The sequence below is a fragment of the Bos indicus x Bos taurus genome, chromosome 3, assembly GCF_003369695.1.
Source record: "Bos indicus x Bos taurus breed Angus x Brahman F1 hybrid chromosome 3, Bos_hybrid_MaternalHap_v2.0, whole genome shotgun sequence".
In the NCBI taxonomy this organism is placed as follows: Eukaryota; Metazoa; Chordata; class Mammalia; order Artiodactyla; family Bovidae; genus Bos; species Bos indicus x Bos taurus.
This window is the reverse complement of record NC_040078.1, coordinates 54,439,766-54,511,854: the sequence shown is the minus strand read 5'-3', so window position 1 is coordinate 54,511,854 and position 72,089 is coordinate 54,439,766. Positions and strand designations below refer to the sequence as shown.

The following is a 72,089-nucleotide window of genomic DNA, read 5'->3' as shown; positions in this document are numbered from 1 at the left end:
GGATTGAACACAGGTCTCCTGCATTGCAGGCAGATTCTTTACCAGTTGAGCCACCAGGGAAGTAAATGATTAAGTGAACAAAAATGAATATTGCTTCCAGGCACCACTCTGCTAAAATAATCTGAATAACTAACTTATTATATTAGCTGACATATACTATGTCAGGTTCTAGGATGAAGAGTGTGATATTATGAGGAAGAGCATATAAAGGATCTGACAGTCTTACTGGAAGGACATGGAAGTGCTTTTTTCCTGAACTCTGTAGTGTATAAATAGCCTACCTATCAATATGAAGAATGTAGCTACCTATGCTGGTAAGATGCACTGTGTTAAAGGTACTTTGAAATTTGTTCTTTTGTTTACCTTTTGATTCTGATTCGATGGATTATCTTTCTCAAATAGAAGAGGAGAAGCACTTAGATTTACTATGTAATATAAGTTTATGTGAGCCTTTTTTTTTTTCATGGTATTTATTTCTCTAAAATCATTCAGTCTAATATTGGATTCCACATTTCCTCTGTGAGCTTAAACTCTGGTCACTAGAGTTTTCCCAGTAACAATAATGACTGAAGCCACCATCTGTCATTCACCAGGCACCATTAGCATGGCCTCAACTCAACCTCAAATCAAGACTGACATCAAGTGCTGAATGTCAGAGCTCTGTTGACCCTACTACCTCCTACTGAGCCATCCAACACTCCAGCCCTGCTCTGATACCTGGAATCAACTTCAAGGCATTCTCCAGGTACTCATCTTCAGTGATGGGGTATCCATCTAACTCCAGTTCCAATGTGAAATCCCGCACAGTCCAGATGAAGTCTGGAAAGAAACTCACAAACTCGGCTGAGCCCTCTTCTTCATCGGAGCTGGGAGATGATTTGGTTCTGATTAACTCTGTTAGTTCAGTCACATAGCTGTGATTAGCTAAGGAATAAGAAGCGCCCTCCAACACAATTTCCAGATTTGGCCCCAAAACACGTTATATCAACCTTCTCTTTTGCCCCATTTTCCCTCTATATCAGCCATGAAAATGGAATCATGGGAAAGAAGAAACAGTCTCAGTCGCTAGTCCCATAAACTCAATGAAATGTGCTGGTTCAGTTCCTGGAAGGATACTGCAGCTGCTCCAGGGCCTGGTGGTTGATGGTGCTCATGCTGTTGTAGACAAAGGTGCTGCTCAGGAGCACGGCCAGGGCAAAGATCCACGAGTCATTACTGGAATCCCCCTAAAAAGTACATTACAGTGTGAAGATGCTACTCCTCCTTCTCCCATATGGTTGTTCATTTACTATAACAGTTGTATTGTAACTAAATAGTAAGACAAGTAACATAAATTTTCAAGACAATGCTAAATACAAACCTTTTTGGTGTTGACACTGATCCCGCTAAGCACTTTAGTGTGGTTAGCTATTAACAGAAGTGAATGACATCATAAATGTGCATCAGGCTTGTCTCGTGGCTCAGTGGTAAAGAACCCACCTGCCAAGGCAGGAGACGTGGGTTAGATCCCTAAACTGGGAAGACCCCACATGCTGTGGAGGACTAGCCCGAGCACCAAACTATTGAGCCTGTGCTCTAGTGCCCGAGAGCTGCAACTACTGAGCCCATGCACTGGAACTACTGAAGCCCACGCACCCTAGAGCCTGTGCTCTGCAACCAGAGAAGACCCAGGAGTGAGAAGCCTAAGCACTGCAGCTAGAGAGTGGCCCCCACTGTCTGCAACTAGAGAAAAGCCCGCACAACAACCAAGACCTAGTGAAGTCAAAAATAAATAAATAAACAGAATTATTTTTTTTAATGTCAAATGTTTGATACAGTGTCTGGAACACATAAGTTATGCAATAATAAATGGGCCATGATTCCTTTGCACTTCTTTTCTTGATCATAGGCTATGTTAGGAACTGCTATGTCACTTCAGTTATGTCCGACTCTGTTCGACCCCATAGACGGCAGCCCACCAGGCTCCCCCGTCCCTGGGATTCTCCAGGCAAGAACAGTGGAGTGGGTTGCCATTTCCTTCCCCAATGCATGAAAGTGAAAAGTGAAAGCGAAGTTGCTCAGTCGTGTCCGACTCCTAGCGACCCCATGGACTGCAGCATACCAGGCTCCTCCGTCCATGGGATTCTCCAGGCACGAGTACTGGCGTGGGGTGCCATTGCCTTCTCTGATGTTAGGAACTAGTGTTATTCAATTAAATTCATCAACTATTCATTGTGCATTTAGAAAACAGTGGATACAACATCTGCTTATATGGATATAAACTTTCCTATGACAGTCCCTCCTTAGAGAGATGGAGGGGCAGATTATCTGGCAACATGTAAATACATCCAAGATGCCAGGCAGGAAACCTAATACTATACTGTAAAAGACAAAGCGGATGGTTTCAAATGAACCAGAAAGTGTACTCTGTGCATTCAGAGCCAGACGTGATTGTGTCTGACAGTGATATGATAGCATTAGGTTAAAAAGAGCTGGGCTTTAAAGAAATGACAGAACATGGACTTGTTCAGTTACAGAGACCATGCACATGGAGGGCCCACAGAAACCAATCTCAGTTGTCAGAGAGCGTGATCAGAAAGTGTATTACATGCTCATTTTATTTGACTGAAGTAGTGGTTACCCATGTGGTCATAGATGATGAGGCTGAAAATGAGATTCAGGAGAAGTCAAGTGACTTTGGAACAGATATATATTGCTGAGACACACTACAGGTAGGGAGGGCAGCAAGTTCTGCTGCCATCAGTGTGCAGTCTGGTGTGCTTTGGTTTCTTAACAAATACAATTAGACAAAAAGAAGAAGGTCATGCAAACTAGAATCTAGCAGGAGTCAGTAGACCATCTTGGGTTGACACTGAAATGATTATTGAATACTTTAAATCTGGATTTTTAAACTCAGAATTTCTGAATTCATGCCCTAAATCCTTTTCTTCAGTGATGAAAGTCAAAGATTCAATGCTACTACTTTTAATTTAGAAGCAGATTAATATAAATAAGGAGAAAAATTGATTGCAAGTAACACTGTGAAGACAAAATACCTAATATTATCCCATTTACATTCTCTAGTTCATGAGTCTAGCTCAAGTTTTTATAGAATTTATTGAAGAATTCCTCTTCAGAGATCCAAAACATGGAATAAAATGCTCCTGGTATGTTGGAAGCTTTTCTGCAGATTTAAAAAATAGTTTATTTGCTGAATCTACTTTCATGATTCCTACTTCCAGCTTGATTAATTCTACACATCTGAACCTGTAGATCCAGTTGACTGCATGAATTACAGCTTTCACTAAGATTTCTTCCCAAACCTAAAAAACTGGGGTAAGGCCTCACTCTTTTTTTCATGGGTCAAGACTGCTTATTTTTTATCTCCCCATCTCAGCTCTGGGTTATACTTCACTCACAGTTGCACTTAACACAGAGCCTTAGATTTGAACCCAACATATTTGTTAACTTCCATCTTTCACCTCAGTGTTAAAAATAAGGAGATGTGTCCCCAATAACCAAAGTATTGATCTTATTAAAGAGAAAATTCAAGGAAAGAGAATTTAACCTCATTATTTATAACTGGATTTGCAGTGTACAGGAATATGTTGTAAAAGTTGAATTGAGGCGAGAAATTGAATTTGTAAGTGGAGTGTCAGGAGTAAAGAAGATTCCCTGCCTTACCTTCTCCACATCGCCCAGACCCTCAGTGTCCAGAAGGACCAGGGTGTGGTTCTCCTTGGAGGGATGGGGCACACACCACATCCAGATGCCCTTGGTTTCAGACGTCACTGTGGAGCCCAGACGGAAACCTGCACAGAAAGAGGAGGAAGCAATGCAAAGTAAGAGCAGATAGTCCAGGCCGCCCACAGGTTACTTTGGGTGAACTTGTGTGCATGTGAGTGCCTGCCTGTGGGGAGCATGCTTTCACTTCAACAAGTACAGAAGATCCAACCTCTACACATATTCAGAACCTTCTCAAGAAACACTTTGTGTCCCCCATTCATCTCTTGCCATTAATAGCTCAAACTGTGTCACATTCTTAAATAATGTTAGCTGTATTAACCTCTCTACATTTGTCTGACACTGAAGAGCTCCCTTATCCTCCACTTTCTGATGGACTTTTACCAGTGAGAGGTAACAGTAGGAGATTAGAAGGCAGGCACCTGTTTCCCTGGCTTCCACCCTGATGAACCATGGTGTCCCGGTGCCTCTGTTCCCATATTTAGTCACATCTTTTTGGTAAAGAATTGGCCTGCAATGCAGGAGACCCTGCTTGATTCCTGGGTCAGGAAGATCCCCTGGCGAAGGGATAGGCTACCTATTCCAGAATGCTTGGGCTTCCCTGGTGGCTCAGATGGTAAAGAATCCACCCACAATGGGGGAGATCTGGGTTCAATCCCTGAGTTGGGAAGATCCCCTGGAGGAGGACATGGCAACCCACTCCAGTATTCTTGCCTGGAGAATCCCACGGACAGAGTAGCCTGGTGAGTCACAGTCCCTGGGATCGCAAAGAGTCGGACATGACTGAGCAACTAAGCACAAGACCTTGATCTTTACCACATCTGGAATCCACTCACTGCTTGTCTCTTCATGCTGTAGGAGATATCAAAGCTACTTGACATTGTTCCTGCCACCCTCTGAGTGTTTCTGCATTACTTCATTGGTTCCCTTTGCTCAGCTCATGCCCTTGTAATCGTCCCTCCAATAAACATCTTCAGGTCCCCTCTAAGTGGATTCTCTGTGTCCTTTCACAACCTGCATTGATACATCAACTTTTGTTAGTTTTATTCCTCTTCTACCTCCTCGTATTTTCCTCATTTCTCTTCTCCTCTTCAAAAATGATGAATTCTTTGTTTACTGACTCACACGGAGATATAACAGAAGGGAAAGCAAAACAGACCTGTAAGACTTGCTTGCCCTTCTTTCTCAAGGCTTAAGCCCAGAGATGGGAGAGGATGTGAGGTACATGCCTAAGAGGCTGCAGGTAAGATATCTCACCCAACAGTCCAAGATTTTGACCTTGGTCAGATGCCAGTGCTCCCTTCAACTGAGAATAGAAATGGATATGATGCAATACCTAAGGGAGCATGGTTCAACATGGCTCAGGCCATTCAGTGCCGTATCTTGTGTGTTCTGCTCAAAGTGGTTATAGGACCTGAGACGATCTTCACTCTTCTACATCATGATGGCATTGGACTGTGTGCTGATTAATACAGAGAAATGTGAACTCTCAGTTCCTCCAGGGAGAAAGACAAGCTATAAGTGGAGGTCATCACAGTCAGTTATGAGATGTAAAGAACAGACAACGGTATTACCACAGGAGAGAAAATACTGACTTGCTTCTGCTAGTCAACCCTGACTGGGTGCTAATTTGTGCTTTCTTCTTCCTGTGATATGACACATGTGGTAAGTCACAATTCAGATGTTTTAAAACATGACTGCTTAGTTGCTCAGTTGTGTCCGACTCTGTGGTCCCACAGGCAGTAGTCCACCAGGCTTCTCTGTTCATGGGGATTGTCCAGGTAAGAATACTAGAGTGGGTTGCCATGCCCGCCTCCAATGGATCTTCCCAACCCAGGATCAAACCCAGGCTTCTCCCATTGCAGGTGGATTCTTTACCAACTGAGACACCAGGGAAGCCCTAAAACATGACTAGGTTAAAGGTTTTCTCAGTAGGAAAATCACCTCTTTATTACCAGATATTATCTCAAGTAGCAAAAGAAAGAATGTTCCTCAAACTCCTTGCATGTATCTCTTTCTTAGAGTTCTAAAATCTTAAATCTCTCCAAAAATGACCTATTTATTAATTTACACTGGCAAGCAAAAGCATCCTCCCCTGATTGGTGATCAATTTCCTTTCAAAGAAAGACAAACTTAAAATGTCTTGTTTTAAGTCAGTAAGAGATTGCAAAGGAAAAATGAGAGTGGGAGAAAAGAACAAAGAGAGATGGGGGAAGAGAGAGAGAGACAGACAGACACAGAAACAGAGAATTTGAGTGAGACACTGAGATATTCCTAGGGACCCTTAGAGTTTAGTGAACTGAGGTTCTATTCCTTAATTGTGCTAAGCTGCTGGGCCACAGAGAAAGGCATTAGGAAAGAAATGGTGTATTCTTAGAAATGCCCAACAAGACATGGGTGTATTATCCTGAAAATCAGAAACAAGTCAGGCAACTTGGTAGAAAAAAACCCTCTTGAAATAGGAAAGGCAAAAGGCAAATATATGAAAAAGTGCTCAAACCTATTAGTAGTGAGGCAAATAACAAGCCACCATACAGATACCAGGTCGACAAAAGTTTAAAAATGTTTTTACTGAAATTTTGTGACAATGTGGAAAATTTAAATTGTTGCTAATAAGCACATAAACTGAACATAAAGCTAAAAAGGCTGTTTGATGTTATCCAGAAAGGCTGAAGACAAACACTTCTTGATTCAGGAATTCCACTTCTAGGTAAAACATAAGTTAGTATATACACACACCAGGATATAGATGAAGAATAATCATGAGAGCACCATGCATCAAAGATAAAAGTTGCAAATAATGCCAGTGTTCATCAGCAACAAATGGATCAGTAAATTGTGGTATCCTCTGTCAGTTTAAAAGTACAAAATAGTGAAAGTACTTACAGACACACCCATGACAAACTAGATGAACCTCATAAACTTCTTATTGAGAATATGAATCAAGATCCCAATGAATACCAGAATGTACTTTCCTCTATAAAGTTTAAGCTATTTTTAAGAAATAGTTGCATAGATTGTAAAACAGTATTTAAATATAAAGAATGAAAGAAGGTACCATGAAAATCAAAACATCGGTGAGCTCCAGTGAGGGTGTAAGAGGGTGTGATTTGGGCTTTTGGGTGTTGGTGATGTTTTATTTCTTACTCTGGGCAGCAACTGAACAGTTGATCACTTCATACTTATCAACTTTTTAATATGTATATATATATATATTTTTATGTATTCTTCCATAAGTGTTATTACATGTGTGTGCTCAGTCTTGACTGACTCTTTGTGACTCCATGGACTATAGTCCACCACGCTCCTCTGTCCATGGCATTTTCCAGGCAAAAATACTGGAGTGGCTTGCCATTTCCTTCTCCGCGGAATCTTCCTGACCCAGAGATTAAACCTGAGTCTCCCGCATCTCCTGCGCTGGGAGGCAGATTCTTTACCACGGCACCACCTGGGAAACCTGGAAGTGTTGGCCGCTCAGTCGTGTCTGACTCTTTGCAACCCCAATGACAGTAGCCCATAGCTGCCAGGCTCCTCTCTCCATGGAATTCTCCAGGCAAGAATACGGGAGTGGGCTGCCATTCCCTTCTCCAGGGGATCTTCCTGACCCAGGGATTGCAACCAGGTCTCCTGCATTTCAGGCCGTCTTTACCATATGAGCCCCAGGGAAGCCCCATCTATGTGCCTTAGAGTTCACAGATTAGAAAAGACTAGTTAGAGAAAGAGAATATGTATAGTTATTAAAGTTTTACTGTGAAATTAAACCAAAAGGAATGCATGGTAGTCTCGTTGAGGTATAGGATATGGGGATTTTGCTGTCGGTGCTCCCTTCTATTGTTTTCTAAAAATAAGACATATTAAAAAATATTTGTGTGCTGCTTGGAATGACTCTGTGGTTTAGGGCAAATGTGGTGAAGGAGAAAGGAAGGCAGTAATTGTTGAAGATGAGCCCGAGAAGACAGCAGTGGATGGAATCAGAATGAAAGAGGTAGATGTTCTGATGGAATTGGGAACTCTCGATTACTGGACAGAAGAGTGAACATTGTGGAGGGATGGGTTTGAAGTTATAAACTCGGTGGTGAGAATTAGAAGTTTTTCCAGCGACGCGGGTGGGGGAGTTAGGCTCTTCCTTAACATGACCCTAGAGGAGGAGGATCAGCAGCCTGCATTACCATGCTTTCAAGCAAATGTCCTGAACGACACTTAACAAAACTCACCGTGGTTTTGTCCTGCCAGGCGGTTCATCAGGTAGGATTTTCCGGTCCTATACAGCCCTGCGATGGCCACCACCACCACAGGCTGAGATATCTGCTCGAGAATCTTTAGTGCTCTAGGATTGACTGTCAGCTGATTGTTCTGGTTTCTTACCAGACAGATGGGGTCCATTATGGTGGATCCAGATGCCATGGGAAGCTGTAACACAGAGAAACAACTCAGTAGAACACAAGGTCCCCAGAGGGGTGGGATGGGGGTCAGGAGGGAGGCTCAAGAGGGAGAGGATATATGTATACATATAGCTGATTCATATTGTTGTACAGCAGAAACTAACACAACATTGTAAAGAAATTATATTTCAATTAAAAAATAATAAAATATGAAAAAAAAAAAACAAAAAACCCCTACAGGGTCCTGAGGTCATCCTTCATGGTTACCAAAGTCATATGCACATTAGTCTTCTGCTTGTGGAACTTAGATATCAATTCTCTTTGCTTTGTATATTTCAAAAAGTTAAGTATTTAGCTTAGTGTGCCAAGGTCTATACAGGTACAGTATGTATATTATCTTATTGATCCTTAAATGAACCCTAATGCAACCTTCCCCACATGAGGCATACAGTGAACAGACTGAGAACACAAAGCACTGATGATAGAGCTTTGAGAACACTAACATTTTGGGGGTAAGTAGAGACAGATGGGACATGAACGGGATGAGGAGGGACCAGAGATGATTTCTTGAGTTCCAGAATGATTTGATCACTCATTAATTGCACAAATATTTATTGAGAACCTTCCATGTGCTGGACACTGTTCTAGGAGCTTAGGATCAAACAGTGAACAAGACAGATACAAATTCTTACTTCATGGATCTCTATTCTAGTAAAGGAGACAAATAATATAGAAAGTGAAGAAATAAAGTATCCACATATATGGATATTAGAGGGTGGTAAATGCTCAGAAGGAAATGAGCAGGGAATGGGACTTGAATTTACATGGAGATTAATCAGGGAAAACCTTGCCAACAAAGGAAAAATGAATGTGACTGGTGACCAGATGAAGGAATCACTGGAGTAGGACAGGCTGGAGGAAGAGTGATTGTGAGAGAGAGAAGTTGAGATAAAGATGCTGCTCTCTCTTAAAACAGCACAGATCTTTAAGGTACCTAGCCTGGTGGGCTGCAGTCCATGGGGTCTCGAAGAGTCGGACACGACTGAGTGACTTCACTTTCACTTTTCACTTTCATGCATTGGAGAAGGAAATGGCAACCCACTCCAGTGTTCTTGCCTGGAGAATCCCAGGGATGGGGGAGCCTGGTGGGCTGCCGTCTATGGAGTCGCACAGAGTCGGACACGACTGAAGCGACTTACCAGCACCAGCCAGTACCAACAAAGTTGCACGTGTAATAATTAATTTACTAACTGAAATTAAAGGGTACTTCTTATTATTTAAGCAGATAGAGAGAGATGCAAGCAACTTGGGTGTTATAAGGTCTGGCTAGATATGCCAGGGTCTCACATCTGGGCCAGGCTCTACTTTAAATGATTTCATCACCATGATTAGATGTTTCATGATCTTAGGAGACAGACAGAAGTCAGAAGGCTTTGACTGTTCCTTTATTTTCTCAAAATCAATACTAAGCAACATCCACATGTTTCCATATGTTACTGGCTGTGTGACGACGGAGAAGATTACTTTCTTTGTGCCTCAGTTTTTTCTTCTATACAATGGCAGCATTAGACATAAAATCAATCTGTCATTAGGGTTATTTGGAGGAATAAATATCTCATAATGCTTACAATAGTCTTAAAATTATGCTGGTACATAGTAAATTCTATATAAGTATTGCTTTACAACTGAATGTCTGAATACAGGGACAGGAATTACTGAATGAAAGTGGAGGATTGGCTCTGACACTTCCCTCCCTGTTGCAAGAAAGTAGGAGGACACAGCCCAAGAGGAAGATGAGCAGGCTGGGGAGATCCAGTGGTAATAGCTGAGAGGGAATAGCAGTGATGTAGGAAGAGTCAGGCTGGAGGAGTTCAGAGCTGTCCTGGGATGTCCACGTACAGGTTCTGGAGTCGGGCTGCCAGGGTTCAAACCTGAAGGTTCATTGCGCTTATTTTCTGTTGATGCCTTGAAAAAGGAACATAACTCCAAAACCTTCTTTTTTCTTAGCGGTTTATATGTAAAGAAACAATTCTTGATTTATTACAGTACAGCTGATAACAGGCTCTAAATTATGAAAAAAAATTTTCTTGATTCATGTACTATTTTAATTACACAGTGTGTTATAATGTGTCAGGGAGCTCTGTAAGCTGCAAATTGCCAAGAATTATAAGGTATCTAAAATCTTTTTATCAGAAAAAACATTTATTTATTTAACAGATTTCTTCGGAATGATTTCTTTTCTTTTTCTATAGTGGATTTGGAGCAGAAATGGGAGAATAAAACACGACCTTTTACTGCTGCGTTATGTCAAAATTAATAAAGGAAAACCTGGAGAATTCCCTGACAGTAGTTGGGACTCTGTGCTTTCACTGACAAGGGTGCCGGTTCCGTCCCTGGTCTGGGAAGTAAGATCTCACTTGAAGGCCTGTGTCCCCTCCCCCATCATGTATGTGCTGTGTGCTCCAGGCAAGAATAGTGGAGCCTGTTGCCATTTTCTCTTCCAAGGCATCCTGATCCAGGGATCAAACCCATGTTTCTGGTGTCTCCTGCATATCCTGCACTGGCAGGCGGATTCTGAGCCAACTGGGTTTCATGTGTCCCCAACCCCACCCCCTCCACACCCAAAATGAACTTCACTCAAATGGAGTCAGCAAGCCAGAAGGGGGCTTGTTGCAGAACTGCAGACTGGAGGTCAGTTACGGAAGAATTGTCAATTACAGACCCCAAGGGAAAAATTTTCAACAAGGAAAGAGTTACCAATGACAACGCTCAAGAGGAAAAGGTGTACACTGCATCTCCTACAAGAATTGACTACCCCAGCAACTCAGTCAATGAGAATTGGTCATCACTCTTGAACTCTGACTTTTTTTTCCAAACCAACCTTCCCAGCCCCTTACTTTTCTCTATAATGTTCTTTTTCTTTGTTGGACTTCCTTATGGCTTTTTTTTTTTTTTTTTATAGCTCGCTTGTCCCAAATTGCAATAACTCTACTATTCCTGAATAAATTCACTTTGGCTTGTAAAATAACTTTTATTTTTAAGGTGAATAGCTGTAAGCAAGAGAAATTGCGGAGTTTATATCTTAGACCAAATATTGATAAAGCTTTTTGTAAGTCAATGAGTCTACAAAGGATTTTTGTATTTTAACTCAAAGTATACTGAGGGACCAAAACCAAGAAGCTTTTAACTTCAAAACTAAGCACTTGAAGGGACTTTCCCAGCAGTCCAGTGGTTAAGACTCCCTGTTCCCAATGCAAGAGACAGGGATTCCCTGGTCCAGGAACTAAGATCTCCACGTGCTGCATGGCATGGCCTCATAAATAAATAAATATAACAACAAAGAGTCATAAAAAAGAAACTAAACAAATAGAAAAGAACAGTGCTAATAGAAGGCAGAAGATGACCAACAAGTTTCCAAAGGTGACTGTTCAGAATTATCTGATAGTCAAGAATACCCCACACTGGAGATTTTCAGCAAGTACCAGAAGTTATTCTGAGGCTGTATGTGCCACTCATTAAAAACAATACATGATCAACAAACATGATTAGATCTTACAGTTATTATTAATAGCTTTTTTTAGTAAGAGTGAGATTGAATTATTCCAAAGAAAACAGTTCTGTATGTATTCAGAGTATCAAATGTTACGACAAAAATAATCCCGAGTCCATCTTTTAGGATTTAAATTGGCTCTCTGTCTAGGACCATCTTTTTTGTTTGACCACTGCCCAGCGGGGTGCACTCAGAATGTGTCTGAGGAGGGCAAGAGGGGGCTAGGAGAAGAGACCGCACCCATCACCTCTGCAAAGGGCCGGCTGGGGAGTGAGAGTGAGTTTGCGTCTTCAAAAACACCAATACAGTATACTAACGCATATATATGGAATTTAGAAAGATGGTAACAATAACCTTGTGTACGAGACAGCGAAAGAGACACTGATGTATAGAACAGTCTTATGGACTCTGTGGGAGAGGGAGAGGGTGGGAAGATTTGGGAGAATGGCATTGAAACATGTAAAATATCATGTATGAAATGAGATGCCAGTCCAGGTTCGATGCACAATACTGGATGCTTGGGGCTAGTGCACTGGGACGACCCAGAGGGATGGTATGGGGAGGGAGGAGGGAGGAGGGTTCAGGATGGGGAACACATGTATACCTGTGGCGGATTCATTTTGATATTTGGCAAAACTAATACAATTATGTAAAGTTTAAAAATAAAATAAAATAAAATAAAATAAAAAATGACTTCAGCTTCCTTTCCTCAGAAGACGTACCTGCTCTCCTGCTTTTTGCTGCAGCCCTGCTTAGATGCTCCGGGAGCAGCGGCGCATCCGGGCGACAAGCTTGCAAGCAGCCTGGGATCCAAAAGGAGACTCGGAGCTGCCCCAACAACGCTCCCAGCTGGCCGCGAACATTGCGCGCCCGGCCGGCCGCCACCCACCGGCCCCGGGCCTCCATCTGCTCCTCTCCTCCCCCAGTGTGGGGTCTGCGCTGAGGGTTTAATTGTTGTTATTTAACCGAAGTGTGCTTGGAAAGTCAAGTTTAGGAGCAGACTTACCTGGAGCTGCAGCCGGAGGTCAAGTCCATTGCTCTGGCTCGCCCCTAGGGCTCTTCCTGCTTCTGGCTCCTCCGGAAACCGACTCTTGCGCTCAGAAGCTGATAAAAAAAAAAAAAAAAACAGCTGAAAAGCCAGCTGGTTATTAAAAGTGGTGGGGGTTATGGGAAACGTAATCAAATCGAAAGGGATAATTTTTTTTTTTTTAATGGAGGCAGGAATCTGGATGAATTTCAGGAAAGGCAGGGAGACAGGTGTTCCTCCAGGCCTGGCTGGGTCAGGGCAACTTTGTCCCTCCTCCACAGTTGGTTTGAAGGAGGTGCAAGTAATGGTAGGATGAGTTCAACAGTCTGTCTCTCAGGGGTGTTTTGTCAGAGAGGGAGTTTATTAATGTTTCTTCACTTGAAAAATGTTTCATTTTTTTCCTTTCTCTTTCCTTTTAAAAAAATGTTTTAACTAGATCTTTTTTTTCATTAGCAAAATGAATATGTGTGTATAAAACCCTCAATTTTATAGCCCAGACATATTCACTATTTTTTTCATTGGAGAATAATTGCTTTACACTGTTGTGCTGGTTTCTGCCACGCAATAACACAAATCAGCCATAATTATATGTATTTCCCCTCCCTCTTGAGCTTCACTATTATTTTGTTAGAGTTGTCCCCTTTTCTTTTACTAGTGTGGATCCAGATTTGGAGGTTAGGGGTTGATTCAGATTCCTTCCGTTCTTTTCTGTATCCTTTAAGGCGTTGTACTATCCTGTAATTAAAAGCTTGACTGCTGCTATTCAGGAACCAGGTTCTTTTGCCCAAGGAACTGCAAGCCAAAACACGGAGAGCAGGAGATTTGCAGCACAGAGTTGATTTGTGAGGCAACCCAGTAAGGCTGCAGGGGCTGTGATGACACTAGGTCCCCTATGGGGCAGGCGGGTCTATTCTGACTCTGATCAGCTATATTGGTTTCACCTGGCCTCAGACAGTTTTGCTGTGTTACAAGAGGAAGGCGTTTTCAAGAAGCTCTTCCCTTATCTGCTCATTCTGTAAGATGAGCTCAAGAATTTCCCTTAGTCTGCAGTTTCTGTGTCAGGTTTTTACCCTATGAAGCAGGGTTTCACTATCCCATTTGTATTTCAGATGGAAGTGAGGGAAAGGAAGGACAGGCAGAATATAATCTCAAAGTTCTATGGCCAAACCTCCTCAAGAGGAAGGGCTTTGGCACGTATTCCCTATGCAGACTACTTTAGCTGAAAAAGCAGCTAGAAAAGTATAAAAATCCTTAGCCAGATTGCCGTATGCTTGTTTTGTAAAATAGAATGAGACCATATTTGGAGCTGCAAAGCGTGTTATATAACTCTAAAGGTGTATATTACAATATCAGGGTCAGATTTTTCTAGAATTCTGAGACTTCCTTTGGTAGATTCAAGACTTGAACCCAAACTGGGAAAACTACCGTGGCTCTACAATCCCTGAGCCACTGAGATGGATTTAGAGGGAGATTGAACACATAACCTAAAGCCAAATAAAGTTAATCTTTTCTCAGTTACCTGGATCCCAGAAGTTTCTCTCTTTTCTTCCCTCACTCTTGGTCTTGTTCTGGATCTCTTGATTTATTCTCTTCTGTTTTCATTAACTTTTTGTTTTTGTCAATGTGAGTATAAAGATATTTCAAAATGAAGACCGCAAGGCCACTGAGATATGTTTGGCTCTGAAACATAATATATATTACACATATTATAAACATGATATATATTATTACTTACAAATATATTTGGAGTTTTATTTTCAGTTTCCATGGTTTGTCACTGCTTCAGGAAAAATCCTTTTAAAATTATATCCCATAGGTATAATTGACAAAAGTATACTATTTTGGAAAATTAAGAATAATTACTTAAGTAAGTAAGAATGGCATCACCAACTCAATGGACATGAATTTGAGTGAACGTCGGTAGTTGGTGATGGACAGGGAGGGCTGGCGTGCCGCGATTCATGGGGTCACAAAGAGTCAGACACAGCTGAGCCACTGAATTGAAGAATGATTAAAATGTGTTCCTAAATGGAAGACTTTGGCCACCTGATGCAAAGAGCTGACTCATTTGAAAAGACCCTGATGCTGGGAAAGATTGAGGGCAGGAGAAGGGGATGACAGAGTATGAGATGGTTGGCTGGCATCACTGACTCAATGGACATGAGTTTGGGTAATCTCTGGGAGTTGGTGATGGACAGGGAGGCCTGGTGTGCTGCAGTTCATGGGGTCACAAAGAGCTGGACACGAATGAGTGACTCAACTGAACTGAACTGAAATGGAAGATAGTCAATGAGACAATTTAACTGAAATGACTTTTTTTTCCGTTTCTATTAATTTTACTCCAGAAACACCACTCCTATGGCTGAAAGTGAAGAAGAACTAAAGAGCCTCTTGATGAAATTGAAAGAGGAGAGTGAAAAAGTTGGCGTAAAGCTCAACATTCAGGCAACTAAGATTATGGCATCTGGTCCCAGCACTTCATGGCAAATATTTGGGGAAACAGAGGAAACAGTGACAGACTTTATTTTTTGGGCTCCAAAATCACGCAGATGGTGATTGTAGCCATGAAATTAAAAGACACTTACTCCCTGGAAGAAAGTTATGACCAATCTAGACAGCATATTAAAAAGCAGAGACATTACTTTGCCAACAAAGGTCCATCTAGTCAAGGCTGTGGTTTTTCCAATAGTCATGTGTGGATGTGAGAGTTGGACCATAAAGAAGGCTGAGAGCAGAAGAATTGATGCTTTTGAACTGTGGTGTTGGAGAGGACTCTTGAGAGTCCCTTGGACTGCAAGGAGATCCAACCAGTCCATCCTAAAGGAGATCAGTCCTGATTGTTCATTGGAAGGACTGATGTTGAAGCTGAAACTCCAATAATTTGACCACCTGATGCGAAGAACTGACTCATTTGAAAAGACCCTGATGCTGGGAAAGATTGAGGGCAGGAGGAGAAGGGGACGACAGAGGATGAGATGGTTGGATGGCATCACCGACTTAATGGACATAGGTTTGGATAGACTCCGGGAGTTGGTGATGGACAGGGAGGCCTGGCGTGCTGCGGTTCATGGAGTCTCAAAGAGTCGGACACGACTAAGCGACTGAACTGAACTGAACTCCAGAATAAGTGGTCTTGCATCTTGGTTTAGAGATTGTGCTTTTTGTCATTTAGTGCACTGAACTTTGTGTCTAGTGAAACTTTTGAGAGGAAGAGTCTCATTTTCACATCCTCAGAGTTTCTTGAAAGACCATGGGCTATGGATTGACCAGTATTGTAAATAGTTCAAACCTGAGGCACTTTCAGTTCTGAAATATGAGTGCAGTTCATCAGGTGTGGAAAATGTGGGTACAAAGGAATAATAGCCTTTGGGGATAAAATTCCTTGGTTTGGGGAGCTCTAGAATTGGAGAGAGTAGCCACCGAGACAAAATATTTGTAAAAATGTTGCAAAGTAAAAGCACCTTGGATATTGCTGAGCACAGAAATAAATAAGATAAAAAAATAGGCATTCAGGACTATACAATTGTAAGGTGATAGACCTTGATTGTTTATTTGGCTATAATAAGTATGTCACTCTGCTTGCAAGCTGGAGTGGAGGTGTATCACCTGAGGAAGTTCAGCCTCAGTGTATCTGCAACACGAGGTAAAGGGATAACTGACAGTGTTCAAGCTAAACTCTCTTTAGATCTCATTTTTAAAGGAAAAAGTTATTTCTGGCTTAAGGTTCCTTTTACCATTTTTGAAGTGTCAGAGAGTTCACATGATCAAAGTCCACAGACTTTAATATAGTTGGGTAGGAGTTTCAGGGAGAAGGCAATGGCACCCTACTCCAGTGTTCTTGCCTGGAGAATCCCAGGGACGGGGGAGCCTGGTGGGCTGCCCGTCTGTGGGGTCGCACAGAGTTGGACACGACTGACGCGACTTAGCAGCAGCAGCAACAGCAGTAGGAGTTTCAGGGGACAGAGTCTATTAGCGCTATACAGAAACAGAAAGCAGGATCTAATACAAACCGAAAGCCACAAGTGTCTGTGCATTCATCCACCGTTAGTCTCATTCGGTGTTGTCTGTTGTTCTGAATTTTTAGGATCCACATGTACTTCACCAGGAATTGTTACCTTCTCACTCATCTCCACTACTTTTTAAGAATATTGGAGCCAATAGTCATGTCACAATTGTCTTACTATAGTGAACATCTTTTAACTATATATCTAATTATCTTAAACTATGTATCTTAAACTAGTCTATCTAATTCTTGCATGAGAAGTGGTGTGGATATCTATCAATTAAACTGCTACTCTGTTTTGTCTTGGTTCTTACTTTGAATGAGGGGAATAGAAACTGCAGCCATTACCCGACAAGGACAAACTCTAGTTTGAGAGTTTGTCTCAAACATTTTCTTTTTCAAAGTATTCCCAACTGTTCAATATACCCAGCTGAATTCCACTCCCTATTTTGTGCCCTTTAAATGTGCCTTAAATGATAAGCAAACGAAGGGAAGCTAATGCAGACAAATTTGGAGGAGAACATGTGAATCTCTTTTTAAAGCTATGGCTTTGTAGTTACTCCTTGTTATGCTGGCTATGATCACAGCAGGACTTCAATGTCCTTTTGAAAATGAGCCTTTTTTCAGTTCTTGTGTTTGGCCACTCACGTTATACAGAAAGAGCTTAAAATCATGTGACATGAATTCCACTGGTTCTACCACAATCACACAGTTCATAACTAGCTTGCCCAGTAGAATTGTGGAACACTCTCAGGAGACAATTGAGATGCCAATTTGACCATTTGAGGGGCTGGGACACCATTGTTCTGGATGTGTCAATAACTTAAGCCAAAAGTCATTATAGGATGCTGTGTACCCAGTAGGCATAATACACAGGTTTGGAGGCAGTGGCACACTGTATCACTCACAGGGACTTCTTTGGTGAAATGTGTGCTCCTTGACCTTGAAAATCTAGGCTTGTGGTTCTAGAGAGGGAGTGTTTCATTGAGGGGGCACACTAAAGGCACCTTAAACCTAAAGCTATAGATGCTGCCTGTTTTCTCTGGGCATCTTTTGCCAATAAAGCAGCAGGCACAGGAGTAGTTTATCATGACAATTGACTTTGATCATCATGAAGAGGTACTATTGCTACCATGTGATGGGAGCAGGGAGGAATATTTTGGTGAAAATACTAGCCTACAATCCTAAGGGCATATATGTGTTTTTGAAGAACTTGTTTTCTTGGGAGCAGAATAAAGGCACTGTTGTTGTTGTTGTTACTCAGTCACTAAGTCGTGTCCAGTACTCTTGCCTGGAGAATCCCATAGACAGGGGAGTGTGGCAGGCTACAGTCCATAGGGTCTCAAAGAGTTGGATTTTCTATTTGCATTTCTAATGAGTTCTGACAATCCATCTGTAACATTAAAGAATTTACTTAATAAATACATTCTGTGAGGATTGTGTAATACCTAGTCAACAGGCAAGAGGGCAAGAGACCCTTGTGAGCGTGCCATGCACAAGTCTGAGGAGAAGGAATAAGAAATGTAGAGATGTCCAGAGTAGCTCACTTCTTCCTGTACCAAATGTTGTGTGAAAGAATGATTATGATGCTGCCTTCCTACAGAATTGCTCAACAAATACTTGTATAGATCTTTAATTCCATTAGCAATTAGCATATATTCATTAGTTATGAAGTCTGGAAGAGGCCTTTCACCTGGAGCTTTGTCTTGAGATGAGTATAACTTTATTCCAATAGACGACCACTTAGAACTGAACATCAGAGCAATGCAGGTTCCTTTCACTCTGCTGTAATTGTCCAGTCCCTTACTCTTGACCCCTTTGTTTCTCTGAACCATGATCACTTCATGGTGGAAACATGTGTGCCTGTTTCTTGTTTGCATTACTTGTCACGTGCATCAGGGAGATTTGATGGGAAAGCAGAACTCCTCATTGCCCCCTTTACCAGACCATCCAGACTTCCGGTATTCAGGGCATTCGTCTGGTGACACCAGAGGGTCTCTGGGGACTAGATGAGCTGCAGGACTTATTCCAGAGAGTTTGGTTAGAGAAGTGGCAACTGAGTGTTAACTCACATCCCTTAAGAAAGCAGAGTCATCTGGTAGATGCCACGGTCTGTCAGCTTGTGGGTGTCATATTAGTGAGAAATATATCCTCCTATCAAAAGTATTGTGATTACATTGTAACTCATGCTACATTCCTCAGTTTATTTCTTATCTTTCTAAATCCTGTTTGCCCCTAACATCCTGAGCTCACTATCTCTTAAAAAATGTTCTATCTATAGTATCTCTAAAATTCCTAACCTCTATAAGCTATAGTAAAATATGCTAACATTACAACATTCCTTAAATCTTTAACTTCTAACTATTTTAATTATTTCTAAGCCCTAAATTCAGTAATGAGGAAACAGTGGAAACAGTGTCAGACTTTGTTTTTCGGGGCTCCAAAATCACTGCAGATGGTGACTGCAGCCATGAAATTAAAAGACGCTTACTCCCTGGAAGGAAAGTTATGACCAACCTAGATAGCATACTCAAAAGCAGAGACATTACTTTGCCAACAAAGGTCCTTCTAGTCAAGGCTATGGTTTTTCCAGTGGTCATGTATGGATATGAGAGTTGGACTGTGAAGAAAGCTGAGCGCCAAAGAATTGATGCCTTTGAACTGTGGTGTTGGAGAAGACTCCTGAGAGTCCCTTGGACTGCAAGGAGATCCAACCAGTCCATTCTGAAGGCGATCCAGCCTTGGGATTTCTTTGGAAGGACTGATGCTAAAGCTGAAACTCCAGTACTTTGGCCACCTCATGCGAAGAGTTGACTCATTGGAAAAGACTCTGATGCTGGGAGGGATTGGGGGCAGGAGGAGAAGGGGATGACAGAGGATGAGATGGCTGGATGGCATCACTGACTCCTTGGCCATGAGTCTGAGTGAACTCTGGGAGTTGGTGATGGATGGACAGGGAGGCCTGGCATGCTGTGATTCATGGGGTCGCAAAGAGTCGGACACGACTGAGTGACTGAACTGAACTGAACAAGTCCTAAGGGCATATATGTGTCTTTGCAGACCTTGTTTTCTTGGGAGCAGAATAAAAGCACTGTTGTTGTTGTTACTAGTCAATCCTAAAGGAAATCAGCCCTGAATATTCATTGGAAGGACTGATGCTGCAGCTGAAGCTCTAATACTTTGGCAACGTGATGTAGAGAGCTGACCCACTGAAAAGGACCCTGATGCTGGGAAAGACTGAAGGCAGAAGGAGAAGTGGGCAACAGAAGATGAGATGTTTAGATAGCATTGCTGACTCAGTGGACATAAATTTGTGCAAACTCAAGGATATGGTGGACAGAGAAGCCTGGCATGCTGTAGTCCATGTGATTACAAAGAGTCAGACATGACTTAGTGACTGAACAACAGCAACGACCCTCCAGATCTGACCCTGTAACTTCTTCACCATTCTTCAGACCCCACAATGGTTATAGATGCCAGAATTATGTGCAGCTGTAAAAGCACCCATCCTCCACTGTTTGCAACCGCTCTAGCTGCACATTGCTTTCCTGCTGACTCATGCTCACCTACCCTTTCTTTATTAAATTATCATTTATTGACATTTCAACGTGTAGCTTTTGCCTCCTTCTCCAGGAAGTTTTCTTATGCTTTATTCTGAGTTCTGAATGGCTGCCAAGAACCTAACAGCTACCCTATCAGCACTACCACTTGATAGATATGTGACATTAGGTAACTGAGTTCCTTTTCCTTATGTCATACTTATCAATTTTGTAATGATATCTAATCTATATTATTCTGAGGACTAAATCGATGGTCTAACCAAAACACCTAAAGTACACTTGAAGTAGTGAGTGCTCAACATATGTCAGTCATCATCACTACCACTACAATCGTCCCTGTCACTATCTCTATCAGTGTGTGCCACCATATCCAATGGCTATTTATGTATCCTCAGGTAAGATCAGGAGAAGGCAATGGCAACCTACTCTGGTACTCTTGCCTGGCAAATCACATGGATAGAGGAGCCTGGTAGGCTGCAGTCCATGGGGTCACTAGGAGTCAGACACTACTGAGCGACTTCACTTTCACTTTTCACTTTCGTGCTTTGGAGAAGGAAATGGCAACCCACTCCACTGTTCTTGCCTGGAGAATCCCAGGGACAGGGGAGCCTGGTGTGCTGCTGTCTACGGGGTAACACAGAGTTGGGCATGACTGAAGTGACTTAGCAGTAGCAGTAGCAGTAGCAGGTAAGATCATAAGCTTCTTGAGAACAACAACTTTTCTTTAATTTTCCCTACACTTTGCAGAAAGTCCATTTTGGGGGTACTCATTTAAATTTTTTATTATTTTATTTTTTACACAATTTTTAAAGGTTATACTCTATTTATAGTTAATACAAAATATTGGCTATATTTCCTGTATTTTACAATATATCTTTGTAACCTATCTTACACCCAGTCACTTGTACCTCCCACCCTCACTCCTATATTTCCCCCACTCCATGTTAGTAACCACTAATTTGTTCTCTATATCTGTGAGTCTTCTCCTTTTCAGTTATAACTAGTCTGTTGTATTTTTTGGATTTCACATGTAAGTGATATCATACAGTATCTGTCTTTCTCTGTCTGAAATTTCTTTGAGAATAATGCCCTCCAAGTCCATCCAGGTTGCCACAAATGGCAAAATTTCATTATTTTTAATAACTGAGTAGCATTCCTGGATATGCACACTCCACATCTCCTTTATCCATTCATCTGTTGATGGACACTTATGTTGCTTCCATGTCTTGGCTATTGTAAGTAATGTTGCTATGAACATTGGGATGCTGGTATCTTTTTGATTTAGTGTTTTTTCAAAACCTATTACAGTGTTTGCTAATTGAAAGGAATGTTCTATTTCATCTAGATTCTTGATAATAGATCCTGTCTTTGGGAAGAAGTATTTCTAGTTTATTTAAAGACAGTGAAAGTGTTAGTCACGTTATAATGTCTGACTCTGTGTGAGCCCATGGACTGTATGTATCCCATGAGGCTCTTGTATCCATGGAATTGTCCAGGCAAGAATACTGGAGTGGGTTGCCATTTCCTCCTCCAGGGGATCTTCCCAACCCTGGGATTGAACCTGGATCTCCAAGCAGCTGGCAATTGTGGATATAAAAGCTAAAAGTGTAGCAATACCACCATGCTCTGCTTTCTCTACAAAAATGGTGCTATGGCCTTAGAATTTCAAAAGAACTAGCAAAGACCGTTTGACTCCAATCTTCTGTTCTTTCCCAATCCCCTTACTCCTCACCTTAAGTCCTTTCCTGGGAATGAGTTTATAGCTCTCTTTAAACCTGTTCCTTGCTTCTAAGTAGCGATGGTGTCCTCCAGGGAAAGAGAAAGTTCCTTCTGAAATACTCTTCATCAAGGGGTCTGAAAGCTTCTTAAGCTCAGCCTGACAATACTTGACAGATGCTTCTTCATCTTGCAGCAAGCAATCTTCTTTCTTTTTCTTGATATTGACCTGTCAAGGAAATGAAGAGAAATTCAGTAGAAAGAAACTGTTAGAAGAGAAGGTCCAACTGTGATCCTCTTGAAGGAAGCAGTCGCACAACATCAGGGCACATGAGAAACAGAATAATAGATACAGAGTCAGGAGACTAGTTTTAGTTCTAGATCTGACCAACTTTTTGTGTGACTTATAGGAAGTCTCTAAACTCTGTTGGCTTAGTCTCAATACCTGTGAACTGATGGATTGGCTGCTGTGAATTCCATTGTTCTTTAACAGTAATAGGATTAATTGTGATCCACCCATCAACCAAGAAAAATGGAAAGCTCAATTATGACTTGAAGTAAGGCTTCCTATGCAACCTAGGTGCTATAGATAAAGATATATATATAGATATATATATATATTAATACATACCTAATCAATTGCCTAACTTAATGAGTTAAGTATACACAACAGAATTTTGAACTCTTTCTGGATTGTTGCTTCATTGAGGGGTTGAGTGTATGAAAATATAAGAACTTTATTTTTCACTTTTGTACTTCTAAACTATAATTGATCTGATTTTCCTCTAAGAGATTTTTTAACTGTAAGGATGGACAAATGTAGACTAAAAGACAAAGTTTCTGTGAATATGCCATTGTAGGCAGAATTATGACCACCAAGAATTCTCTCCCCGGTATGCACATTACTGGACCTGTGAGTAAGTTGAACATTAAACATATGTTTTAGTTCTGTTGAGTTGCTCAGTCATGTCCGACTCTTTCAGACCCCATGAGCTGCAGCATGCCAGGCCTCCCTTTGAAACACCACCCACCCAAACTCATGTCCATTGAGTTGATGATACCATCCAACCCTCTCACCCTCTGTCATCCCTTTCTCCTCCTGCCCTGAATCTTTCCCAGCATCAGGGTCTTTTCAAATGAGTCAGCTCTTCTCATCAGGTGGCTAAAGTATTGGAGTTTCAGCTTCAACATCAGACCCTCTAATGGACAACCAGGACTGATCTTTAGGATGGACTGGTTGGATCTCCTTGCAGTCCAAGGGACTCTCAAGAGTCTTCTCCAACACCACAGTTCAAAAGCATCAATTCTTCTGTGCTCAGCTTTCTTTATAGTCCAACTCTCACATCCATACATGACCACTGGAAAAACCATAGCCTTGACTAGACAGACCCCTGTCGGCAAAGTAATGTCTCTGCTTTTGAATATGCTATCTAGGTTGGTCATAACTTTCCTTCCAATGAGTAAGCGTCTTTTAATTTAATGGCTGCAATCACCATCTGCAGTGATTTTGGAGCCCTCCAAAATAAAGTCTGTCTCTCTTTCCACTGTTTCCCCATCTATTTGACATGAGGTGATGGGAATGGACGCCATGATCTTAGTTTTCTGAATGTTGAGCTTTAAGCCAACTTTTTTGCTCTCCTCTTTTACTTTCATCAAGGGGCTCTTTAGTTCCTCTTCACTTTCTGCCTTAAGGGTGGTGTCATATGCATATCTGAGGTTATTGATATTTCTCCCAGAAATCTTGATTCCAGCTTGTGCTTCCTCCAGCCCAGCATTTCTCATGATGTACTCTGCATAGACGTTAAATGAGCAGGGTGACAATATACAGCCTTGGTGTACTCTTTTCCTATTTGGAACCAGTCATTTTTCCATGGCCAGTTCTAACTGTTGCTTCCTGACCTAAAGGTTTCTCAAGAGGCAGGTCAAGTGATCTGGTATACCCATATCTTTCAGAATTTCTCACAGTTTATTGTGATCCACACAGTCAAAGGCTTTGGCATAGTCAATAAAGCAGAAATAGATGTTTTTCTGGAACTCTCTTCCTTTTTCGATGATCCAGCAGATGTTGGCAATTTGATCTCTGGTTCCTCTGCCTTTTCTAAATCCAGCTTGAACAGCTGAAAGTTCATGGTTCAAGGATTGTTGAAGCCTGGCTTGGAGAATTTTGAGCATTACTTTACTAGTGTGTGAGATGAGTGCAATTGTGTGGTAGTTTAAGCATTCTTTGACATTTCTTTTCTTTGGAATTGAAATGAAAACTGACTTTTTCCAGTCCTGTGGCCACTGCTGAGTTTTCCAAATGTGCTGACATATTGAATGCAGCACTTTCACAGCATCATCTTTTAGGATTTGAAATAGCTCAACTGGAATTCCATAACCTCCACTAGCTTTGTTCATAGTGATGCTTCCTAAGGCCCACTTGACTTCACATTCCAGGATGTCTGGCTCTAGGTGAGTGATCACACCATCATGATTATCTGGGTCATGAAGATGTTTTTTGTACAGTTCTTCTGTGTATTCTTGCCACCTCTTCTTAATATCTTCTGCTTCTGTTAGGTCCATACATTTTCTGTCCTTTATTGAGCCCATCTTTGCATGAAATGTTCCTTTGGTATCTCTAATTGTTTTTTTGAAGAGATCTCTAGTCTTTCCCATTCTGTTGTTTTCCTCTATTTCTTTGCATTGATTGCTGAGAAAGGGCTTCTTATCTCTCCTTTCTATTCTTTGCAACTCTGCATTCAAATGGGTGTATCTTTCTTTTTCTCCTTTGCTTCTCGCTTTTCTTCCTCTCACAGCTAATTGTAGGGCCTCCTCAGACAGCCATTTTGCTTTTTTGCATTTTCTTTTCCTGGGGATGGTTTTGATCCCTGTCTCCTGTACAGTGTTGCAAACCTCTGTCCATAGTTCATCAGGCACTCTGTCTATCAGATCTAGTCCCTTAAATCTATTTGTCACTTCCACTGTATAATCATAAGGGATATGACTTAGGTCATACCTGAATGATGTTAGAAAAGGCAGAGAAATGAGAGATCAAATTGCCAACATCTGCTCGATCATCGAAAAAGGAAGAGAGTTCCAGAAAAACATCTATTTCTGCTTTATTGACTATGCCAAAGCCTTTGACTGTGTGGATCACAATAAACTGTGGAAAATACTGAAAGAGATGGGACTACCAGACCCCTTGACCTGCCTCTTGAGAAGCCTGTATGCAGTTCAGGAAGCAACAGTTAGAACTGGCCATGGAAAAACAGACGGGTTCCAAATAGGAAAAGAAGTATGTCAAGGTTGTATATTGTCACTGTGCTTATTTAACTTAAATGCAGAGTACATCATGAGAAATGCTGGGCTAAAGGAAGCACAAGCTGGAATCAAGATTGCTGGGAGAAATATTATAACCTCAGGTATGCAGATGACACCACCCATATGGCAGAAAGTGAAGAGGAACTAAAGAGCCTCTTGATGAAAGTGAAAGAGGAGAGTGAAAAAGTTGGCGTAAAGCTCAACATTCAGAAAACTAAGATCATGGTGTCTTGTCCCATCACTTCATGACAAATAGATGGGGAAATAGTGGAAAGAGTGACTGACTGTATTTTTCTGGACTCTACAATCACTGCAGATTGTGATTGCAGCCATGAAATTAAAAGACGCTTGCTCCTTGAAGGAAAGTTATGACCAATCTAAACAGCATATTAAAAAGCAGAGATATTACTTTGCCGACAAAGGTCAGTCTAGTCAAGGCTATGGTTTTTCCAGTGGTCATGTATGGATGTGAGAGTTGGACTATGAAGAAAGCTGAGCACTGAATAATTGATGTGTTTGAACTGTGGTGTTGGAGAAGACTCTTGAGAGTCCCTTGGACTGCAAGGAGATCTAACCTGCGGGGAGCTGCCCGTGAGAACGGGGTCCTTTGTCCGAAGGACACAGCTCTGGGAGCTGCCTCAGTCCTTGAGGGTTTGCTTGCAAACATAGCTCTCTGTCCCGCCACCCCAGAGATTAGGCGCTTATTTACTGCAGGCACCTGGAGTTCTGTGCAAACTTCTCACGCACAGAGAAATGTTATCTGGTGTAAGAAATAATAACAGGGCGCCATTCCCATGCTCTCAAGATTTCTTGTGACTGTTTGTAAGATGTATAGGCCAACCAAGAAAAAATGTCAACTGTCTTGTCTTTCTCACGCTTTTCTGTATAAATATGAGATGTTGAATAAAGTTGGTGTCAGACTGCGTCCCTTCGTGGTGACGTGTCTGAACCTCTCGACCCCATCTTTGTAGTCTCTTGCTTTAGTTTCTTTCTTAGCCCCGCCGTGCACGTTCTCGGGACCTGATCGACTTTGCTGGCTGGCTCCGGCAGGTGGCACCCGAACAGGGACTCGACAATCGGAGTGCGATGACGGCCGCTGCCCGCCAAGATTGAGGCAAGTGAAGAGGAATTCCTAAGTAATTAAAAGTAAAGGGCAGGGAGGGTGATTGTCGAGAGTAATAAATCATGGGACAAGGCAATAGCCGCCAGTTATTTGTACATATGTTGAAAACTATGTTAAAAGGTAGGGGAATTCATGTAAATAAGTTACAGCTAGAAAAGTTTTTACTTTTTATAGAAGAGGTTTGTCCTTGGTTTCCAGAGGAAGGAACAGTTAGTCTGGAAACTTGGAAAAAGGTAGGAAAACAATTGCAGACATATTATTCCTTACATGGTCCCAATCGTGTTCCTGTGGATGCTTTTTCTTTGTGGACTCTCATAAGAGACTGCCTGGATCCTGAACATGAGGGACATAAAATTCAAACGGCTCTCAGGGATTCCACAGGACCTGAAGTTACAGAGCCTTCTGCCCCTCCACCTGAGCCGCTTTATGCTGTGCCTGAGGGAACAGCTTATAAGGTTGGAGGGAGTGATGATGTGTTAAGCTCTGATGAACAGAAAGAGTTAAATGAACAAGCAGCTCAGTACCATAGAGAGGATATGCCTTGGGAGATGATGGTTAACATGGAATCCCCACCCCGGGAAAAGGGGAATTAAAGCATTCAGGGCTTTCTGAAGAACAGCTGGAGAATTTAATTCAGAAGATTGTTATAGCAGTAAAAAAGGATGCACAGGGAGACTCCCACTCCAGCCAGCCTGCGCCTCCAGCATATCCTCCCTCGGTTCTTGCTGGACTCGATCCACCTCCGCCTTTCGTAGAACCGCGAGAGCTTATATCTATCCCTGCTTCTTTGCCCGGTGAAAACATAAAAATTAAAAGTGAGATATTATTATCTCCTCTTCAACAAGCAATTAAGGGAGCTAATGAAGAAGGAGAACATATTCCCGGGTTTTCAGGAATCTATCCAGTGTTTGAAAATGCTCAACAGCAGCGGTATTATGAGCCGCTGCCCTTTAAGCAACTGAAAGAGTTAAAAATGGCTTGTGCACAATATGGCCCGACTGCGCTGTTTACTCAGGCTATTATAGAGGCTTTAGGAAATCAAAATCTGCCACCTAATGATTGGAAACAGGTTGCTCGAGCTTGTTTATCTGGAGGAGATTATTTACTATGGAAATCTGACTTTGCTGAGCAATGTGGGATCACAGCCGATATCAATCGGCGACAGGGACTGAACACCACTTATGAAATGATGGTGGGAGAGGGAGAATATCGAAACACTAATAGTCAACTTAATTATTTACCTGGAGCCTACCCTCAGATTAGTGCTGCGGCTCTACAAGCATGGAAAAAGCTTCAAAATTATGATAAAAAGACTGAAGATTTATCTAAAATTCGCCAGAGGCCAGATGAGCCATATCAGGATTTTGTTGCCCACCTGCTTGAGACAATTGGTAAAATGATAGGGGATGAGCAGGCGGGGATGGTGTTGACTAAACAGCTTGCTTATGAGAACGCCAATTCGGCTTGTCAAGCTGCCCTGAGACCTTACAGGAAAAAGGGAGGCTTATCTGACTATATACGGATTTGTGCTGATATCGGCCCTTCATACGTTCAAGGCATAACTTTGGCCACGGCATTACAAGGAAAGACAGTCAAAGAAGTACTGTATCAACAACAAAAGCGGGATAAAACTAGTGGTCGGCTTCAAATCCCTGGCTCTGGCTGCTTTTCTTGTGGCCAAATGGGTCATCGGGCCACCCACTGCCAGCAGAAGCAGGCCCGGAGACCTGCTCAAACCCCTAACCTTTGTCCTAGGTGTAAGAAAGGCAGACACTGGGCAAGGGATTGCCGTTCTAAAACTGACTTACAGGGAAAGCCACTTCCTCCGGTCTCGGGAAACTGGGTGAGGGGCCAGCCCCAGGCCCCGAAACAATGTTATGGGGCGATGCAAAATCTGACCAAATTGGAGACGCTTCAAGGCCAAAACGCAGAACTGTTACCGAGTTGTTCAGAGCAACTGCAGGGAGTGCAGGATTGGACCTCAGTTCCTCCTCCTACACAGTATTAACTCCAGAAATGGGCATGCAGTCTTTGCCAACTGGAATTTTTGGCCCTCTTCTGAAGAACACTGTGGGCCTCCTACTGGGGAGAAGCAGTACTATGATGAAAGGTTTATTAGTAGCCCCTGGCGTCATAGACTCTGATTATATGGGTGAAATAAAAAGCATGGCCCATTCACCACAGGGCATAACAGTAATACAATCTGGTCAAGGTGTTGCTCAATTAATTCTACTTCCTATAATTCCAGTTGGAAAAGCCATTAGGCAAGAACGAGGATCCCGAGGTTTCGGGTCTTCAGACACTTATTGGATTCAGGCCATTAATAAGCAACGCCCTGAGCTTCTACTGTATATTCAAGAAAAGCCCTTTTAAAGGTATTTTGGATACTGGTGCAGATGTTTCTGTTATATCTCAAAAACATTGGCCTGATGAATGGCCTAAGCAGGTTGTAATTTCTACTTTGCAAGGCATTGGGCAATCACATGACCCAGAACAGAGTTCAACCTTTTTAAAATGGAGGGACAAAGAAGGACATGAAGGACATTTTCAACCTTATGTTTTGCCAGGACTGCTGGTTAATCTATGGGGGAGAGATGTTATGATGAATATGGGGGTATATCTTTATAGTCCAGATAAAAAAATTAGTAATCAATTGTTAGACCAAGGCCTTTTGCCCCATCAGGGGTTGGGGATAAATTCACAAGGGCCTTTACAACCCCTGATCCCTGCAGTTAAGAATGATAGAAAGGTATAGGATGTTTTTAGGAGGGGTCATTGATCGTCCTGCAATCCATGCTGATCCGATAAAATGGAAGTCTGATGATCCAGTATGGGTTGATCAGTGGCCCCTATCAATAGAAAAAATCACGGCCGCCAATCAGCTTGTGCAGGAACAGCTTGCTCTCGGCCATATTACCCCCTCAAATTCACCTTGGAATTCACCTATTTTTGTCATTAAAAAGAAAACAGGTAAATGGAGGCTATTACAAGATTTACGAAAGGTTAATGAAACAATGGAATTGATGGGCCCCCTTCAGCCGGGGTTGCCTACCCCCATGGCCATTCCAAAAGATACTTACAAAATTATTATTGACTTAAAAGACTGCTTTTATACTATTCCCCTTGCCACTAATGACTGTCAAAGATTTGCTTTTAGTGTCCCTTCTACAAATTATAAAGAACCTATGAAAAGATATCAGTGGCAAGTTTTACCTCAGGGAATGGCTAATAGTCCTACTCTCTGTCAGAAATTTGTTGCTCAAGCTTTAAAAACCACTAGGTCCTTGTACTCCCAAGTATATATTATTCATTATATGGATGATATTCTTTTGGCATATGAAGATGAGGAGTTGCTATTAAGAACATTCGCTTATATGCAAACTGCATTACAGGATTATGGTTTGATTATTGCAACAGAAAAGGTGCAACGCTTCCCCCCCTATTCTTATTTGGGGTTTTTTCTGGAAAAAGAATGGTTTCGAGCTCAGAAGATAGAAATTCGTAAAGATAATTTGGTTACCTTGAATGATTTCCAAAAACTGTTAGGAGATATTAATTGGATAAGACCTTACTTGAAGCTAACTACAGGGGAAATGAAGCCTCTTTTTGATATTCTGAAGGGTGATCCTGATCCAACTTCCCCCCGAACTCTGACTCTGGAGGGAAGGCAAGCCTTAGATAAAGTTGAACAGGCCCTGTCTAAACAACAAGCTACTTATTGTGACTATACTCAAGAATGGGGTTTATATATTCTTCCTACTAAACATGCTCCTACAGCAGTCTTATTCCAAGGATTGCCTTTAAGATGGCTTCACTTGCCTGCCTCTCCCTCTCGGGTATTAACCCCCTATTATGATTTGGTTGCTGCCCTAATAGCTCTTGGGCGGTCAGAATCCACTGTATATCTAGGAAGAGACCCACATTTTATATGTGTTCCATTTTCTAAAATTCAGCAGGACTGGCTGTTTCAGTTTAGCGACAATTGGGTTATTGCCTTAGCTGGTTTTAGTGGACGGCTTGATAATCATTATCCCTCAGATAAAATTTTGCAATTTGCTCATTATCACCAATTTCTCTTCCCAAAAATCATTGTTTCTCAGCCCCTTGCCGACGCCCTAACTGTATTTACTGATGGCTCTTCTAATGGAATAGCTAGTTTGATTATATAGGACAATACTACTACCTGGCATACTAATTATAAGTCTGCTCAAGAAGTAGAACTATTTGCCGTTTTTCAGGCTTTATTACAAATTTCTGCTCCATTTAATTTATATTCTGACAGTCAATATATCATAAGAGCCTTAAACACTATTGAGACTGTTCCATTTATTGGTACCCTGAATTCTACTATCCAAACTCTTTTTCGTGATATACAACATTTAATTTGCTCCAGAGTTAATAAATGCTATTTTGGTCATATTCGTGCTCACTCTGGACTTCCTGGACCTTTAGCACGAAGCAATGCTTTGGCTGATGAAGCTACACGTATGATATTTCCTTCACTGGAACAAATGGCAAAAACTTCCCACAGCTTACACCATCAAAACAGCAATAGCTTAAGACTTCAATTTGGCATTACTCGAGAAGCTGCCAGACAGATTGTTAAGCAATGTCAAACATGTCCTCAATTTTTTAGCGTCCCCCACTATGGAGTTAATCCTCGAGGATTGTTGCCAAACGATATATGGCAAATGGATGTTACCCATATTCCTGAATTTGGTAAACAAAAATTTGTTCATGTTACTATTGACACCTTCTCCGGCTTTTTACATGCCTCTCTCCAATCCGGAGAAGCTAGCAAACATTGTATAGCTCATTGCATTAAATGTTTTGCTGTTATGGGAACCCCTAAAACCATAAAAACATACAATGGTCCAGGATACACTGGAAAAAATTTTCAATTATTTTGTACGCAATTGTCTATCTCACATAAAACAGGTATCCCTTATAATCCTCAAGGTCAAGGAATTATTGAACGGGCACATCAAACTCTCAAACATCAATTGCAAAAACTAAAGAAGGGGGAATTGTATCCCAATACCCCCTCCAACTCTCTAAACCATGCTTTATTTGTTCTAAAATTTTTACAATTGGATATAAGTGGCCGTTCAGCAGCACAGCGATTTTGGAACTTTGATGCACAAACAATAAGACCTAAAGTCTTTTGGAAAGACCCACTTGTGGGAAAATGGTATGGACCAGATCCAGTACTAATCTGGGGATGAGGGCATGTTTGTGTTTTCCCACAGGATGCCAAAGTGCCGCGCTGGCTGCCGGAAAGGTTGGTACGCACGGCGGAGACAGTCTCTAGCAAACCAGATGAGGAGATTGACAATTCAAGAGCATGATGAATTACCATCTCGGCAACAACTTCAGGCATTGATGCGAGAGGCACAGAATCGTGTTGCGGTGCAGGGCGATCCGATATCGCCTTTAAGCTTCCTGATAACCTTATTAATTATCTTAAATCAGATTAACACTGCACACTCTGAAGAATATTCAAGTGCTTACTGGGCTTATTTTCCCGATCCTCCCCGTCTCCAACCCGTGGGCTGGGAGGGTCGGTCTATTCCCATATACACTAATGATACTGTGGCTTTGGGTGGTTTTTCAGATAAACATATTATTCCTAATCAAGTTAATTTCTCTTATCATGGAGTGTTTGATCGCTTACCTATTTGTCTGTCTAGATATTTTAATTCAACAGGATGTCTTTTTGTTGGGGAGTCCAGATATGCTGATTATGACAATGGTTGGAGCCTGTATATTCCTGGAGTAACGAAAGAGTCTGGAATTCCTCAACGTCGTAATGGAACTGGTCCTTTAGATATTCCTTTCTGCGACTTTGGAACAAGGGGAAGAGTCACTGCTGCACCATGGAAACCGTGTCGAGATGGAACTGCTACGGTTTATAACATATTTGGGACAAATGAGTCATTGTGGGACTGGTCTCCAGACTCGGCCCGAAACCCTGGAGCTCAAGATAATAGGAACTTTGCATCCCGTATTTGGAACTTGGGCGGCTCTAAAGTGTTCCAAACAGAAATCTGGAAACTAGCTGCCGCCCTTGGATGTGAGGGTTCCTACCTTCGGGTGGGATCGAAAGTGAGACACGGTCATTTGTGAAATCTCGCCATGAGATACCCTCGTGCATGTGTGCCTCGCCCTTATGCTTTACTAGTAGGATCTGTAAAAATACAACCTGGGTTACAAAATTATAATGTAACTTGTAACAATTGTACTTTGACTAACTGTGTTAGGGGAATTACTAATCAAACTAGGGTTCTAGTCTTAAGACAGCCTGCTTTTGTTATGGTTCCTGTAAAGATTAATGGGTCTTGGTATGATAAAAGGGGACTTGAACTTTGGAGAGAAGTAGAGGGTGCTTTAATGCGTTATCGCAGAGGAATAGGGTTAATAATTCTGGGATTTGTAGCTTTGGTAACTCTTATTGCTTCCTCGATTACTGCAGCCCTGTCCTTGGCACAATCAGTGCAAACTGCAACTTTTGTTAATAATCTGGCACAAAATGCATCCGTTGCCCTGGGGACTCAAGAAGATATTGACAAAAAGCTAGAGGATCGATTGAATGCCCTTTATGATGTTGTAAAATATTTAGGTGAAGAGGTTCAAAGTATAAAGTTGAGATTACGAGTACAATGTCATGCTGATTTTCGATGGATCTGTGTTACTCCCAAAAAATATAATGGTAGTATAACTGCTTGGGATAAGGTGAAAGCTCATTTAGAAGGTATTTGGCATAATGAAAATATTTCCTTAGATTTGCTGCATCTACATCAGGAAATAATGAACATTGAAAATGCACCCAGACCTGATTTGGATGTTGCAAAAAGAGCTGAGTCTTTTGTTAAAGAACTTTTTCAACATGTACCTACTGTCAATAGTATTTGGTACTTGGGAGCAGCCATGGGAGGACTATTCTTAATAATTTTAACTGTTTTATTTCTTGCACCTTGTTTAATTAAAAAACTGATTGATGATCTATGGATCATAAAGGCTTCCATCTATGGAAATGGTCTGCGGTTAAAGGAACATAAGCGTGCGCCTATATAAAAAGAAAGGGGGAGATGCGGGGAGCTGCCCGTGAGAATGGGGTCCTTTGTCCAAAGGACAGAGCTCTGGGAGCTGCCTCAGTCCTTGAGGGTTTGCTTGCAAACATAGCTCTCTGTCCCGCCACCCCAGAGATTAGGCGCTTATTTACTGCAGGCACCTGGAGTTCTGTGCAAACTTCTCACGCACAGAGAAATGTTATCTGGTGTAAGAAATAATAACAGGGCGCCATTCCCATGCTCTCAAGATTTCTTGTGACTGTTTGTAAGATGTATAGGCCAACCAAGAAAAAATGTCAACTGTCTTGTCTTTCTCACGCTTTTCTGTATAAATATGAGATGTTGAATAAAGTTGGTGTCAGACTGCGTCCCTTCGTGGTGACGTGTCTGAACCTCTCGACCCCATCTTTGTAGTCTCTTGCTTTAGTTTCATTCTTAGCCCCGCCGTGCACATTCTCGGGACCTGATCGACTTTGCCGGCTGGCTCCGGCACTAACCAGTCCATCCTAAAGGAGATCAGTCCTGGGTGTTCATTAGAGGGTCTGATGTTGAAGCTGAAACTCCAATACTTTGGCCACCTGATGAGAAGAATTGACTCATTTGAAAAGATGCTGGGAAAGATTGAGGGCAGGGAGAAGAAGTGGATGAGAGAGGATGAGATGATTGGATGGCATCATAGACTCGATGGCCATGAAATTGTGTGGGCCCCAGGAGTTGGTGATGGACAGGGAGGCCTGGTGTGCTGCAGTTCATGGTGTTGCAAAGAGTCGGACATGACTAAGCAACTGAACTGAATTGAACTGAACTGAATTGTTTGGTGGTTTTCCCCATTTTCTTCAATTTAAGTGTGAATTTGGCAATAAGGAGTTCATGATCTGTGCCACAGTCAGCTATCGGTCTTGTTTTTGTTGACTGTATAGAGCTTCTTCATCTTTGGCTACAAAGAACATAAGCAATCTGATTTCAGTGTTGGCCATCTGGGGATGTCCATGTCTCTGGTGTTTTTGAAGAGGGTGTTTGCTAAGACCAGTGCGTTCTCTTGGCAAAACTCTATTAGTGTTTAGATTATGTTATATAGCATGCTGCTGCTGCTGCTAAGTCGCTTCAGTTGTGTCTGACTCTGTGTGACCCCATAGAAGGCAGCCCACCAGGCTCCCCCGTCTCTGGGATTCTCCAGGCAAGAATACTGGAGTGGTTGCCATGTCCTTCTCCAATGCATAACATGAAAAGTCAAAGGGAAGTCGCTCAGTCGTGTCCAGCTCTTAGCGACCTCATGGACTGCAGCCTACCAGGCTCCTCCATCCATGGGATTTTCCAGGCAAGAATACTGGAGTGGGGTGCTGTAGCATAAGATACTTTAAAAAGTAGAGACGATCCAAGTGGACATTACCTAATCACATAAGTCTTTAACATGTAGTCTTCTCCTGTTGGTAGGAGAAGAGGTAATCAGAGAGATTAGAAACAAAGAATACAGGGCACCATTGCTGGCCCAAAGATGGAGCAGGGTGGTTATCCAGAGCCCATATGAGTGCTGAAGAAAAATATATTCACATATTTACACGTGGGGAGGACAGTGTGGCTTATACATGATTTAAATTAAACTTTATGCTAAATACAATAACCTGTTTGTGGACTATCAAGCATACATTTACATCTGTGTGCTCTGTGTACAATCATTAAAGGGATACATTTAAAAATCAAATTGGAATAACTTGTGCAGGAATTCAAAACTGAGCTTGGTGGCCATTGTAGATGTGATTTCAGGCATGTTTCTAGATCACTGAGAACTTGAATCTTCTGAACTTAATCACACTCAAGGATGCCACTATCCATTCCCAAAACAGTGTTTGCTATAGTAGCAATGGGAAGTTGTAAACTTATGGTCTCAAAGATCCCATTGTAAATACGCAATGGTTTCAGACTCCAAACAATCCTTTAAAAAGCACTTTTACTTCTTTCCAACTCCAGTCTTAATTCTTAACAAATACTACAGGTAATTTTGTGGGTTTTGCCTATATTGAGGGTTTTGCCACCCGCCCCCCCCCCCCCCCCCCCCCCGCCCCATTTTGGAGTCCAGTGGAGCACAATTCAAATGCTTCTTGTATGTGTATCTTCAGGGTGCTAGTCCTCATTTGGCTCAAATCAAATTCTTCTTATCCTATGACAAACTGCTGTTTATTCTTGGGAGTATTACTAAGCCCTTTGAGCCTTTTCCCCCCTTCATCTTGTTGTACACAGAGCACATCACCTGTACACCCTGAGCTGGGATCTAACCTGAAGAATTTTGAGCTAATAAATGTGTGTTGTTTTAAACAGCTAAGTACAGGGTAATTTGTTTACAGTAGAAAATAAAGAGGCCAGTTTTTAGAAAAAGGGATGGAATGTAGCCTGTAGAATCCTATCTTTCACAGGAATCCAAACTCCTTTTACAAATGAGAAGCATGTGAACCACAGGTGAAAAGAAGGAGCCTTAGCACATTTCTAGAAGAAAGGTATCAGGAAGGCTATATTCTAGCCTACATTACCAGAAATTTCTTCTGGAAATCCTTCTTTTCATCCTTGAAGGAGTGCTCCATGAAGACTGCAATGGCTTCCTTCACACAGGCTGCGTGCACCTCCAGCAGCTCCTGGAGCGTGTCTGTGGGGAGGCTCAGTCGCTTGGTCATCTGCTCACTGTAGTGGCCAGCTGCCTTCTGTACGGCTGCTGAGTTCTCTAGCTGGGCCAGAGTTGTCACCGCGTTCTCCAGACAAGGAACTGATCCACTGTTGATGGCATTTATGTAGGCTTCCACCAGAGTCCCCAACCCTGAATGACACATTATATTTTTAAAATAAACAGAACATTCTCCCTCATTTTATGAACTTTAGATCAATACTGTTAAAATTACTAAAGTTTTATTGAATTTGAGGTTCTCTTTCTTCTCCTCACCTTCATCCTTATCCTCATCATTGTATCCTCCACCTTCTATAACTTTCTTATACTAACATCACTGTGTCTCCCATTCACTCTATTTTATAGTTCTCATTTCATCACAATACAGTATTAACTGAATCATCTCAAACAGTATGTTCAAAGTTCTCCTGTGACACTTTTCCCATTGTAATAAAATACAAAGAACTTATATATATATATATATATATATATATATATATATATGTGAGTAAACTGCATATTTTGTGAGCACTATTTCCAAATGAAAATGTAGTGCCACATGCAAAAATGTCATCAAGAATTTCCAGACCATGATACAAACTTTAAAGCAAGCAGCCCCATCTCAGCACAGGGCACTATGTGACTGCCCCATTGACATGGGCATGAAGCCAGCACTACATAAGATTATATTTAGACTTCTTTCTCAGACTCTCAAGAGTTTACATGGATTCTTGACCTACTACTTATTATTGATTCATGTAAATTCACAGAATACCTTGTGTATCCTCACTAGAAACACTTATCCACTCAATGATTCATCACCATGAATATGTCTATCCTTAACATATCTATAATGTAATACTGGGTTGGCCAAAATGTTTGTTTGCATTTTTCCATAATATTTTACTGAAAAACTCCTTTCTGGGGCACCAGGTTATAATCCTGTTCAACTTTCTTCTTTTGCTTCTAAGTAGGCATTGTATCCTCCAGAAACAAAGAAAATTCCTTCTGAAATACTGTTCATCAAAAGCTCTGAAAGGTGCTTAAGCTCAGACTAACAGTAATTGACAGATGCCTCTTCATTTTAGAACAAGAAAACTTCCTTCTTTTTCTCCATGAAATCCTATCAGGGAAAGGGGAGAAATCCAATGGAAAGAAGCTGTTAGAAGGGAAGGTCCAGCTGTGATTCTTTTGGAGGAAGTCTGATAATATAGGATTGAGACACAGAATAACAGACACGGAGTCAGGAGTCTAGTTTTAGTCCAAGTTCTGACCACCTCTATGTGTGACTTGTGGGAAGTCCCTTAAATCCAGTGGACTCAACCTCAACATCTGTTCAGTAAAGGGGTTGGCAGGCATGAACCCTACGTGGTTCCTTTATCAGCAGTAGAACAAATTGTGATCCATCCACCAACAATGAAAAATGAAAAGTTTAATTGTGATGGGAAACAGGGATTCCTCTGCACACTGGGTGCTATGGATTAAAACACATACATAGCGAATCAACTGCCCATTAATGAGTTAAGTACACACTGATCGGAGTTTTGAACTCTTCATGAATTCTCGATTCCCTGAGAGCTGGAGTGTGTGAAAATATAGAAACAGAATTTTTTGTTTGTACTTATAAATTAAAATCAGGCTTGCTTTCTCAATATGAACTAAGAGATTTTTGTAACTTGTAAGATGGTCAAGGGAGACTGAAAGTCAAACTTTCATTGAAGCTGCCAATGGTAAGTAGAACTGCGATCTCCAAACATTCTCTCCCCTGGTGTCTACACTCTGCATAGTCTGTATACTTGTGAATATGACAAATATAGATGCTGTGTTTAGACTATGTTATATGGCACAGGCTAAGTTAAGAAATGGAGATGACCCAAGTGAGCATTACCTAATCACACAAGCCCTTCACATGTAGTCTTCTCCGTTGCTGGAAGAAGAGGTAATCAGAAAGATTAGAAACTGAAGAAAGAAACAGTGCACCATGGCTGTTGAAGAGGTAGGGGTGTTCCCCAGAGTCTTCATGTGAGTACCAAGCCCACTTGACCTTGTTTTCGGCTATGGTACACTGAGCAGATACCCGTGGACCCTGAGTGGGAATGTGACCTGAGGAACGATAAACTATTAGACGTGTGTTTCAACTTGCCAAGCTCAGGGTAATTTGCTTTACTACAACAGAAAATAAAAAGCCCAACTTTTAGAAAATGGATGGACTGTATAGCTTGTAGAGCCATATCACCCACTAGAATCTAGTCTTATTTTATGATAAGAAGCACAGGAACATGGGGTCAAAAGTGGGGTGGCTAGGCATCATTCTGGAATAAAGGAATCAGGAAGGATATATTCTAGGTCACATTACCGAGAGCTTTTTCTGAAATATCTGCTTGTCATCCTTGAAGGAGTCCCTCAAGAAGATGACAATGCCTTCCCTCTCACAGGCTTCATGAACCTCCAGCAGCTCCTGGAGCGTATCTGTGTGGAGGCTCAGTCGCTGGGTCATCGGTTCACTGTAGTGATCAACTGCCATCTGCACGGCTGCTGAGTTCTCATGCTAAGCCAGAGTTTTTACTGCGTTCTCCAAACAGGGAACTCCTCCACTGTTGACGGCATCTATGTAGGCCTCCACCAGAGTTCCCAACACTGAAAGATACATGATATTTAGAAATGGGAGAGAATTCTCACCTGATTTTTTAAAACAGCTTTACAGATCAGCATTCTAGAAATCATAAAATTTTTTGAAGTTAAAGATTTATTTTCTTCTATTTATCCTTCTCATTTCCTTCATTCTTGTATCCTCATCCTTTTATTGTATGAATCCACTTTTTTAAAATATAATCACTGTGTCTCCTATGCACTCTATCTTTTATGTTTTTCCAACTCATCACATTACAATATTGAACAAATCATCTCAAACAATATGCTCAAGGGTCTCCCAGAACACTTTTCCCATTGCAATAAAATAAGAAGAACTTATGGCACTTGTAAGTAATTTACATAATTTGTAAATTAAAACATCTTGATGAAAATGTCATCAGAATTTCAGGACAGTGACACAAAACATGAAAATAAGAAGGACTCATCTCAGAACAGGACACAGTGTGACTGCCCAGGCGGCATGTTCATGAGGCCAACCCTGTATATAAGATGTATTTGTATTTGTTTCTCAGTCTCTCGGTAAAACTACATGGATTCATGGACTACTATTTATTTTCTTCTTAGTGTAAATTCACAAAATACTTTGCATATCCTCACTCAAAACACCTAACACATCAGACATCTCATCACCATGAAGATTTCTATCTTTAACTTATATCATTATTGTAATAGTTTCAAGAGATTTGATAGACTGCAAAAAAACCATGTACATAGGCTTCTTTTAGTGAAGAAACATGCATTTCCATATGTGGCATGAGCATCCATTTTCCAAGTTACATGGAGAAGAAAATACAATTACTGAGAATCCCAGAGTGCAATCACAAGTTCATCACACACACTGAATCACAGAGACACATGCTCTAGTGCAAGAGACTCACCTCCCCACTTGACAATGATTCCTTCTCTTAAGGTCTTGGGTTTTGCATGGGTAAGATATATGAACAGAAATCCTCTGATTTCTTCTGGAAATTCTCATCCAGTTGGTTATCTAGCACTTCCTCAATATGGAGTAATAGCTTTTTGTCACTTGAAGGCCAGTCAAAGGCAAAGCATTTTCTTTTTGGAAAAAACTTCCTGATATTCTTTCTGGGCATGTTGGAGTTCTGAATTCTGGGATCTTCGCCAATAGTAGTGAGAAACAAGCAACCGTGGAATGGACAAATTTCAGGTGAGGAGGCTCAAGTGTTTCATTTCTGGGATCTTTGCATTTTGGTATCTCTTGTGTCTATAAATCTTTACTAATCAAATCATGCAAGTCAATCTTATGCTAATCTACTCAGGAAATGGAAAATCGCTTCCGTATTTTTTTTTTTCCTTGCACAGAGCTGAGAGTGCAGGGCTTCCCAAGTGGTTCAGTGGTAAAGAATCTGCCTCCTAATGCAGGAGACCAGGGTGTGATCCCTGGGTCTGGAAGATTCCCAGGAGAGGGAAATGGCAACCCACTCCAGTTCTTGCCTGGGAAATCCCATGAAGAGAAGAACCTGGTGGGCTGTAATCCATAGGGTCACAAAAGACTAGGACATGACTGAGTGACTAACAACAACAAGAGTGATGAAAGTACTTCTGAGGAGGCAGGGAAGGGATCCATTCCAAGTGAAGAAACTTCTGATTACTTTCCTTAACATTCCATGCTGTGTAGTGAATCAACTGCTTATTAGATGTTTTTTGAGTAATAGATTTATCCAAGAAATTGTCAGAAATATTTTTCTGATATTGCAGTTCCCATGTTAGAAATGACATGTGTGCTCTAAAGTAATGTAATCATAGAAATAAAGATATTTATGATATTTCTCGGAAGATAACCTATGGAGACAAGTGATTCTCAGGACATAAAGAAAATCTTTATAAATCAGGGTAAAAGTGTACACATACTATCAAGAGATCACTTTAGCATATACCATCCCATAGTAAAGATAGCCTAAATGAAACTTGGAGACCTCATCCATCTCCTGTATCATTTTATATTATGTCTTACAGCATCATAGAAGATGGTTCTGGGCATATCTATCATTAAGTAGTTATTGAAAGAGTGAATAAATGATTAAATATGCAAAATTAATAATGCTTTTAGGTACCAGCAAATATCCTCTCTGCTAAAATAATCTGAGTAACTAGCTTTTTATTTTAACATGACATACATACATGTAAGTTCAAGAATGAAGAGTGTGATGTTACGAGAAAGAGCATTTAGGAACCAGACAGTTCTTACTGGAAGGACATAGCAATTAGTTTCCCTGAACTCTTTAGTGCATAAACAGCCTGTCTATGAAGGAGTTACCTGTGTAGGCTAAGAACATACATTGTGTGAAATGTATGTCAAAAATTAGTCCTATTGTTTACCTTATGATTCTGTATTTACCAATTTCTAAACTGATAGATTATCTTACTCAAATAGGAGAGGAGAAGCACTCAATATATAATACACATATGTCAGCCTTTCTTTTTCTTGGTACCCATTTCTCTAATATTGGATTCTAAACTTCCTCTGTGAGCTTATGCTCTGGTCACTGGGGTTTCCAAGTAACAGCAATGATAAAGGTAAAGCTACATTTCATTCACCAAGCACCATTAGCATGGCCTCAATCCAGCCCCAAATCAAGATTGACACCATTCATTCAATTCAAGCCCCAAATCATCATTGACATCTGAGCTGAATGTCAGAGCTCTTTTTTTTAAAAATTAATTAATTTTACATTACAATATTGTATTGGTTTGCCATACATTGACTTGAATCCGCCATGAGTGTACATGTGCTACCCAACCTGAACCCCCCTCCCTTCTCCCTCCCCATCCCATCCCTCTGGGTCATTCCAGTGCACCAGCCCCAAACACCCTGTATCATGCGTCAAACCTGGACTGGTGATTCGTTTCACAAATGATATTTTACATGTTTCAATGCCGTTCTCCCATATCATCCCACCCTCGCCCTCTCCCACAGAGTCCAAAAGACTGTTCACTACATCTATGTCTCTTTTGCTGTCTTGTATACAGGGTTATCGTACCTTCTTTCTAAACTCCATATATATGCGTTAGTATACTGTGTTGGTGTTTTTCTTTCTGGCTTACTTCACTCTATATAATAGGCTCCAGTTTCATCTACCTCATTAGAACTGATTCAAATGTATTCTTTTTAATGGCTGAGTAATATTCCATTGTGTATATGTACGACAGCTTTCTTATCCATTCATCTCCTGATGGACATCTAGGTTGCTTCCATGTCCTGGCTATTATAAACAGTGCTGTGATGAACATTAGGGTACATGTGTCTCTTTCGATTCTGGTTTCCTCAGTGTGTATGCCCAGCAGTGGGATTGCTGGGTCATATGGCACTTCTATTTCCAGTTTTTTAAGGAATCTCCACACTGTTCTCCATAGTGGCTGTATTAGTTTGCATTTCCCCAACAGTGTAAGAGAATTTCCTTTTCTCCACACCCTCTCCAGCATTTATTGCTTGTAGACTTTTGGATAGCATCCATTCTGACTGGCATGAAATGGTACCTCGTTCTGGTTTTGCTTTGCATTTCTGTGACAATGAGTGATGTTGAACATCATTTCATGTGTTTGTTAGCCATCTGTATGTCTTCTTTGGAGAAATGTCTGTCTAGTTCTTTGGCCCATTTTTTGATTGGATCGTTTATTTTTCCGGAATTGAGCTGCAGGAGTTGCTTGTATGTTTTTGAGATTAATTCTTTATCAGTTGCTTCATTTGCTATTATTTTCTCCTATTCTGATGGCTGTCTTTTCACCTTGCTTATAGTTTCCTTTGTTGTGCAGAAGCTTTTAATTAGGTCCCATTTATTTATTTTTGTTTTTATTTCCAGTATTCTGGGAGGTGGGTCATAGAGAATCCTGCTGTGATGTATGTCAGAGAGTGTTTTGCCTATGTTCTCCTCTAGGAGTTTTATAGTTTCTGGTCTTACATTGAGATTTTTAATCCATTTTGAGTTTATTTTTGTGCATGGTGTTAGAAAGTGTTCTAGTTTCATTCTTTTACAAGTGGTTGACCAGTTTTCCCAGCACCGCTTGTTAAAGAGATTGTCTTTACTCCATTGTACATTCTTACCTCCTTTGTCAAAGATAAGGTGTCCATAGGTGTGTGGATTTATCTCTGGGCTTTCTATTTTGTTTCATTGATCTATATTTCTGTCTTTGTGCCAATACCATACTGTCTTGATGACTGTGGCTTTGTAGTAGAGTGTGAAGTCAGGCAGGTTGATTCCTCCAGTTCCATTCTTCTTTCTCAAGATTGCTTTGGCTATTCAAGTTTTTTTTTTTTTTTTTAATTCCCATACAAATTGTGAAATTATTTGTTCTAGCTCTGTGAAAAATACCATTGGTAGCTTGATAGGGATTGGATTGAATCTATAGATTGCTTTGGGTAGTATACCTATTTTTGCTATACTGATTCTTCCAATCCATGAACACGGTATATTTATCCATCTATTTGTGTCCTCTTTGATTTCTTTCACCAGTGTTTAAGAATTTTCTATATATAGGTATTTTGATTCTTTATAGTATAGTATAGTATAGTATAGTATAGTGAAGTCGCCCAGTTGTGTCCAACTCTTTGCGACCCCGTGGACTGTAGCCTACCAGGCTTCTCTGTCCATGTTTCTCTAAGTAGATATATTCCTAAGTATTTTATTCTTTTCGTTGCAATGGTGAATGGAATTATTTCCTTAATTTCTCTTTCTGTTTTCTCATTGTTAGTGTATAGGAATACAAGGGATATCTCTGTGTTAATTTTATATCCTGCAACTTTGTTATATTCACTGATTAGCTCTAGTAATTTTCTGGTGGAGTCTTTAGGGTTTTCTATGCAGAGGATCAAAAAGCAAGAGAATTCCAGAAAAACATCTATTTCTGCTTTATTGACTATGCCAAATCCTTTGACTGTGTGGATCACAATAAACGGTGGAAAATTCTGAAAGAGATGGGAATGCCAGACCACCTGACCTGCCTCTTGAGAAACCTATATGCAGGTCAGGAAGCAACAGTTAGAACTGGACATGGAACAACAGACTGGTTCACATAGGAAAAGGAGTATGTCAAGGCTGTATATTGTCACTGTGCTTATTTAACTTCTATGCAGAGTACATCATGAGAAACGCTGGACTGGAAGAAGCACAGGCCGGAATCAAAACTGCCAGGAGAGATATTAATAACTTCAGATATGCAGATGACACCACCCTTATGGCAGAAAGTGAAGAGGAACTAAAAAGCCTCTTCATGAAAGTGAAAGAGGAGAGTGAAAAAGTCGGTTAAAGCTCCACATTCAGAAGACTAAGGTCATGGAATCTGGTCCCATCACTTCATGGGAAATAGATGGGGAAACAGTGGAAATAGTGTCAGACTTTATTTTGGGGGGCTCCAAAATCACTGCAGATGGTGATTGCAGCCATGAAATTAAAAGACACTTACACCTTGGAAGGAGAGTTATGACCAACCTAGATAGCATATTCAAAAGCAGAGACATTACTTTGCCAACAAAGGTCCATCTAGTCAAGGCTATGGTTTTTCCAGTAGTCATGTATGGATGTGAGAGTTGGACTGTGAAGAAAGCTGAGCACCAAAGAATTGATGCTTTTGAACTGTGGTGTTGAAGAAGACTCTTGAGAGTCCCTTGGACTGCAAGGAGATCCAACCAGTCCATTCTAAAGGATATCAGTCCTGGGTGTTCTTTGGAAGGAATGATGCTAAAGCTGAAACTTTAGTACTTTGGCCACCTCATGCAAAGTGTTGACTCATTGGACAAGACTCTGATGCTGAGGGGAATTGGAGGCAGGAGGAAAAGGGGATAACAGAGGATGAGATGGTTGGATAGCATCATCGATTCAATGGACATGAGTTTGAGTGAACTCCAGGAGTTGGTGATACACAGGGAGGCCTGGCATGCTGCAATTCATGGAGTCGCAAAGAGTTGGACATGACTGAGTGACTGAACTGAACTGATGTAGAGAATCATGTCATCTGCAAACAGTGAGACTTTTACTTCTTCTTTCCCAATCTGGATTCCTTTTATTTCTTTTTCTGCTCTGATTGCTGTGGCCAAAACTTCCAGAACTATGTGGAATAGTAGTGGTGAGAATGGGCACCCTTGTCTTGTTCCTGACTTTAAGCGAATTGCTTTCAATTTTTCTCCATTGAAGATAATGTTTGCTGAGAGTTTGTCATATATGGCTCTTGATCCCACTTCCTACTGATCTTTCTACCACCTTGCCCCTTCAAGTTGATACCTGGAATCAACTTCAAGGCATTCTCCAGGTACTCATCTTCAGTGATGGGATTCCCATCTAACTCCAGCTCCAGCATGCAATCCCGCACATTCCAGATTAAGTCTGAAAAGAAACTCTCAAATTCAGTTGAGTCTGCTACTTTGTCAGAGCTGGGAGGTGATTTGGTTCTGATCAGTTCTGTTAATTCAGTCACATATCTGGGATCTTAACTTAGGAATAAATGGCACTCTCCAACACAATTTCCAGATCTCACCCCAAAAACCAGCTTTACGAATATTCCCTTTTGCCCCATTTTACTATCTCATCTGCCAACAGAATGGAGTCATGGAAAAGAAGAAACATTGTCAGTTGCTATTCTTATGAAGTCAATGAAATCTACTCGTTCAGTTCTGGAAGGATACTGCAGCTGTTCCAGGGCCTGGTGGTTGATGGTGTTCATCCTGTTGAACAAAGCTGCTGCTCAGGAGCATGGCCAGGGCAAAGATGCATGAGTCATTCTTGGAGTTCCCCTAGAAACTACGTTACAGCATGAGGATGCTACTCCTTATGCTCTCATTCAGTTGTTCATTTACTATAACAGCTGTACTGTAACTCAATAGTGAAACAAACAGCAAATTTTCCAGATAATGCTAAATGCAAACCTTTCTGGTGAAGATATTGACCCCTCTAAGCACTTGAGTATGATTAGCTGCCAACAGAAATGAATGATACCCTATATGTACTTAAAATATTTAGTACAGTGCCTGGAACATAGAAGTTGTGGGACAGTGAGTGGGTGTTGGTTGCCTTTCCAACGTTTTCTTAATATATCATGGTGTATATTAAGAACACAAGTGATATTCAGTTAAATTAATCAACTACTAACTGTGCATCTAACTAACAGGAGACACTTATTTGCTTGCTTGGATATAAAATTTCATATTATACTCCTTGCCTTAGAAAGAGGGCATTGAAGAGGTGCAGGTATACCTGGAAACATAATCTTATTGGAGACGTTTACATACATCCAAGATGATAAGCTGCCAAGCATGGAATCAAGTGTTATAAATGGCAAAGGTAAGTAAGTAAATGTTAGTTGCTTAGTCGTGTTTGACTCTATGTGACCCCATGGACTGTAGCCTGTGAGGCTTCTCTGTCCATGGAATTCTCCAGGCAAGAATATTGGAGTGGGTAGCCATTCTCTTCTCCAGGGAATCTTCTGGACCCAGGGATTGAACCTGGGTCTCCTGCATTGCAGGCAGATTCTTTACTGTCTGAGATACCAGGAAAACCCATATGCCCAAACCAGAAAAAATACTCTGTGCATTCAGAGCAGTAGTGCTTATGTCTGACTGTAATATGATGGTATTAAGAAATAAATAGCTGGAATTTAAAGAATTGACAGAAGATGGATTTGTGGAGTTATAGAAATCACGCAGGTGGAAGGACCCACAGAAGCCAGTCATAATTGCCAGAAAGTGTGCTCAGGTAAAGGTATTACACGATTATTTTATTTGACTGAAGTAGTGATTATCTACGTGGTAGTAGATGATGAGGCCGAAGACAAAATTCAGGGCAAGGTAGGAGTGACTTCAGAATAGAATGTGTGTGTATACAAACACACACACACACACACACACACACACACACACACACGGTATCAGGGCTTCCCTCGTAACTCAGTCTGTAAAGAATCTGCCTGCAATGCAGGAGACCCAGTTTCTTTTCCTGGGTCAGGAAGATTCCCTGGAGAACGACATGGCACCCTACTCCAGTATTCTTGCCTGGAGAATCCCATGGACAGAGGAGCCTGGAAGGCTACAGTCCATGGGGTTGCAAGAGTTGGACACGACTTAGTGGCTAAATCATCATATATATTACCAAGATACTTTATACCAATATGAGCAGCAAGTAGTTCTGCTATCAGTGTGCAGTTCAGTATGCTTTGGTTCTTTGAAAAATGCAGTTAGATAAAAAGAAGAGGATCATGAAAATTACGGTCTATTACGAATCAGTAGACCAACTTGGGTTGACACTAATGTGATTATTGAATACATTAAATCTGGATTTTTAAATTTAGAATTTATGTACCAACTTTTATAAATTCTGAATTTATGTACCAGCTTTTATCTACAATGATGAAGGCCAAAGATTCAATGCTATTGTTTCTTATATAGATGCAGATCACTATAAATAAGTAGAAAAGTTTGATTACAACTAACATTGTAAAGACAAAGTTTCTAAAATTATCCCATTTACAAAGTTCTTGGTTAAAGTAGCTCATGCTTCTAGATAAGTCAGTGACGAATTCATCTTCAGAACCTAAAATGTTCCTGAGATAGCTGAAACTTTTCTGGAGATTTGAAAAATACATTATTCAGAGAAATCCTATGTTAATGGTTCTTACCTACACCAACATCAACTCAACTCCACACACTTCAACGACTAGATCCCATTGATTGAATGGGTTATAGCTTTCATAATGAAGTTTTCAGGAACCTGAACAACTGGGATAGATTCTCACATTCTTTTCCTCTTGGTTCCCTGTACTGATAACACTGAATATTTTTCTCCCCAACTCAGCTCTGGGTCTTTAACTCACTGAGATATCTGTTACACTTCATCCCGAGGATTCAGATGCCCAATAAGTATTTATTAACTTGTATGGACTTCCCTGATAGCTCAGTTGCTAAAGAATCCACCTGCAATGCAAGAGACCCCGGTTTGATTTCTGGGTCAGAAAGATACTCTGGAGAAGGGATAGGCTACCCACTCCAGTATTCTTGGGCTTCCCATGTGGATCAGCTGGTAAAGAATCTGCCTGAAATGCCGGAGACCTGGGTTGGATCTCTGGGTTGGGAAGATCCAGATTCCCTGGAGGAGGGAAAGGCTACCCACTTCAGTATTCTGGCCTGGAGAATTCCATGGACAGTACAGCCCAGGCATAATTAGTAAGCGTGGTGGGTTCCACGCTTCAGATGGAGACTCAGCTGGAAGTTAAGGGGAAGAATGACATGGGGAGACCAAGCATTGGTGAACAAGGCCCGTAGCTTTATTTTTAACAGGGGCTTTTATACCCTAAGTTACACATAGAGGATAATAGGGGATGCAAAGTCAGCAGTTTTTGATCCTTATCAAATACCAGGGTTTCTTTCCTGCAAATTTATCGTATACAAATAGTGTAGGTGATTTACATCATCTTCTGGCCAGAAGGCCTATTAACATTTTATGACTCTTGACAAAGACTTATCAACAAAGACTTATTTTCTCTAAGAGTAATTATTTTAAGGTTTGGCGCCATCTTCCGAAGATAAAATTGCATTCCTATAGGGCGGATGTGTAATGGGTTTACAACAAAGGAAAGAATTTATTACCTTAAGGGTCTAAAGTTACTAACACCAAAGCCACTACTTATTTTTTCTACATACCAACTGTATTAATTAATACACATTCAAGGATACAATTCAGGGGATGTGGAAACTTGGCAACAAGCATTGGCTCATCAATGAAATCCTTTACTAGTTTATTCTGACAGTTTCTAACTCTCTGAGAGGTTCTAAGCTATTTGAATATCTTAAGCTTCCTGTGCCTCTCGAGGCTGGAAGACTGTAAACAATCATATGCATAGCTGTAGGAGTCCGGGTAAACTTGTCAGGTGAGTTAGAGAGCCATCTGAGGGGTTTGGATTTAAACACTCCTAATTGCCCAGGAACTTTATTAATTGGAGCTGTAAGTTAACTCTTTGACAGAGAGAGCGAGATGGTGGTGGGGGACAGCCCCCAGTAAAGTCAGAGGTGAGAGCACAAAGCAATAAAGTAGGCAGACTCTGGTTTTTGGGGGGTAGATGCTCGAGAATATTCGGGGGGACTCCTGAGGCTCGATCCCGCCTTTGCGTATGCCGAGCGTCCTTCCTCATGACCTTTGTCACGAGTGGAATGCCTCACCGGCTCCAGGCACTGAGGTATATATTTTATCAAAGAATTAATTCAAGGAAAGAGAATTTGGCCTCATCATTCATAATAGGATTTGCAGTTTATAGGAACATGTCCTAAAAATTGAATTGAGGTGGGAAATTGAAATGTAAGTGGAGTCTCAAGAGTAAAGAAGATTCCCTGCCTTACCGTCTCCACATTGCCCAGACCCTCAGTGTCCAGAAGGACCAGGGTGTGGTTCTCCTCGGAGGGATGGTGCACACACAACATCCAGATGCCTCTGGTTTCCCACCTCACTGTGGAGCCCAGAGGGAAACGTGCACAGAAAGACTAGAATGCAACACACAGTAAGAGCAATAGACCAGACTGCCCATGGGTTGCTTTGGGTGAACTTGTGTGCAGATGAATGCCTGCCTGGGAGGAAGATACTTCCATTTTAACAAGGACAGAAAATTCAACCTCTATACATATTCAGAACCTTCTCAAGCAACACTTTGTTTCCCCTATTCACCTCCTACCATTAATGGCTCTAACTGTGTCACATTCTAGAAATAATGCAAACTGTATTAAACTTTCTATATTTATCTGACACGGAACATCCCCCATATCCTTCATCCTTTCTGATGGATATTTACCAGTGAGAAGTACCAGCAGGAGACTAGAAGTCAGGCTCCTATTCCCCTTGCTTCCACCCTCATCAACCACGGTGCCCCAGTGTCTCTTTCCTCTGCCTTGGTCACATCTTTCATTTAGCACCATCCATTTTCTCTGATCTTTGATAATTCTGGAATTCACACATTGCTTGCCTTTTCACTCTACACGAGTTATAAAAGCTACCTGGTCATTGTTCCTGCCACCTTCTGACTGCTCCATATCCTTCATTCAATCCCTCTGCCTGTGCCCTTGAACTTGTCCCCCCCACCCCCGCCTTTAAATGTCTTCAGTTACCCTTTAAGTGGATTATCTGTGTACTTCCAACACCTGGACTATACATCAGCTTTTGTCAGATATTTTTCCTCCCCTTCCTCTCTGTATTTTCCTCATTTCTCTTCTTCTCTTCAAAAAAGGATGAATTCTTTGTTCATTGACTGAGGTGGGCATGTAACAGCAGGAAATTCAACAAGACCTGTGAGAATCGCTTGCCCTTCTTTCTAAAGGTTTAAACCCACAGTGGAGAGGAGGTGAGGTATATGTTGAAGAAGCTGCAGGCAATGCATCTTATCCATACTCCAAGATTTTGACTGTCTGCCATAGGCAATGCTCCCTTCAACTGAGAATAGAAATGGATATGATCAAATACCTAGGGGAGCATGGTTCAGCATGCTCAGGCCAATCAGCTGCCATGTCCTGTGTGTTCTGTTTAGTATGGGTATAACATCTGAGATGATCTGTACCCCTCTACATCTTGATGGCATTGACTTCTTGCTGATTAATACAGAGCAACCTGAGCTCCCAGTTTCACCAAGGAGAAAAGACAAAGTGTTACTAGAGTTCACCACTGTCAGGTATTTGAGATAAAGAGCAGATAAAGAAGTCATCACAAGGAGACAGAGAGAGCAGTGACCTGGTCCTGATTGTCCACCTAACCCTAAATGGGCACAAGTTTAGTGTTTGGTTTTTGTTCTTCCTGTGATATGACTGGGGTTCAGTTCAGTTCAGTTCAGTCGCTCGGTCGTGTCCAACTCTTTGCGACCCTATCGACTGTAGCAGGCCAGGCCTTCCTGTCCAACCTGAACTCCCGTAGTTTACTCAAACTCATGTTCATTGAGTCGGTGATGCCATCCTCATCTCATCCCCTTCTTCTCCTGCCTTCAATCTTTCCCAGCATCGGGGTCTTTTCAAATGAGTCCATTCTTCGCATCAGGTGGCCAAATTACTGGAGTTTCAGCTTCAGCATCAGTCCTTCCAATGAATATTCAGGACTGATTTCCTTTAGAATGGACTGGTTGGATCTCCTTGCAGTCCAAGGGACTCTCAAGAGTCTTCTCCAACACCACAGTTCAAAAGCATCAGTCTTTCTGCACTCAGCTTTCTTTATAGTCCAACTCTCACATCCATACATGACTACTGGAAAAACCATAGCTTTGACTAGACAGACCTTTGTTGTCAAAGTAATATCTCTGCTTTTTAAAATGCTGTCTAGGTTGGTCATAACTTTTCTCCCAAGCAGTAAGCGCCTTTCATTTTCATGGCTGCAGTCACCATCTGTAGTGATTTCAGAGCCCCCAAAAATCAAGTCTGTCACTGTTTCCACTGTTTCCCCATCTATTTGTCATGAAGTGATGGAACTAGATACCATGATCTTAGTTCTCTGAATGTTGAGTTTTAAGCCAACTTTTTCACTCTTCTCTTTCACTTTCATCAAGGGACTCTTTAGTTCTTTGCTTTCTGCCATAAGGGTGGTGTCATCTGCATATATGAGGTTATTGATATTTCTCCCAGCAATCTTGATTCCAGCTTGTGCTTCATCTAGCCCAGTGTTTCTCATGATGTACTCTATATATAAGTTAAATAAGTAGGGCGACAATATACAGCCTTGATGTACTCCTTTCCCAATCTGGAACCAGTCTGTTGTTCCATATCTAGTTCTAACTGTTGCTTCCTGACCTGCATACAGATTTCTCAAGAGGCAGGACAGGTGGTCTGGTATTTCCATCTCTTTTACAATTTTCCAGTTTGTTGTGATCCACACAGTCAAAGGCTTTGGCATAGTCAATAAAGCAGAAATAGATGTTTTTCTGGCACCCTGTTGCTTTTTCAATAATCCAATGAATGTTGGCAATTTGATCTCTGGTTCCTCTGCCTTTTCTAAATCCAACTTGAACATCTGAAAGTTCACGTTTCACGTATTGTTGAAGCATGGCTTGGAGAATTTTGAGCACTACTTTACTAGTGTGTGAGATGAGTGCAATTGAGCGGTAGTTTACAGCATTCTTTGGCATTGCCTTTCTTTGGGATTTGGATGAAAACTGACCTTTTCCAGTCCTGTGGACACTGCTGAGTTTTCCAAATTTGATGGCATATTGAGTGCAGCACTTTCACAGCATCATCTTTCAGGATTTGGAATAGCTCAACTGGAATTCCATCACCTCCACTAGCTTTGTTCATAGTGATTCTTCCTAAGGCCCACTTGATTTAGCATTCCAGGACGTCTGGCTCTAGGTGAGTGACCACAACATCATGGTTATTTTTTGTATAGTTCTTTTGTGTATTCTTGCCACCTCTTCTTAATATCTTCTGCTTCTGTTAGGTCCATACCATTTCTGTCCTTTATCAAGCCCATCTTTGCATGAAATGTTCCCTTGGTAACTCTAATTTTCTTGAAGAGATCTCTAGTCTTTCCCATTCTGTTGTTTTCCTCTATTTCTTTGCACTGATCACTGAGGAAGGCTTTCTTATCTCTCCTTAGTATTCTTTGGAACTCTCTATTCAGATGCCTGTATCTTTCCTTTTCTCCTTTGCTTTTCACTTCTCATCTTTTCACAGCTATTTGTAAGGCCTCCTCAGAGAGCCATTTTGCTCTTTTGCATTTCTTTTCCATGCGGATGGTCTTGATCCCTGTCTCCTGTATAATGTCATGAACCTCCACCCATAGTTCATCAGGCACTCTGTCTATCAGATCTAGTCCCTTAAATCTATTTCTCACTTCCACTGTATAATCATAAGGGATTTGATTTAGGTCACACCTGAAAGGTCTAGTGGTTTTCCCTACTTTCTTCAATTTAAGTCTGAATTTGGCAATAAGGAGTTCATGATCGGAGCCACAGACAGCTCCCGTTCCTGTTTTTGCTGACTGTATAGAGCTTCTCCATCTTTGGCTGCAAAGAATATAATCCATCTGATTTCGGTTTTGACCATCTGGTGATGTCCATGTGTAGAGTCTTCTCTTGTGTTGTTGGAAGAGGGTGTTTGCTATGACCAGTGCATACTCTTGGCAAAACTCTATTAGCCTTTGCCCTGCTTAATTCTGTATTCCAGGGCCAAATTTGCCTGTTACTCCAGGTGTTTCTTGACTTCCTCTTTTGCATTCCAGTCCCCTGTAATGAAAAGAACATCTTTTTTTGGGTATTAGTTCTAAAAGGCCTTGTAGGTCTTCATAGAACCGTTCAACTTCAGCTTCTTCAGCATTACTGATTGGGGCATAGGCTTGGATTACATGATATTGAATGGTTTGCCTTGGAAACAAACAGAGATCATTCTGTCGTTTTTGAGATTGCATCCAAGTACTGCATTTCGGACTCTTTTGGTGACCATGATGGCTACTCCATTTCTTCTAAAGCATTCTTGCCTACAATAGTAGATATAATGGTCATCTGAGTTAAATTCACCCATTCCAGTCCATTTTAGTTTGCTGATTCCTATAATGTTGACATTCACTCTTGCCATCTCTTGTTTGACCACTTCCAATTTGCCTTGATTCATGGACCTAACATTCCAGGTTCCTATACAATATTGCTCTTTACAGCATTGGACCTAGCTTCTATCACCAGTAACATCCACAACTGGGTATTGTTTTTGCTTTGGTTCCATCCCTTCATTCTTTCTGGGGTTATTTCTCCACTGATCTCCAGTAGTATATTGGGCACCTACCGCCCTGTGGAGTTCCTCTTTCACTATTCTATCATTTTGCCTTTTCATACTGTTGATGGGGTTCTCAAGGCAAGAATACTGAAGTGGTTTGCCATTCCCTTCTCCAATGGACCACATTCTGTCAGACCTCTCCAGGGCATGGCTTGGTTTCATTGAGTTAGACAAGGCTGTAGTCCATGTGATTAGATTGACTAGTTTTCTGTGATTATGGTTTCAATGTGTCTGCCCTCTGATGCCCTCTTCCAACACCTACCTTCTTACTTGGGTTTCTCTTACCTTGGGCATAGGGTATCTCTTCACGGCAGTTCCAGCAAAGCGCAGCCGCTTCTCCTTACCTTGGATGAGGGGTATCTCCTTACCTCCGCCCCTCCTGACCTTGAATGTGGAATAACTCCTCTCGGCCCCCCTGTGCCCACACAGCCACCACTCCTTGGATGCTTCTCAAACCTTTAATCCCTTCTAAACTGACCTACTAATTAACTAAGCTTGACAAAGGAAAGTGTTCTCCCTTGATTGGTGGTCAAGAGTTCTTATAAAAGGAAAACAGATATTAAATGTTTTGTGTGGTGCCAATGGAAGATTGCAAAGCAAAAATGAGAGAAGAGAAAAGCAGAATAAAGAGAGTGGGAGAGACTTACAGGCACAGCAATAGAGCAAGAGTCCTTGGAGAGACAGTGATATAATCCTATGGATCTTCAGAACTGGACTGAGGTTCTAGCCCCTAATTGTGATGAGCCACTAAGCCACAGAGGAAGACGTTAGGAAAGAAATGGTGAGTGGCTTTCTTAGACAGAAATGCTGAAGGAGATATAAGCAGATTGTCCTAAAAATCAGTAAGAAGAAGAGAAGTATCCTGCTAGGAAAATATCAACTTATTGAATTAGCAAATGCAAATAGTAAATAAATATATGATAAGGTACTCAAATTTATTTGCAATGAAGCAAATAACATGCAACTATACAAACACTAGATGAGCAAAAAAGATTAGTGCTTTTCCCTAATTTTTGTGAAGCTATGGAGAATTCTCAGCTTATGCTAATAAGCACATAGAATGAATATAAGCTTAAAACATTGTATTATATCATCTAGAGGGGTTTAAAACATATGTATTCCTAGACCCAGCAAGCCCATTCCTGGGCATATGCCACAAGGGTAGGTAGTGTACATGTACACAAAGATATAGATATAAGAATGTTCATAATTCATGGCAGCACTGTTCATAAAAGATAAAAACTACAAATAACACCAATTTTCATCAACAAGTGGATAAACTGTGCTGTCCATAATCTGTAGCATATTGAAAAGGAATAAAAATAATTTACAGCTACATTTGTCAAACTGGATGAGCCCTATAAACTTCTGTAGAATATGAAGCTAGATACCAATGAATATCACAATGTAATGCCCTATACTAAGTTTAAGCCCCTTTTTATAATTCTATACAAAGATTGAAAAACTATGTCTAAATAGGAATGGTGGAAAAGTGCACCATGAAAATCAAAACACTAATGAGTTCTAACAAGAGTGTGAGACAGTGTGATTTGGGGTTTTATATGTTGGTGATGTTTTATTTCTTGAAATAGGCAGTGATTAAACAGCTAATCACTTTACATACATCAGCTTTATTATGTCTATGTATATACATATATGGGCCTCCCCAGTGGTTCAGTGGTAAAAAATCTGCATGCAGTGCATGAATTACAGGAGACTCGAATTCAGTCCCTATGTTAGGAAGATCCCCTGGAGGAGGAAATGGCAACCCATTCCAGTATTCTTGCCAGAAATATCACATGGACAGAGGAACCTGGCAGTCTACAGTCCAAAGCATCACAAACAGTCAGACACATCTGCTCCACTGAGCATGAGCAAGAGAACATATACACTTGTATACGTATGTGTTCTAATTCTACATACAAGAAAACACTAGAGATAGATTAGGGGCATGATTTATCAAAGTTAAAAAAAAGGATGGCTGTCCCATTGAGATATAAGATGCAGGAATTTTGCTATCTGTTCTTCCTTCCATTCCTCTTTAAAAAGTGCATTTAAAATACTTTATATCATTTATTTATATAGTTTTCATTGAATCATTGATTCACAATGTTGTGTTTGTGTCAGGTGTACAGGAAGTGATTCGGGGAGAGAGAGGGAGAGAATGTGCATAACAATATCTAATATATAGACAAATAATTGTTTTTAAGATTCTTTTCCATTATATGTTATTTCTTTCTAAAAAGAGGAAGCAGGGCATGTTAAACAACATTTGTGTGACCTGGAAATGACCCTGTGGTTTAGGGCAAAAGTGATGAAGGAAAAACAAAGGCAGTAATCATTCAAGATGAGCCCCAGAGGAGATTGTAGCAGATGGGGTCAAGATTAAAGAGGTAGATGTTTTGATGAGATTAGGAACTCTAGATTACTGCACAGAGAGTGAACATTGTGGAGAGATGGCTTTGGAGTTATAAATTTGGTGGTGAGAATTAGAAGTTTTCTTCAGTGTGGGGGTTAGACTCTTCCTTAACATGACCCTAGAGGAGGTGGATCAGCAGCCTGCATTATCACTGCTTCCAAGCAAATGTCCTGAACAACACTCACTGTGGTTCTGTCCTGCCAGGCGGTTCATCAGGTAGGACTTTGTGGTCCGATAGAGCCCTGCAATGGCCACTACCACCGCAGGCTGAGATATCTGCTCAAGAATCTTCAGTGCTCTGGGATTTACTGACAACGGACATTTCTGGTTTTCCACCAGACAGAAGGGGTCCATTACAATGGATCCAGATGCCACTGGAAGCTGTAACCCAGAGGAACAACTCAGTAAAACACAAGATCCGGAAGTCATCTCTCATGGTGCACATCAGCCTTCTGCTTGTAGAAACTGTACATCAATTCTCTATTGTTTATATGTTTCTGAAAGGTAAGTATTCAGCCTAGTGTGCTAAGGCCTGTACAGGTAAATTATACACATTACCTCATGGATCCTTAATGAACCCTAAAGCAACCTGTCCATGGGAGGCATGCAGTGAATAGAATGAGAACACAAAGCACTGATGATGGAGCCTTGAGAACACAAGCATTTGAGGGATATTAGGGGCAGATGGGACATGAAGGGGATGAGGAGTTACCAGACACCATCTCTGGAGTTCCCGAACGATTTGGTCACTCAGTAATTGCACAAATATTTATTGAGAACCTACCTTGTGCTGGAGACTGTCCTAGGCACTCAGAAGCAAACAGTGAACAAAATGGAGACAAATCTCTGCCTTGTGAAGCTCTCTTCTAGTGGAAGAGACAGATAATATAGGATGTGAAAAAACTAAATACACATATGTTTATTAGATAATGATAAATGCTAAGAAAGAAGTGAGCAGGGAATGGTGTTTAGTATATTGGGGGTTGAATTTACATAGTGTTTAATCTGGGAAGAACTTGTGGACGTAGCAAAAATGAATGTGAGCAGTATTCTCAGTGAGAACAGATGCAGGGAACCGGTGGGAGCAGGAACAGGCTGGAGGAGAAGTGACTGTGAGAGAAAGAAATTGAGATAAAGATAGCCATTCTCTTTCAAACATAACAGGACCAGAGCAGTGTAAAGTACCTAACAAAGTTATACATGTAAAAATTATTTTATCATCTGAAATTATAAGACATTTAAAAAAATTATTTGAACTGAGAGGGAAGAGAGGCAAGCAACGTGTATTCTAAGGTCTACCTAGATATGTCAGAGTCTCCCATCTGGGCCAAGCTCTCCTATGAATTTTTTCATCAACGTGATTGGGTGTTTCATGATCTCAAAAGACAGACAGCAGTCAGAGACCTTTAATCATAATTTTGTTTTCTGAAAGACAATACTAAAGATAAGACCACCACATGTTATCATACTTAAGTAACTGTGTGATGACTGGGAAGATTAATTTCTGTGGACTTCAGGTTTCTCTTCTGTAAAATGGTGACACAAAGGGTAAACTCCATCTGTCATCAAGGTCATTCAGTTGAGTTCAGTTCAGTTGCTCAGTCGTGTCCGACTCTCTGCAACCCCATGAACTGCAGCACGCCAGGCCTCCCTGTCCATCACTAACTCCCGGAGTTCACTCAGACTCACGTCCATTGAGTCAGTGATGCCATCCAGCCATCTCATCCTCTGTCGTCCTGAAAGGTTGTTGTTGAATCACGCAAATACACCGGGATTCTTGGCCCCCGGAGGAGAAGAATTCAATCCGGGGCCAGAGACGAGGCTTGATCACTCAGAGCTTTTGTGTAATAAAGTTTTATTAAAGTATAAAGGAGATAGAGAAAGCTTCTGACATAGGCATCAGAAGGGGGCAGAAGAGTACCCCCCTGCTAGTCTTCAGCTGGATGTTATATAGTCACTAGCAGTCTGTTAATGAAAGAAAGGAATGTCTTAAAATTCAGAATGGCACCAGGCCCCTCACCCATAAGATGCATTTTGGGATAATCTTGGCACCAAATGGTTTATCCTGGGCCATAAAATGATTAACTTGAATCTTGAAGAAGGGCAGACCACCATACAAATGGTTTCATTTACATAGATTAGGGGAACAATATCTGAGTATAACATACTGGTTTGTCAAGTAGGTTCTGGGCCAAGAGGCGGAACCGACTTGGAGACAGAGTTTGGGGTAAAGGCATAGTACATTAGCATAGCTTAAGACAAACATTTCCATAAGAAAAAGGCATTGGTTATCTCTAGGCTCGAGAATAGCTAACTTCAGGCGAAACCAGGTGTCCTTATGGCAACACAGTATTTTAAGAGAAACCTCCCTTTAAATTTGTATAGAGAAGGAGAAAATATTGCTAGTTTGTTTCCTCCTGCCGCTTAAGAGAGAGAAAAATGTCTGATACTTGCAGGCTATTTCCTCCATTTGGAGACCCCTGGCCTTCCTGCCTGTTACCCTCTCATTTTCATCGACTCCAGTCCCCAGGTCCTGGTCTACAAAGACTGTGAAAAGTTTGTCCTTTCTTCCTCCTTGAGAATTCCAGACCCCTCTCTCCTTGGGGACCCCTAGATTTCCTATCAACCTGCTTAGGAAATGACTCTCTCAGTCCCCTTTTCCTCCTGCCCCCAATCCCTCTCAACATCAGAGTCTTTTCCAATGAGCCAACTCTTCGCATGAGGTGGCCAAAGTACTGGAGTTTCACCTTTAGCATCATTCCTTCCAAAGAAATCCCAGGGCTGATCTCCTTCAGAATGGACTGGTTGGATCTCCTTGCAGTCCAAGGGACTCTCAAGAGTCTTCTCCAACACCACAGTCAAAAGCATCAATTCTTCGGCACTCAGCCTTCTTCACAGTCCAACTCTCACATCCATACATGATCACTGGAAAAGCCATAGCCTTGACTAGACGAACCTTTGTTGGCAAAGTAATGTCTCTGCTTTTGAATATGCTATCTAGGTTGTTCATAACTTTCATTCCAAGGAGTAAGCGTCTTTTAATTTCATGGCTGCAGTCACCATCTGCAGTGATTTTGGAGCCCAGAAAAATAAAGTTTGACACTGTTTCCCCATCTATTCCCCATGAAGTGATGGGAGTGGATGCCATGATCTTTGTTTTCTGAATGTTGAGCTTTAAGCCAACTTTTTCACTCTCCTCTTTCACTTTCATCAAGAGGCTTTTTAGTTCCTCTTCACTTTCTGCCATAAGGGTGGTGTCATCTGCATATCTCAGGTTATTGATCTTTCTCCAAGCAATCTTGATTCCAGCTTGTGTTTCTTCCAGTCCAGCATTTCTCATGATGTACTCCACATATAAGTTAAATAAGCAGGGTGACAATATACAGCCTTGACATACTCCTTTTCCTATGTGAACCAGTCTGTTGTTCCATGTCCAGTTCTAACTATTGCTTCCTGACCTGCATACAGATTTCTCAAGAGACAGGTCAGGTGGTCTGGCATTCCCATCTCTTTCAGAATTTTCCACAGTTTACTGTGATCCACACAGTCAAAGGCTTTGGCATAGTCAATAAAACAGAAATAGATATTTTTCTGGAACTCTCTTGCTTTTTCCATGATCCAGCAGATGTTGGCAATTTGATCTCTGGTTCCTCTGCCTTTTCTAAAACCAGCTTGAACATCAGGAAGTTCACAGTTCATGTATTGCTGAAGCCTGGCTTGGAGAATTTTGAGCATTACTTTACTAGCATGTGAGATGAGTGCAATTGTGCGGTAGTTTGAGCATTCTTTGGTATTGCCTTTCTTTGGGATTGGAATGAAAACTGACCTTTTCCAGTCCTGTGGCCACTGCTGAGTTTTCCAAATTTGCTGGCATATTGAGTGCAGCACTTTCACAGCATCATCTTTCAGGATTTGAAATAGCTCAACTGGAATTCCATCACTTCCACTAGCTTTGTTCGTAGTGATGCTTTCTAAGGCCCACTTGACTTCACATTCCAGGATGTCTGGCTCTAGGTGAGTGATCACACCACCGTGATTATCTGGGTTGTGAAGATCTTTTTTGTACAGTTCTTCTGTGTATTCTTGCCACCTCTTCTTAATATCTTTTGCTTCTGTTAGGCAAACCACTTCAGTATTCTTGCTTTGAGAACCCCATGAACAGTATGAAAAGGCAAAATGATAGAATACTGAAAGAGGAACTCTCCAGGTCAGCAGGTGCCCAATATGCTACTGGAGATCAGTGGAGAAATAACTCCAGAAAGAATGAAGGGATAGAGCCAAAGCAAAAGCAATACCCAGCTGTGGATATAACTGGTGATAGAAGAAAGGTCCAATGCTGTAAAGAGCAATATTGTATAGGAACCTGGAATGTCAGGTCCATGAATCAAGGCAAATTGGAAGTGGTCAAACAAGAGATGGCAAGAGTGAATGTCGACATTCTAGGAATCAGCAAACTAAAATGGACTGGAATGGGTGAATATAACTCAGATGACCATTATATCTACTATTATATCTATTACTGCAGGCAGGAATCCCTCAGAAGAAATGGAGTAGCCATCATGGTCAACAAAAGAATCTGAAATGCAGTACTTGGATGCAATCTCAAAAACGACAGAATGATCTCTGTTTGTCTCCAAGGCAAACCATTCAATATCACAGTAATCCAAGTCTATGCCCCAACCAGTAACGCTGAAGAAGCTGAAGTTGAATGGTTTTATGAAGACCTACAAGACGTTTTAGAACTAACACCCCAAAAAGATGTCCTTTTCATTATAGGGGACTGGAATGCAAAAGTAGAAGTCAAGAAACACTTGGAGTAACAGGTAAATTTGGCCTTGGAATACGAAATGAAGCAGGGCAAAGTCTAATAGAGTTTTGTCAAGAAAATGCACTGGTCATTAAGGTCATTAGACAGGTTAAATATCTCATGATGCTCCAGTTCAGTTCAGTCACTCAGTCATGTCCGACTCTTTGTGACCCCATGAAATAGCACGCCAGGCCTCCCTGTCCATCACCAACTCCTGGAGTTTACTCAAACTCATGTCCATCAAGTCGGTGATGCCATCTAGCCATCTCATCCTCTGTCATCCCCTTCTCCTCCTGCCCCCAATCCCTCCCAGAACCAGAGTCTTTTCCAGTGAGTCAACTCTTCACATGAGGTGGCCAAAGTGCTAGAGTTTCAGCTTTAGCATGAGTCCTTCCAATGAACACCCAGAACTGATGTTTACAATACTTTTTTTTTTAAGCTGTTAACAATGTTGTGATAGTGTTAGGTGGACAGCAAAGGGACTCCGCCATACATATACATGTATCCATTCTCCCCCAAACTCCCCTCCCGTCCAGGCTGCCGCATAACACTGAGCACAGTTCTGTGTGCTGTACAGTAGGTCCTTGTTGGTTATCCATTTTAAATACAGCAGGGTGTATACGTCCATCCCAAACTCCCTAACCATCTCTCCCTCATATCCTTCCCTGCTGGCATCCTTAAGTTCATTCTCTATACGATACTCTTAAAACTATGCTGGTGCATAGCGAATTCTAGATAAATATTCCTTTACAAGTGAGTGTCTCTGAAGACAGGGAGGGTCATTTCTGAATGAAAGTGGAGGCTTTAGCCTGAAACAGTAACATTTCCCTCTCTAATTACAAGCAAGTGGGAGGACACAGCCCAAGAGGAAGATGAGCAGGCTGGGGAGATCCAGTGGGAACAGCTGAGAGGCAGGACGGTGATGGGGGGAGAGTCAGGCTGGAGGAGCTCAGAGCTGCCCAGCGAAGTCCAAGTACAGATTTTGGAGTTGGGCTGCTAGAGTTCAAACCTGAGGGCTCATGTCACTTATTTTCTTTTGAGACCCTGAAAATGAACTTAACTCCGTAAGCCACCATTTTCTTATCAATGTTGTAGGAAAAATGATAATTCCTACCTGATTCATTACTGCACAGTTGATAACATATGGACTCTCTGAAATTTTTAAAACTTTTTTTCATTAACGTACAGTTTCAACAGCGAACAAGTTAGACAATGTGTTATAATGTATCATAATGTATCAGTGCTTTATGTAAGCTGCAAATTGCCAAGAATTGTAAGTTATCTAAAAATCCTTTTGTCAGAAAAAGCATGAATTTTTTTAAACATAATGCCTCTCTAAAATTTACCTTTTTTTTTTTTTTTTAAATCTATAGTGGGTTGGGAGCAGAGTTGGGAGAATAAAATGATCTTTTACTTCTGTGTTATGTGAGAATTAATAAAGGGATGCTACTCATATCGAGTCAGCTGGCCAGAAAGAAGAGCTCTCATGTAATATGTTTGGAGGTCATTACAGACCCCAAGGGGAAAATCTTCAACAAGGGAGTCATCAGTGACATTCTCCAACAGGAAAAGATGTACATTGCGTCTCCTAGAAGAATTGACTCCCCAACAACTCAGCCAATGAGGACGAGTTATCACCATGAGTTCTTATTTTTTACCAATGGACTTGTTTTGAAAATAATCTTTCCCAACTCCTTCCTTTTCTCCATTAAATAATATTATTCTTTGTTAGATTTGCCCATGGCTTTTCTATAGCTTGCTATTCTGGAATTAGACTTCCTTTGCTATTCCTGAATAAACTCACTTTTACTTGAAAAATAACTGCTTAATTTTAAGGTGAGCAGCTATAAACAAGAGGAATTGTAGATTCCCTTTCTGATATTAAATACTGATAAAGCTTTGTATAGGAGCTCTAGAGTTTACAATGTTTTTTTTTTTTTTTTTCATTCAAAGTACACTGAGGTACCTAAACCAGAAACTTCAAAACTACCCAAGTAGAATGAAATAGTGTTATTAGATGGTAGAAGATGTCCAGTGTTTTTCAAAGATTATTGTTCAGGAGAGTTATCTAAAGTAATAGTTAAAAGTACAGCAATTGTATTTTCAGCTAATACCACAAGTTATTCTGAGGCAGTAACTGAATGGGCCAGGTATTAAAAATGGTGCATGATAAACCAACACAATTAGACCTTAACATATTATTTATAGTTGATTAGTGAGAAGGAAATTGAATAATTCTGTACAATAGAGTTGTGTAGTATTTGAGATGCTAAATACTTTAAAAAACTTTTTATTTTATATTGGGGTACAGCTGATTAACAATGTTGTGATAGTTTCAGGCAGACAGCAAAGGAACTCTGTCATACATATACATGTATCCATTCTCCCACAAACTTCTCTCCAATCTAGGCTGCCTCATAACACTGAGGAGAGTTCCATGTGCCATACAGTAGGACCTCATTGGTTAGCCATTTTCAATATTGCAGTGAGTACATGTTGATCCCCAAATTCTTAGCTATCTCTTCCTCCCATTCTTCCCTCATGGAATATTAATATTTTTAATACAAAAATAATCCTGTCTGTGTTTTAAGATTTAAATAGTCTTTATGTTAAGAGCCTTCTTTTCTGTCTCTTTTTTTCCGGTGCCCAGCAAGGACTAGTCAGGATGCAGTCAGAGTTGGGGAGATAGGGACAGGGGGAAGCGACCTTAGCCAGTGCCTCTCTGAAGAGGTAGGCGTTGGGTCATGCAGTCCTAGGAAGGACTTCAGCCCCCTTTTCTCAGAAGAGTTAGGATGCACACCTCTGTATTCCGTGGTGGGCTCCTTTCTGCACTCCTGGATGGATGCTGGAGGAGGAGCATCCATCCAGGACACGGTTGCATAGGCTGTTGCCTCCCAGCTGCCTCAGGTCCAAACTGAGAGGCTGAGTGGCAGGAGAAAAGCTCCCTGCAGGCTGCTCATCCTTTGCTCCTTCCATGACCTCTTGCCTCCCTTCCCGAAGTGTGGGCTCTGTGCTGGGGGATTTATTGCTCTTTCTAGTCAACCAAAAAGTGTTCACAAGTAAATTTTAGGAGTGTACTTGCTTTGTGTGTATTCTGCAGCCAGGGAACGATTTCTCAGCTTTCTTTGCTTATTTCTGGAGCCCCTCCTGTGTTTGGTTCTGGGGAAAATGCTTCTCTTTAGAAACAGAAAACGGAGCAGGATGTTACATCCATCCTGTAATGGACTGGGTTGATAAAAAGAGAGGAAATCAGGTCTAAGCCACATTACCTCTTTTGGAGAGGTTAGTTAGATTGTCTTTCTTTCTTCGTTTCTGTTTTCTGCTCTGAGGCATGGACACCAGATGAGGTGCGAAGAGTGGCATCCCTTCCTCCACACTCAGGTTTACAATCCCACCCTCAGTCGTCCTCCCCAGTTGGCTTTTGGGGGTCTTTTGTGTTTTCATACAGAATGAAAACCTTTTTGTTCTAGGTCTGTGAAAAATTCTACTGGTATTTTCATAGGGATAGCACTAATCTGTAGATTATCTTGGTTATCATGGCCCTTTTTTACAATACTGATTCTTCCAATCCACAAACATGGTATATCTTTCCATTTGTTGGTGTCATCTCTCATTTCCTTGATCAATGTCTTATAGTTTTCAGAGTACATATCTTTTGCCTCCTTAGGTAAGATTACTCTTATGCTGTTTACTGTTTTTGATGGAATGGTAAATGGGATTGTTTCCTTCTCTTCCTGATGGCCTGTATTCAGTGTATTGAGTGCAATAGCTCTCTGTTTACTAATTTTGCATCTCCTTCCCAATTTTAAGATGTTTTAATTCTATTTCTGGGAAAAATGCCATTGGTAACTTGATAGGGATTGTATTGGGTCTGTGTATTGCCTTGAGAAGCATAATCATTTGACCAATATTAATTCTTACAACACTTAACATGCTATATCTTTTCATCTATTTGTCTTGGTGCCAAGATGAAGATGTCCAGGAGACCTCACACTGATTAATATTCTTTGAGACCTGAAATTCTCTGTTAGTCCCGTGGATTGGACTCAGCACTCATACCACAAGAGCCCAAGCCCAACTCTTAGCTTGAGAGTCAAGCCTCTGCAAGCCAGGCTGAATGAAAACAAACAAAAAGCAAAAGACAGCAACAGTAAAGAAAAGAATAATAACAAAGAATAGCAATAAATAAAAGCAATAAATAAATAGCAATAAATAAAAAAAATAGCAATAAATATGGAACAGCAGTATTCAAAGTAAAGAATCCACAATAGTTTAAAAAAAAAAAAATGTGAAAGTGAGTGAAAGTCTCTCAGTCATGTCCGACTCTTTGTGACCCCAAGGACTGTAGCCTGCCAGACTCCTCTGTCCATGGCATTTTCCAGGCAAGAATACTGGAGTTGGAAGCTGTTCCCTTCTCCAGGGAATCTTCCCAACCCAGGGATTAAACCCAGGTCTCCTGCATTGCAGGTGGATTCTTTACATCTGAGCCACCAGGGAAGCCCAAGAAACCTGGAGTGGGTAGCCTATATCTTCTTCAGGAGACCTTCCCAAACCAGGGATCAAACTGGGGCTCTTGCATTGCAGGCAGCTTCTTTACCAGCTGAGCTACTAGGGAAGCCCACAATGGCAAAATAAATATAAGTCAGAAAGAAAAACACCAATACAATATTATACTAGCATATATATATGGAATTCAGAAAGATGGTAACGATGACCCTATATGCAAGACAGCAAAAGAGACACAGATGTATAGAACAGTCTTTTGGACTCTGTAGGAGAGGGCGAGGGTGGGATGATTTGAGGGAATAGCATTGAAACATGTATATTATCATATGTGAAATAGATGTCCAGTCCAGGTTCGATGCATGAGACAGGGTGCTCAGGGCTGGTGCACTGAGATGACCCTGAGGGATGGGATGGGGAGGGAGGTGGCAGGGAGGGTCAGGATGGGGAACACATGTACACCCATGGCTGATTCATGTCAATATATGGCAAAAACCACTACAATATTGTAATTAGCCTCCAATTAAAATAAATAAAAATTTTTTAAAAGACAAAAAGAGTAAAAAATAAGATAAAAAACTAAAACAATATTAATAATATTATAATTTTTTTAAAGTAAAAAATAAAATAATTCCCTGGTGCATCCTCTCTCAGGGTCCTTGCCCCCATGGTGAGCTACAACATATATCTCTGCCTCCCAGGCAGGCCGCCAAGGCCTCTAGGCAGCTCTCTGGACCTGTTGTGTCATCCGACCTCTGTGTGTGCTCTTCTCACCAGCGTTTACTCCTGGAGCTGCTTCTGCTCACATGTGCCTATGCAGGCTGTCAGGGATGCAGGTTTCCACAGGTACCCCATAAGGGCCGGTGCAGCTGGAAGAAGCCTTGGAAGGTGGTGATGCTCAGCCTTGGTCGAGTGGGGGCACAGGAGGTGCAGCTCAGGCCTGGGGAACCCCTGCAGCCAGGAAAGACCCTGATGGTTGGATGTGGTCCAGGGCCAGGGGCCTATCTGGCTGGAAGAGGCCTTGGGAAGAGTGCTATTCTAGCTTTCATTTGATTTCTATTAGCATGAAATCTCTTTTTCCATCTGCTCACTTTCAAACTGTATGTGTCTATAGATCTGAAGTGAGCCTCTTGTAGGCAGCATATACACAGGTCTTGTTTTTGTTTCCATTCAGCCACTCTATGTCTTTTGGTTGGAGCATTTTGGATATGTACACTCAAGATAATGATCAATATGTATGTTCTTATGGCCAGTTGGTGAATTGTTTTGGAAATGTTTTTGTAGGTCTTCTTTTCCTCTTTCTTCATCTTTTGCTCTCTTCTTTTATGATTTGATGACTAACTACAATGTTGTGTTTAGATTCCTTGAGTTATTTGTGTACATCTATTACAGATTTTTGATTTGCAGTTACCGGGAAGTTCCTTTTTTTAATTAAAGACTATGTTGCCAACAAAGGTTCGTCTAGTCAAGGCTATGGTTATTCCTGTGGTCGTGTATGGATGTAAGAGTTGGACTGTGAAGAAGGCTGAGCACCGAAGAATTGATGCTTTTGAACTGTGATGTTGGAGAAGACTCTTGAGAGTCCCTTGGACTGCAAGGAGATCCAACCAGTCCATTCTGAAGGAGATGAGCCCTGGGATTTCTTTGGAAGGAATGATGCTAAAGGTGAAACTCCAGTACTTTGGCCACCTCATGCGAAGAGTTGACTCATTGGAAAAGACTCTGATGCTGGGAGGGATTGGGGGCAGGAGGAGAAGGGGACGACAGAGGATGAGATGGCTGGATGGCATCACTGACTCGAGGGACGGGACTCTGGGTGAACTCCGAGAGTTGGTGATGGACAGGGAGGCCTGGCGTGCTGCGATTCATGGGGTCGCAAAGAGTTGGACAGGACTGAGCGACTGATCTGATCTGATCTGATCTGATGTTGCTGCTAAGTCGCTTCAGTCATGTCTGACTCTGTGCAACCCCACCAGGCTCCCCGTCCCTGGGATTTTCCAGGCAAGAACACTGGAATGGGTTGCCATTTCCTTCTCCAATGCTTCAAAGTGAAAAGTGAAAGTGAAGTCGCTCAGTCATGTCTGACTCTTAGCGACCCCATGGACTGCAGCCTACCAGGCTCCTCTGTCCATCGGATTTTCCAGGCAAGAGTACTGGAGTGGGTTGCCATTGCCTTCTCCAATGAAAGGCTATGTATGTATATATTTTTTTCAAGTTATTAATATGTCATTTTCAAATACATTTTCAAAACCCTGCATTTGTATTCTCCTTCCTTCAAGATTACAATTTTTGATAGCCTATTTTGCATCTCTTTATTTTGTGTATCCTTTAATTGCTCCTTGTGGTTAGAGACCATTTTACTGCTTTTGTCCTGTAATCTCCATATTAGATTTGTGTGTGGCTTATTTCCTGCCTTTACTGTTGAGCCTTTCATTTCATAATTTTCTTGTTTTACTTATGGCCATTTTTGCCTAGAAGTTCTTTTATCATTTGTTGTTATTATTGTTTGGTGGTATTGAACTCTTTTAGCTTTTGCTTATCTGTAACACCTTTGAACTCTCCATCAAGTCTTAATGATTGCCCTGTTGCACATAGCAGGCTTAGTTTTGTTTTTTCCTTTTTATCACTTTAAATATATGGTGTCTATATATTTCATCTAGTCTGCAGTTTCTGCTGAAAAAATAGTTGATAGCTTATGGAAGTTCTTTTGCATATTATTTGCTTATATTCCCTTGTTTCTTTTAGTATTGCCTCTTTGTCTTTATTTTTTTTAATTTTTGCCCATCTTTTATTTTATTTTAAATTTTTATTGAAGTATAGTTGATTTACAATGCTATGTTAGTTTAAGGTGTATAGCAAAATGAATCAGTTATACATATACATATATCCACTTTTTTTTCTTTAAAGGTTCTTATCCCATATAGGCCATTACAGAGTACTGAGTAGAGTTTCCTGTGCTATACAGTAGGTCCTGTGTAGTTATCTATTTTATATATAGCAGTATGTATATGTCAATCACAATCTTCCAATTTATCTCTCCCCTCCTATCCCTTGGTAACCATAAGTTTGTTTTCTAGATCTGTGACTCTACTTCTGTTTTGTAGATAAGTTCATTTGTACTCTTTTTGTAGATTCCATATATAAGAGATATCATATGATATTTGTCTTCTTGTGTCTGAATTCACTTAGTAATGACAATCTTCAGATCCATCCATGTTGCTGCAAATGGTATTATTTTGATCTTTTTATGGTTGAGTAATATTCCACTGTATATACGTACCACATTTTCTGTATCTGTGCCTCTGTTGAGGGACATTTAGGTTGCTTCCATGTCCTGGCTATAGCAAATAGTGCTGCAATGAAAATTGGGGTGCATGTGTCTTTTTGAATTATGGTTTTCTCTGGGTATACGCCTAGGAGTGCAACTGTTGGTCATGTAGTAGTTCTCTTTTTAGTTTTTTAAGGACCATCCATACTGTTCTCCATAGTGGCTATGCTGCGCTGTGCTTAGTTGTGTCTGACTCTTTTGTGACCCCATAGACTAGCCCACCAGGATCCTCTGTCCATGGAATTTTCCAGGCATGAATACAGAAGTGGGTTGCCATTTCTTTTTCCAGGGGATCTACCCTAGCCAGGGATTGAACCCTAGTCTTTTTTGTCTCCTGCACTGGCAGGTGGATTCTTTATCCCTGAGCCACCCGGGAAGCCCCATAGTGGCTGTACCAATTTATATTAATTTTATTTCATTTTATTTTTTAATTAATTTATTTTAATTGGAGGCTAATTACTTTACAATATTGTAGTGTTTTTTTTGCCATACATTGACATGAATCAGCCATGGGTATACATGAATTCCCCATCCTGAACCCCCCCCCATCTCCCTCCCCATCCCATCCCTCAGGGTCATCCCAGTGAACTGGCCTTGAGCACCCTGTCTCATGCATCGAACCTGGACTGGACATCTATTTCACATATGATAATACACATGTTTCAATGCTATTCTCTCAAATCATCCCACCCTCGCCTTCTCCCACAGAGTCCAAAAGTCTGTCTTTTACATCTGTGTCACTTTTGCAGTCTCGCATATAAGGTCATAGTTACCATCTTTCTGAATTTCATATATATGCATTAATATGCCTGGAAAATCCCATGGACGGAGGAGCCTGGTAGGCTGCAGTCCATGGGATCGCAAAGAGTAGGACGCGACTGAGTGACTTCACTTTTACTTTTCACTTTCATGCACTGGAGAAGGAAATGGCAACCCATTCTAGTGTTCTTTCCTGGAGAATCCCAGGGACGGGGGAGCCTGGTGGGCTACCGTCTATGGGGTCGCACAGAGTCGGACATGACTGAAGTGACTTAGCAGCAGCAGCATACTGTATTGATGTTTTCTTTCTGACTTACTTCACTCTGTATAATAGGCTCCAGGTTCATCTGCTTCATTAGAACTGATTCAAATGCATTCTTTTTAATAGCTGAGTAATAGTTCATTGTGTATATATACCACAGCTTTCTTATCCATTAATCTGCTGATGGACATCTAGGCTGCTTCCATGTCCTAGCTATTGTAAACAATGCTGCAATGAACTTGGGGTACATGTGTCTCTTTCAATTCTGGTTTCCTTGGTGTATATGCCCAGCAGTGGGATTCCTGGGTCATATGGAAGTTCTATTTCCAGTTTTTTACGGAATCTCCACACTGTTCTCCATAGTGGCTGTACTAGTTTGCATTCCCACCAACAGTGCAAGAGGGTTCCTTTTTGTTCACACCATCTCCAGCATTTATTGCTTATAGACTTTTGGATAGCAGCCATTCTGACTGGCATGAGATGGTACCTTATTGTGGTTTTGATTTGCATTTCTCTGATAATGAGTGATGTTGAGCATATTTTAATGTGTTAGTTAGCCATCTGTATGTCTTCTTTGGAGAAATGTCTGTTAGTTCTTTGGCTCATTTTTTGGTTGGGTCATTTATTTTCCTGGAATTGAGCTTCATGAGCTACTTATATATTTTTGAGATTAATTCTTTGTCAGTTGCTTCATTTGCTATTATTTTCTCCCATTCTGAAGGCTCTTTTTACCTTGCTTATAGCTTACTTCATTGTGCAAAAGCTTTTAAGTTTAATTAGGTCCCATTTGTTTATTTTTGCTTTTATTTCCATTACTCTGGGAGGTGGGTCATAGAGGATCTTGCTGCGATTTATCTCAGAGAGTGTTTTGCCTATGTTTTCCTCTAGTTTTATAGTTTCTGATTGTCTTTTTTTTTTTTTTTTCCAAAGACATTTATTCAGCGTCATGATCAGACTATTACATTTAGCAATCAACAGCATGGGTGCAAGAAAAAAAAAAAAATCTACATTAAAACCCTTTGTTGGAATGCTTTACACTTTCCACAGAACAGAAACTAAAATAACCTGTTACATAATTAGTCACAAGTACAGTCCTCAAGTTTTTTGCCCATACACATGAGTATTGTCTAAAACATGTCTTCTTTGTAGCAGCTAGGCCCTGCCACCACTGTGCTTGGCTGAGTTCACAAATCTGTGGTAACCTGTAGCTTCCCTGTCACTTCTCTGGCTCTCCTCTCCTGCTAAGCTTTGTTTCCTGGCAGTAATTAAAACCTTCTGCCACTGCCATAGCTACTGCTGCTGCTGGAGCCACCATAGCCACCTTGGTTTCATGGTTTGGCAAAGTATTGGCCTCCATCACCATAGGGGCCAGAACTTCTGCCTCCAAAGTTTCCTCCTTTCATGGGTCCAAAATTTGAGGATTGATTGTTGTAATTGCCAAAATCATTGTAGCTTCCGCCACCTCCAAAATTGCTTCCGTCATTACCAAATCCATTATATCCATCCCCACTGCCACCATATCCGCCACCACCACGGCTGCCAGCAAAGCTACCTCGACCACTGAAGTTTCCTCCACGACCAAAGTTGTCATTCCCACCAAAACCACCTCCACGACCGCCACCAAAGTTTCCAGAACCACTTCGACCTCTCTGGCTGGATGAAGCACTAGCCATCTCTTGCTTAGACAGGGCTTTTCTCACTTCACAGTTGTGGCCATTCCCAGTGTGGTATTTCTGAATGACAATCTTGTCTACGGAGTCATGGTCATCAAAGGTTACAAAAGCAAAGCCTCTCTTTTTGCCACTGCCTCGGTCAGTCATGATCTCAATTACTTCAATTTTCCCATACTGTTCAAAATAATCTCTCAGGTGATGTTCTTCAGTGTCTTCTTTAATGCCACCAACAAAAATCTTTTTCACAGTTAAGTGGGCACCAGGTCTTTGAGAATCTTCTCTTGAGACGGCCCTCTTTGGTTCCACAACTCTTCCGTCCACCTTCTGTGGCCTTGCATTCATGGCCGCATCCACCTCCTCCACCGTGGCGTATGTGACAAACCCAAAGCCTCTGGAGCGCTTGGTGTTTGGATCCATTACCACACAGTCTGTGAGCATTCCCCATTGCTCAAAATGGCTCCTCAGACTCTCATCAGTTGTTTCAAAGCTCAATCCTCCGATGAAGAGCTTCCGCAGCTGTTCCAGCTCTTTGGGAGACTCTGATTTAGACATGACGGCAGTGGAGGTGGGGAAGACTTCAACGATGCTTTCTCGGCGGCGTCCACGGGCAGAAAGTTGGTTGTCTTTTTAATTATAATGTATCTTGGTGTTTTGCTCTGGATTCATGTTATGTGAAACACTCTCCACTTCCTAGACTCTAGTGTCTGTTTCCTTTTCCAGGTTAGGGAGGTTTTCAGCTATGATGTCTTCAGTTATATTCTCACCCCACTCCCTCTCTCTCTTCTCCTCTAGGACCCCTATACTACACTGAAAATATGTGTCAGCTTAATGGTATAGGGTCTCTTAAATTG

The 72,089-nt window shown here is 41.3% G+C and overlaps 1 protein-coding gene and 2 pseudogenes across 1 annotated transcript; all 3 read right to left on the bottom strand.

The window, feature by feature from the left end:
• The window catches only part of LOC113889640, a 22,912-nt pseudogene extending 10,167 nt beyond the window's left edge, over nucleotides 1–12,745 (bottom strand).
• A 9,157-nt stretch (nucleotides 12,746–21,902) lies between these two features.
• LOC113890324 lies at nucleotides 21,903–61,836 on the bottom strand (annotated as a pseudogene).
• An 8,668-nt stretch (nucleotides 61,837–70,504) lies between these two features.
• LOC113889649 (heterogeneous nuclear ribonucleoprotein A1-like) lies at nucleotides 70,505–71,805 on the bottom strand. The gene has a single exon (XM_027536636.1). It carries the CDS (start codon nucleotides 71,788–71,790, stop codon nucleotides 70,894–70,896), a length of 897 nt encoding a protein of 298 aa, XP_027392437.1. The 5' UTR covers nucleotides 71,791–71,805; the 3' UTR covers nucleotides 70,505–70,893.
• Between the last annotated feature and the right edge of the window lie 284 nt (nucleotides 71,806–72,089).

What these genes read in the sequence shown, in the direction of transcription:
- LOC113889649 (XM_027536636.1), bottom strand. Translation starts at nt 71,790, where the DNA reads ATGTCTAAATCAGAGTCTCCCAAAGAGCTGGAACAGCTGCGGAAGCTC.